Raw genomic sequence first — 60,948 nt, forward strand, 5'->3', positions numbered from 1 at the left:
CTTGCCCCCTGGTTCTGGGGTGCTGTGTTATCCCTGGAGTTTTGTTATGTGATCTTTGGTCTATTTTGAACAAAATGGCTATATAACAAATTTGAGTGTACTCATTTGGGGAAAGGGTTTGAGAGGGGGACTAGTTGCCATTGGATCACTTTTGACTCTTAAAAAGAGAATTAAAAATGTCAATTTTTGATCGTTTGAGTCCCTTTTGACCTCCAATGTTTATCCATAAAAACCTTATATGTCCCAATGGGATAAGATACAACCCTTCCGCGGGCTCTGGAGTGGATGTTAGACCCCAAAGTTTTTTTATCTGTTTGTTGGACTATTTCAAACAAACTGACCATCTGAGTAGTTTCATCGGATGCATTTTGGAAAAAGAGGGTGTGTCTTGGATGGTAGATGCCCTTCGATCACTTTTGACTCGTAAAAAGGCAATTACAACTTTGATTTCCAATCAAATGAGTCACCTATGAAGTTTGTATTACCTCTACCTAATAACTTTATATATCCCTAGTGAGTAGCTAAAAACACTTGCCCCCGGGTTTTGAAAGATTGTGTCAACAAAGGAGTTTTTTGTGTGATATCTGAACTATTTCTAACAAAATGGCTATCTCAATTTTGTTTTGACTGGTTTGAGGAACAAAGAGCGTAGTTGCCCCAAGATCTCTTATGACTTAAAAAGTGAACTAGAACTTTAAATTTCCAATCAAATGAGCCCCCTCTGAAGTTTATACGAGTAGCCCTTCCATAAGAAGCATATACGCCCCCACGAAATAACTTACTACGCCTGGCACTGGACTTTTTCCACCCCAAAGTTTTTATTATCGGATCTTTGAGCTATTTCTAATATAATGATTGTTTCAACATTTTTATTGGATGCATTTGGGGGAAAATGGTATGGGGAGGGGGTTAGCTTTCCTCTGACCACTTTTGACTTAAAGAGGGCACTAGAACTTCCAATTTCCAATCGAATATGCCCCCTATGAAATTTATACGACCCACCCTTCCATTTGAAGTGTCTCAGGGAAAAATAATAAAAATAGATCAAACAGTTCGTAGAAACGAACTGTAGTAAGGAGCGACCTGGCTCAATAGTAATCAAAATTTTAAAAACGGAATTTTGATACCGATATATACATCAAAAGAATTAAATTTGTATGCAGATTTCAAATATATACGTTTCATCAAGTTTAGTTTTGCAAGTCAAAAGTTACGAGCCTGAAAAATTTACCTTATTTTCGAGAAAAGGAGGAAACACTTTTAAAAGTCATAGAAACGTAATGAAAGTCAAACTATCAGATTCAGCGTATTAGAGAACCCTTCTGTAGAGGGTTCAAGCTCATATCTGCGAAAATGTGGAATTTTGTATTTTTTGCCATAAAATATCACAGATGTTTGTATTTTCTTATCTTTTTTTCAAGGGGTGATTGTATCGAGCCAGTTGTCCTAGAATGTCACACGAGGATTATTCTAACTGAAATTATAAGTTCTAGTGCCCTATTCAAGTGACCTAAAAATTGGAGGGCAACTAGGCCCCATCCCACCCTCAATTTTTCCCAATGTCGCCGGATCAAAATTTTGAGATAGCATTTTTGTTCAGCATAGTCCAAAAATCTACTAGATATGTCTTTAAGGATGACTTAATTCCCCAAGGTCCCCGGGGGAAGGGCTGCAAGTTATGAACTACGCCCATTGTTTACATATTGTATTGGTAATTGAAAAGTATATTGAAATTTTCAGAGAGGATTTTTCCTGGTGACAGGGGGTCGGCGGAAGGGGCTACGTGATAGCATCTTTCTATGGAGAAATTTAACATGGGGGGAGAGAATTTTCATGAAGGGGGTGCCGGATTTTCAAGGGTTAGTTAAAAAAAACAATGAAAAATTAAATTAAAAAACAAGTTTTTTCAACTGAAAGTAAGGAGCAACATTAAAACTCAAAACGAACAGGAATTATTAAGCATAGGATGGGGCTCATCCCCTCCTTAATACCTCACTCTTTATGCTAAAGAATTTCCAGTAATCTTAAAAGAGCTATTTATTCTAATTAAACGACCTTTGTGATTCAGGAGTCATTCTTAAAGAATTGGAACAAAATTTGAACTTTAGTATACAAAGCGAGGTACTATGCGATGAGGTGAACCCCCCTCATATACGTAAAAAGAATATACAAAAATAAAAGTTCATTACGTAAGTTAATTTGTAAGTTATGTATATTGGTTACTTATAAGAAAGTTCCTCTATAAAATTAAGGGTTTAAGTGGCCTTTTTAAGTAACCAAAAAAATTTGAGGGCAACTAAGCTCCCTCCCCCATCCTTTTTCTCAAAATTGTCCTATCAAAACCTTTAGAAAACCATTTAGCCAAAAAAAGTGAAATTAATATACAATTTTTGTTTTAATTATTCGTGTACAGTGAGCCGAAATCAAAACCTGCATTAATACAAAAACGTTCAGAGATTAAATAAAAAAACGAGTTTTTCCAACTGAAAGTAACGACTAACATTAAAAATTAAACCGAACTGAAATTATTACGTATTAGAGGGTTTCGATCCCACCTCAATGCCTCGCTCCTCACGCTAAAGTATGTTTAGTAATTTCAAAAGAGCTATTTATTCTAATTAAACGGCCTTTGTGATTCAGGGGTCATTCTTAGAGAATTGGAACAAAATTCAAACTTTAGTGTAAAGAGTGAAGTAATGACGAGTGGGCAAATACCTCTAAACGTAAGAAAAAGATACGAATGTAAAAGTTGGTACGTAACTCAATTTGTAAGTCATATATCATTACTAATAAAAACGTTCGTAAATAAAACTAAAGCTTATAGTGGCCTTTTTAAGTAAAATTAAATAAAAAAACAAGTTTTTTGAAAAGAAAGTAAGGAGCGACATTAAAACTTAAAACGAACAGAAATTACTCCGTATATGAAATGGGCTTTTCCTCCTCGACACCCTGCTCTTTACGCTAAAGTTTCTTATTGTTTTAAAAAGTAGAGTTGCGAGAAAGAATCAAACTTTAGCGCAAGGAGCGGGGTGTCGAGGAGGAAAAGCCCCTTTCATATACGGAGTAATTTCTGTTCGTTTTAAGTTTTAATGTCGCTCCTTACTTTCATTTCAAAAAACTTGTTTTTTTTATTTAATTTCTGAAAGTTTTTGAATTAATGCATGTCTGATTTTGGCTCTCCGTACATAAATTATTAAAATGAAATTTGCATATTAATTCTTTTTTTGGCTAAATGGCTTTCTGTTAGTTTTGATCAGACTATTTTGAGAAATAAGGGGTGGGGAAGGAGGCCTAGTTGCCCTCCAATTTTTCGGCTACTTAAAAAGGCAACTAGATCTTTTAATTTTTAACGGACGTTTTTATTAGTAAAAAATATACGTAACTTAAGAATTAACTTACGTAACTAACTTTTATATTCTTATATTTTTGATTATATATATGAGGGGGTTGGTCCCCTCGTTAATACCTCGCTCTTCACACTAAATCTTGTTTTGTCCCAATTCTTTAAGAATGACCCCTGAATCAGAAAGGCCGTAGAATAAATAGTTGAAATTACTTAAAAATTGTTTAGCATAAAGGGCAAAGTATTTATCTCCTCCTAAATATCTCGCTCTTTATGCTAAAGTATTTTTAGAACACCTCATATGCGTAATAATCTCTGTTCGTTTTAAGTTTTAATGCTTCTCCTTACTTTCAATTGAAAAAAAACTTTTTCATGTTTATATTTTTATTGTTTTTTTGTTTTTTTTTAAGTAATGCTAGAAAATCCTGTGCCGTTTTCATCGAATTTCTCTTCCCCCATGAAATATTCCTCCAATGAAAGATCCTCCCATATAGCCCCCTCCCCTGAACCCCACACCCAAACCAAAACAATCCCCCTGATAACGTTGGTACACTTCCCAGTAACCATTACTGTATGTAAACATTGGTCAAAGTTTGTAACTTGCAGCCCCTTCCCCAGGGACTGTGGGGTGTAAGTCATCCCCAAAGACATAGTTATAATGGTTTTTGACTATACGGAACAAAATGGCTATCTCAAAATTTTGATTCGTTGACTTTGGGAAAAAATGAGCGTGGGAGGGGGCCTAGGTGCCCTCCAATTTTTTTGGTCACTTAAAAAGGGCACTAGAACTTTTCATTTCCGTTAGAATGAGCCCTCTTGCAACACTCTAGGACCACTTGGTCGATACGATGACCCCTGGGAAAAAAAACAAAACAAACAAACAAACAAATGAACACGCACCCGTGATTTGTCTTCTGGCAAAAAATGCGAAATTCCACATTTTTGTAGATTGGACCTTGAAATTTTTTCTATAGGGTTCTCTGATACGCTGAATGCAATGGTGTGATTTTTGTTAAGATCCTATGACTTTTAGGGGGTGTTACCCCCTATTTTCCTCGTAACTTTTGATGACAAAGACTAAATTTGATTTGTCTTATATATTTAAAATCAGCATAGAAATCCGATTCTTTTGATATATCTTTTAGCATCGAAATTCCGTTTTTTAGAGTTTCGTTTACTATTGAGCCGGGTCGCTCCTTACTACAGTTCGTTAACATGAACTGTGTGACATAAGAATTGGAGGCCCCCTCCCCCGGCCATTTTTTCTCAAAATCGTCCGATCAATACTTTGAGAAAGCGATTTAGAAGAAAAAGGGAAAATTAATGTGCAAATTTTGTTTAAATTTTTCATGCACTGTGAACCAAAATCAAAATTCAAAAACGTTCAGAAATTAAATGAAAAACAAGTTTTTTAACTGAAGTAAGAAGCTACATTAAAACTTAAGACGAACAGAAATTATTCTGTATGTGAAAGGGGTTATCCCCTCCTCAACACCCTCCTCTTTACACTAAGGCTTGACTCTTTCTCACAATTCTTCTTTGTAAAACAATAAAAAACTGTAGCATAAAGAGCGGGGCGTTGAGAAGGGGACATCCCCTTTCATGTATGGAAAAATTTCTTTTCGCTTCAAGTTTTCATGTTGCTCCTTACTTTCAGTTACAATTTTTTTTTTATTTGATAAACAATAAAACATCGAAACCATATGGACCCAATGTTTTATTAATTTTTTTACCAGAGGCACTTCATATGGAAGGGGTGGTCAAATAAACTTCGGACCAGAGCCATTCAATTAGAGATCAGAAGTTCTAGTGTCCTTTTTAAGAGTCAAAAGTGATTGGAGGGCAACTAGCCCCCTATGTCCTTTTTTCCATATGTATCCGATAAAAAGTTTGGGATAGTCATTAAAAAAAAAGTTTAAAGTTCAGATAAAAACACTCCGGGGCTGAGACAACACCCCAAGGTCCGGTGCCAGGCATTTTAAGTTATGTACTGGGGGCACATATGGTTTTGATGAGAGGGGTGCTCGTCTAAACTTTAGAAGGGGCTCATTTAGAAATTGAAAGTTCTATTTCCATTTTAAAGAGTCAAAATATATTGGAGGGAAACTACCCCCCCCCTACCTGATAGAAATTTTGAGATAGTCGTTATGTTAAAAATAGTTCAAACATCAGATAATAAAAACTCTGGAGTCAATGAAACTCCCCAGAGCCCGAGGGCGCGTGTTTCAAGTTATTCTCTGGGAGCATATAACGACTTTATGTAAGGGGTGTTTTGCAATACCCCTTACATAAGGGCCTTACGTAAGGGGTATTTATGTAAGGGCTCGTTTTATTTGAAATTGAAAGGTATCGTTACCTTTTTATGAGTCCAATGTGATCGGAGGGTATCTACCACCCTCACGCCCCACACACCTTCTTTTCCTCAAATGTATCTGATCAGAACTTTGAAATAGCCAAATTCTTTGAAATAGTCGAACCATTCGATAATAAAAACTTTGGGGTCAGCATATCCACCCTTAGAGCCCAGAGATGGGTTGTAACTTATACTCCGGGTACATATAAGGTTTTTAATAAAAGAGGTGGTCGTATAGTCTTTGAAGGCGACTCAAATAATTAAAAAATGAAAGTTATAATTTCATTTCTAAGTGTCAGAAGTGATCTGATGGCAAATAGCCCCCCACCCTCTTTTCTTACATGTGGCCATGTTTTCTTACATGTGGGCTGCTTCCTCATCAACGTCCCGCTCTTTACGCTAAAGTTTGGCTCTTTCTCTCAACTCTACTTTTTAAAACAGTAAAAAACTTTAGCGTAAAGAGCGGGACGTTGATTAGGAAGCAGCCCCTTTCATATACGAAGCAATTTCTGTTCGTTTTAAGTTTTAATGTCGCTCCTTACTTTCAGTTAAAAAAAACTAGTTGTTTTTTTTATTTCTGCATGTTTTGATTTTGGCTCTCCGCAGAGGAATAATTATAACCAAATTTGCATTTTTATTTTTTTGGCTTAATGGCTTTTTCATAGTTTTGATCGAACGATTTTGAGAAAAAGAGGAGTGGGGGTGGAAGCCTAGTTGCCTTCCGATTATTTGACTTTAAAAGGAAACTAGAACTTTTAATTTTTTTCGAATGTTTTTATTAGTAAAAGATATAAGCAACTTATAAATTAGCTTACGTAACGAACTTTTGTATTCTCATGTTCTTATTACATATATGAGGGGCTTCACCCCCTCGTCAGTACTTCGCTCTTTACACTAAAGCTTAAATTTTGTCCCAATTCGTTAAGAATGACCCCTGAATCAAAAAAGCCATAGAATAAATAGTTAAAATTACAAAAAATACTTTAGCGTAAAGAGCGAAGTATTAGGAGAAGGTGAGCCCCTCATATGCGTAATAATTTCTGTTCGTTTTAAGTTTTAATGCTGCTCCTTACTTCCAGTTGAAAAAACTTTTTCATATTTATTTTTTCATTGTTTTTTTGTTAAATAATGCTAAAAAATCCTGCGCTCCCTTCATGGAAATTTTCTTCCCAGTGACAAATTCCTCGATGGAAAGTTCCCCAAATATATCCCCCAACATACCTCTCACTTGTCAACCCCTCCCCCCAACCAAAATTCCCCCTGAAAACGTCTGTACACTTCCCAATAACCATTACTATATGTAAGCACTGGTCAAAGTTTGTAACTTGTAGCCCCTCCCACGAAGACTGTGGGGGAGTAAGTGGGCCCCAAAGACATAGTTATAAGATTTTTTGACTACGCTGAGTAGAATGGCTATCTCAGAATTTTGATCCCTTGACTTTGGAAAAATAATTAGCGTGGGAGGGGTCTTGGTGCCCTCCAATTTTTTTGGTCACTTAAAAAGGGCACTAGAACTTTTCATTTCCATTAGAATGAGCCCTCTCGCAACATTCTAGGACAACTGGATCGATACGATCACCCCTGGAAAAAAAAAACAAAAAAAAAACAAAAACAAATAAACACGCATCCGTGATCTGCTTTCTGGCAAAAAATACAAAATTCCACATTTTTGTAGATAGGAGCTTGAAACTTCTACAATAGGGTTCTCTGATACGCTGAATCTGATGATGTGATTTTCGTTAAGATTCTATGACTTTTAGAGGGTGTTTCCCCCTATTTTCTAAAATAAGGCAAATTTTTTCAGGCTCGTAACTTTTGATGGGTAAGACTAAACTTGATGAAACTTATATATTTAAAATCAGCATTGAAATTCGATTCTTTTGATGTAGCTATTGGTATCAAGGATCCATTCTTTAGAGTTGTGGTTACTATTAAGCCGGGTCGCTCCTTACTACAGTTCGTTACCACGAACTGTTTGAAAAGCATAAGGCCCATTGTGTCTTTGGTGCTTTACTAAAACGAATGATAAAAACGAATGATATTATAAATAATTCCGTTTGTTCTTGTTACAAAATTTTAAATAAAATTAGAATTGCAGTGAAACCAGGCCAGGATTCACCAATCGGCCCACTAGGCCCTGCGGCTTTCACTATCCCTGAAGTTTCGGAGATTTCCTGGGAATTTCATTAGGCCATGCGGCTTTCACTATCCCTGAAGTTCTTGGGATTTCCCTGAAAATCTCGCAAAAACGGAGCGGCAAAAACGCTCGGAGCAAGAAGCGTCTAAGCCTTAAAGTTGGCCCGGAGTGAAACAAAAGCTTGAGTTGGCGAGCTTCCAGTAATTAGTATCGTTATATATCAAACATTCAGTTTAGTTTTATTAGTTCTTTCAAAGACTGTTAATTCATTTTAGTTTTTTTTTTTTTGTTTTTTTTTTTTAATTGGGAATTTTTGAAAACTTGAAACCTTGACAATCTAAAAGGACCAGAAACTAATTAAAAAAAACTTTCCGAAAAAGAAGTTTTTAAAGAAAAGTTAAGGCCATATTAAACTTAAGATCAGAAGAAATAGAAAACTACAATAACTCAAACTCAAAACGCCCAGAGATTACTATTAAAGAATAGATTTCAACAATTAATGTCACTATATCAAATATTCAGTTTGATTTTATTTGTACTTTCCAACACTCTTCAAGACACATATAGTTTTCAGTAAAGCGAAAACGACAGGTCTTAGACTTTTTTTAGTGAGAGAAGGAGGCAAAACTCAAACTCTTGTATGTAGTGATTTTTGTTTGTTTCAAGCTTAATTTACATATTTAATTTAAGTTGCATATTTACTTATTAATTTAATTAATTAACCTATTGTATCTTTGTTTACCATGATTGTTTATTTAATTTCTGTTCTTGTTGGGTTTCATTTATGCTTCAATAGCAAATTATTTTTTATTTGTTTGAAGCTTGTTCTGTATATTCAATTTAAGCTTACTTGTTTTAAGATTTATTTATTCATTTATATTAGTACATGTTGTATGCTTTTGCTATTATTATTTATCTGATTTTTGTTCGTTTTTGGTTGCATTTACTCTTTAATGTATTCTGTATTATTTAATTCTTTTAATTAATTCTTTAACTTCAGGTCGTTTTGAGTTTGATTTATTTTATGTTTCTATTTCTTCTGATCTTAATTATAATATTTCATTTCTAAAAACTTCTTTTTGGATATTTTTGTATTTAATACCTTAAAATTATTGTACCTTCACTGAAGCTCTACTATCGGCTGAACCAAATGTCTGCTCATATTCTGTAAACTACTTACTGAAGTGATCTGATGATCCACCCTCTTCTCAGTTATCAATCTAACAGGGAAATGTGGCTTATGTTTCATCTTATGACAACACTTTTCTTTTCTGAAAAGTTTATCTTAGGCATCTCTTAGCCTAATGAGCATGACCATACTAAGTAATCCCCCTCCTTAGAAACCAAGCTAATGCCTTGGTTTTACAGCACTCTCTCTTATTACTTTTTATCATAAAAGGGGTTTCAATAAACATTTTCAAAAATAAATAGCGACTTCCCCTTTTTGATTCCACGATCAAAATACAGTAAGTTTGAGCTGTATAAGTGACTCCATAAATGGTGTTCAATATTAACTAAAACTGGTATTTATATGTGTTGAAGGCAATAATTGCAGGCAAAAGGCTAAAGCTGCAGCATGAGTGCTCCAAAAATAAAACAAATTATACTGCAAATTATACTATATTTTTCACAATGGTTTAAATTTCAACCACAATTTATGGTTAAAATTTGTGACCTTTTTCTTTAAATTATCCAAGATTTTCAATTTTGGAATGACTTCCAACCAGGCTTTCGAAAATTCACAAAATTACAGGCTATTGAAACTTCAGAAATACTTCTTACTGAACAATGCAAATGTGAAGCAAATGAAAACGTTCAATGGAAAGTTTGACAGTCGCAAAATACTTGAAAGAACAATGTGGAATTATCTGTTAAACTTGGACACTCAGTCAGGCTAATCAAACATAAAAATGATGCAAATATTTGGAATCGAACCTTTGAGCAATCCTGTGTAGTAGGCTCGCAGTTAGAAAAAAAAAGAAAAACAGAAAAGAATAACTGACGAAACATTGAAAAACTCCCAAATATAGCCAATTAAACTTAGTAAGAATGGTGCTGATTGAATTAAACCCGCATGACAACACGATTGAAATGATTCGAGTCTTTAAGGAATAAGATAAGAATGGTATTAACATCTTGCGTTTGTCATTGTAGAACCTGTCTCAGATCCCCTATGTTCATGGCGAAGTGCCATAATTATACCACTGCATAAGAGAGGGGATAAAAGTGTGTATGGTAATTATCGAGGCATTGGCTCTGGTCTCTTTAGATAGCAAATTGCTTGTTAATATAATAATTTCTAGACTAAGAAATATTGTAGACAAAGTTTTAAGAGAAGAAGATTACATTCTAGAGAATATAGAGGATGTGGTAACCAGATTTTCGCTCTTAGATTAATTAAATTAAAAAAACTAGTTTTTTTAACTGAAAGTAAGGAGCGACATTAAAACTTAAAACGAACAGAAATTACTCCGTATATGAAATGGGTTGTCCCTCCGCAATCCCTCGCTCTTTACGCTAAAGTTTTTAATTGTTTTAAAAAGTAGAACTGTGGCAACGAGTCAAACTTTAGCGTAAAGAGCGAGGGATTGCGGAAGTTTTTGCGAACGGTTTTGAATTAATGCATGTTTTATTTTGGCTCTCCGCACATAAATTATTAAAACGAAATTTGCATATTAATTCTTTTTTTGGGTAAATGGTTTTCTCTTAGTTTTGACCAGACGATTATGAGAAATCAGGGGTGGGGAAGGAGCCCTGTTGCCCTCCAATTTTTCGGTTACTTAAAAAGGCAACTAGAACTTTTAATTTTTAACGAATGTTTTTATTAGTAAAAAATATACGTAACTTAAGAATTAACTGACGTAACAAACTTTTATATTCTTATATTTTTATTATGTATATGAGGGGGTTTGTCCCTCGTTAATACCTCGCTCTTGAAACTAAATCTTAAGTTTTGTCCCAATTCTTTAAGAGTAACCCCTGAATCAGAAAGGCCGTAGAATAAATAGTTGAAATTACTAAAAATACCTTAACATAAAGAGCGAGGTATTTATCTTCTCCTAAATACCTTGCTCTTTATGCTAAAATATTTTTAGAACCCCTCATTTACGTATTAATCTCTGTTCGTTTTAAGTTTTAATGGTAGGCCTACTCCTTACATTCAATTGAAAAAACTTTTTCATGTTTATTTTTTCATTGTTTTTTTATAGTAATGCTTGAAAATCCCGCGCCCTTTCCATTGAATTTCTCTTCCCCCATGACATATTCCTCCAAGGAAAGATCCTCCAACATAGCCCCCTCCCCTCAACCCCACCCCCAAACCCAAAAATTCCAACTGAAAACGTCTGTACGCTTCCCAATAAGTTTGTAACTTGCAGCCCCTCCCCCAGGCACTGTGGGGGAGTAAGTCATCCGCAAATACATAGTTATTATGGTTTTCGACTATGCGGAAAAAATAGCTATCTCAAAATTTTGATCCGTTGACTTTGGGGGAAAATGAGCATTGGAGGGGGCCTAGGTGCCCTCCAATTTTTTTGGTCACTTAAAAAGGGCACTAGAACTTTTAATTTCTGTTACAATGAGCCGTCTTGCGACATTCTAGGACCACTTGGTCGATACGACGACCCCTGGGGAAAAAAAGAAAACAAATAAACACGCACGTGAGATCTGTCTTCTGGCAAAAAATACGAAATTCCACATTTTTGTAGATAGGACTGTGGGGGGCTGACTTGCTCCCCCACAATCCCCAGGGGAGGGGCTGCAAGATACAAACTTTGACCACCGTTTACATAGAGTAATGATTATTTGGAAGTGTGCAGATCTTTTCAGGATGACTTTTGGTTGGGGAGGGGGGTTGAGGGGAGGGGTCTATGTGGGAGGATCTTCCCTTGGAGGAATTTGTCATGGGAGAAGAGAAATTCCATGAAGGGGGCGTAGGATTTTCTAGCATTATTTAAAAAAAAAACAATGAAAAAATAAATATGAAAAAGTTTTTTCAACTGAAATTAAGGACCAGCATTAAAACTTAAAACAAACAAAGATCATTACGCATATGGGGGGTCCATCTCTTTTTAAAACCTCGCTCTTTAGGCTCAAGTATTTTTAGTAATTTCAACTATTTATTTCACAGCCTTTGTGATTAAGGGGTCAATCTTAAAGAATTGGGACAAAATTAAAGCTTTAGTGTAAAAAGTAAGGTATTTATGAGGGGGCAAACCCCCTCATATACATAATAAAAAATATACGAATATAGAAGTTCGTTACGTAAGTTAATTTGTAAGTTATGTATATTTTTTACTAATAAAAACGTTCGTTAAAAATTAAAAATTCTTGTTGCCTTTCAAGTAACCGAAAAATTGGAGGGCAACTAGGCCACCTCACCCACCCTTTTTCTCAAAATTGTCTGATCAATTTTATCTTGCTGAAAAACCATCCCCTAGCATTTCTACCCCATAGCCTTTACATTACCAAAGATAAACATTTCTAATTTCAACGGCAAGCCTTCCCGTCCTTAATCTCCACCCTACTCGTGACAAAGTCTTGAATTAAGAAGTTATTTGGACTAAGACTAAAGAGGTTAGGCCGTAGATAGAGGAAGAAACTAGGACACTTTTGCATGAGCCTGAAACATATAAGCTAAATACAAAATATAAAAACTAAAAATATGAAATAAAAAAAAACAGAGAAAACGAAACAAATTGCACTACTGACAGCATCATTTCGTCCTATATTGGAATAATTTCCTATAATATTTAATATTTTATAATGATACTGATTTAAACAATTCGTCTGTAAATGAAGTCCGAATAATAAATATTATTATTTCAAATTAAGACTTCATGACTCCTATTTTTTATTTTCTAGGGATATACTGGTCGAAGTTTCAACAACTCCTTTGATAGGAAGTGCCCTGGTCTAAGACAAACCAAAAATAACAATAATAATAATAATAAGTAAATAATACATTGTGTCCATATCAGTCTTTACTTAGCCAGCGCTATTGCGCTGCCTATTAAAACTTTTTTCTTCTCATCATGACTGACGTAGTCAAAATTTCACTAATTTAACTACTCTGTGCCGTGTCATGTCCGTTTAGTTAAGTTGCTGACCAAAAAAAAAAATCAAGCAGGTTTTCTATAAGCTTATCGTGTTGCGTACATTGGAATCGCGCTAGCGCGAAGGCGGGGTATGAATTTTGTGTGGTTTTACATATTTTTAATGGAGAGTATAGCCTTTGTCGCTACTGTATATTTGGTCTTCTGTGCTAATTACTAATTTGGACAGATAGATAGAAAATATAAAAATATTTATTTAAATATAAGCAGGGCTTCAAAAAATATACAGGGCAATCCTCATAATTTCGCTTTTTTTTGTTTTTAACCCTTAACTGGTCGGGTGCGGTAAAAAAAACTACCCTGTGTACTTTTGTTTTGAGATTTCTTAATAACCCCTGGGGCTACGCCATCTTGGTTCCATGTAATCTTCAAACACCCCACGGAGAATATTTTGTGAGTCAGTCAACCTACTGCACCCATCCAAAATGGAGTTTAGCGGGCCTGGGGTAGTTTTTCACCCCACCCGACCACTTACGTAACAAAAAAAACTGAAAAACTGTCAGGGTTCAATATTTTGAAAAACGGTTTTTAGAGAGTCTGAATGGTTAGCATTCGATAGGAAGTATATAGTTGCACTTCTTCCATCATATATTTATACCAATACTGAAGGTCTTGCAGCGTTTTTAGTAGTAAATTTAGTGTTTCTGCTGTTCCAAAATTATTTCTTACAATTGAAGTCTCTTTGAAACTGACAGGACCGCCCAAGGTATATTTAGAGCAACCATGAGAGTCAAACGACTTCTGTTCATCGAGGGTTGCTTGGGCTTTGATGATTTTCAGAATAGACAACGTCAAGATCGTTTAGCTCCCATCAGAGATCTGTTTGTTGCTTTGATTACAGAATGCAGCCAGAACTCCACCCTGTCTGAGTATTTGACAATCGACGAAATACTCGTTCCTTCAGGGTTCAATATGTTTTCAGAATGTATATCCCTTCAAAGCCAGCCAAGTACAGACTTAAAATGCATTGTCTGACTGATCCCTGCACCTACTACTCATCCAATGCCTTTATATATTGTGGCAAAACCACCAAGATGGTGGGCACACAGTCGATGTGCATTCTTAACCGTGCCGCTTTGACTCTGGCTGTGCCGGTCTTGAACACAACCAGAAACATAACTGCAGAACACTAGTATTCATATATTGAGTTGGTTGACAAACTGAACAGAAAAATTACTACCTAAGTTGGAACTCTCAGGAAGAAGCAGCGCAATTCCAAAGATCGTACAGGATTTCTTCTGCACTGGGATCACTACCCTGGTTTCTGAATCTTCTGCTTTGCTCAGAAGAAGACTATTATGTCGTATGTGCTTAAGAGGAGCAAACCAGTAGTTTTTATCCAGGTACGCACGCAGGAATTTTTTTTTGGGGTGGGCCAAAACCTTCGAAACAGCAGATATAAAGTAGCACTTTATTTTATTTATTAGTAACTAAATAAATGCAAAAAGCACGTATATCCGAAAATACAGATTAACTTTAATCTATAGTATCGTAGCGGATGTGGGGAAGAAGACTGAAGCCTCAAAAGTACGTTTTAGGCTCATGTTATGTTCATAGCGATTTAGAACCAGTGATTAATCTATTATATCCCACTGAAACTGAAATTTTAGGGTTAACAGTGCAATATGGGTGCTGTGGGGGGGGGGGTAGTTTTTCTATTTCAAAAACGTTAATTTAATGAAAAATGATAGTTTCCAAAACTGGTCCATTAAAAGCTGTACTTTATACTGAAAAGGGGGGGGGGATAAACACCCTAATATCAAAGATAATTCTATTTTGTTGTGGAAAGCAAACTCTCTTTACAAAAAAAAAAACAGTACAATCGCTAATTACTTCAAAGAGGGTAAAAAGTTAGACAGAAAATGGGTTAATAATTGGGCAGTGACTTGACCGGATAATTGCATGCTGTAAAATCCCAAAAAAAAGGCTTCACACATGTATCTAGATTCTTAATAAATGTCCTACTTTTGCCAGGAATCCTAAGAAACCATGGAGAAATTAAACATTTCACAAAATTTGGGGGGCCTGAAGCCCCCCCCCCCTGCGTACGTGCCAGTTTTTATCTCTCCAATGCAAAACAAAAGCATGACAGATGCAAACTCAGACAAGCCGAAGATAGTTTAGTTTTACAACGTAAATAAATCTGGCGTCAACAGTTTAGATAAAAAAATGTGCCAACTACACTACCAGCCGTAGCTGTCAGCGCTTCTTTACAATCTTCTTTGCAATGCTCAATATTGCAGGCGTAAACACAGGAGTACTTGTCAAGACAGCGAAAGGTGATCTGGCACCAACAAATCATCACACAGTTGGGACTATCCCTTATGGAACCTCGTTTGATGGTTAAAGCATCCTGGAACTCCCTTTCTTGAGAACTTCGACAGTTAGCATCCAATATTGTTGGTATGGAGTCTAAAGGTAGCTCAGACGCTAAAAGTCACATTCTGACTGCAAAAATCAGTGCTACAGTCTCTGTCCTGGTTCAGATGATCAGAACTAGGGTCTGCAGCATCTGCAAAAGGGGTGTTGCAAGGACCACCTTAAACGAAGTTGGCCCAGAATGTATCTAGATGATACATTTTTATGTTAAACATATTGTATTTGATTGTTTTTTTTTAGCTAAATTACAAGATCATATCTAAAATAGTTTTTATTTACAAGCGTTTTCAGTTATGTGGTAAATATTTACCCCACCCGACCAGTTACTTAACAAAAAAAAAACCAGCCAACCGTTTAAGGATTAAAAGAAATGGTTTTATTTTGTTGTACTGTGTTGTTTTCAGTGTTTCCACTATGGGGATTTCCCCACTAAAAAGGGGATTTTTTAAGTCTTATAGGGGCGAGATTTTTTTAGGGGGGATTTTTCCTCTCCCATGGACTTTTAGGGAATTCTTAGGGGTTTTCCTTTAATTTATTCATCATCATCGACTTCTTGATCAGAGAAGCAGGATAATTCGAATCAAGATATGTTGCCTTACCAATTGAACTTGGAATTACAGAGAAGTACTATTTACTTAAACATTCTTAACAGCACCAAGGTTTTGAGATGTACAGGAGTCCTAAGCCACAAACTGGCAACAAAGAACTGTTTGAAACAGTTCCTTGCTGATGTGGGCTTCAAACCATAATTTCAGCTTGGAATGTTCTCGATTAATGAATTCATTTGGTTTGTTTTTTCATGAGATTATTTGGTAGATAGCAGGTCAATTTTTTTTACAGGTCAGATAAATAAGGTTATAACATATTTTTATAGTCTTATAAGGCACGTAGTTGTTCTTAAAATAGCAAATTTTTTTTGACAAGCATTGCATGTACGATTTTTTTTTCTTTACAGTGCGTGCATAATGTTTAGGATTTCTATGTAAAAAAAAAAAAAAACAAAAAAAAACTTGAACTCGAACTTGTTGCCAGCTTTATAAGTACTCACCTGAACAATAGAGGTAGGCTCTACCTATTCGAACACCTCTTTAACCATTTCATTACTCTAGTTTTTAACAGACAAACAAACTGACAGCCATGTTTTTAAAAACAATGGCACATGTAGGAATAAATGGATTGTGTGTTTTTGACAACCCTACATGCCCAGGGGAAAGTCATGCAGCTCTATACTATAATTGATAAATTTTTTGTTGTTCATATTTATGACTTACAAATAAAGTGAACATATCACTCGATGCCTTTTTATGCTCTTTACGAATATAATAGTCACTTCTGTCGCAAATTCAAATTTAAGCACAATTTGAGCTCTTGAAAATGACCAAAATATTTTTAGTTTTTGGGTATAAAAAAGCTTAAAATATTAGTCTCTATCTTTAAAACATTGGTCTCAAACTTATTGTATCATTATAAATCTATTTTTTCAAATTGATTATGTAACAAATAAAGTATTTTGTAGCAGAATTTGACTTTTTGAATTTGTATAGATTCTAGTAATTTCTTTGACTACCATTCAATGTTAGGTGACATTAGCATAAGCAATGTACCTCTAATCGCCTGACACCATCAGCTGCACTAGTCATGTAACAATTGACGCTCAGGCATGCTCTGGCTAGTCTGATGCTTTTGCCCTCCTCTATTATACTAGAATACTTTTGTTTCAAGAGTGGTTAAATGACGGTAAACATGCTAAACTTTTTTAAAATTAAATTGCAACAGTAATATTTGCACAGCGATTTAAGACTGCTTCATCTTCATCTTGATGAAAAGTTCTTGAGAATTATTTGTATGAAGTTTTGAGTTTTAGGAGTGTAGCCTAGTGTAGTGATTGTTGCTACTGCAACCTACTCGATGCTGCTGGATACTTTAGGTTAAAATAAGCCAACTCTGAGGCATGTTAAGTGAACGTAATTGGCAATATTACATGCATGCAACTTTCTCTTACAACCACCATACAACTACACAGATTAAAATTTGTTCGGCAAGAGCGGAAAGCTATTCACCCACATTCACAGAATGTTTTCTGAAGTATACCACACTATACTAGTGCCGACTTGTTTGCATTTTTTTATTTTTTTAATGATAAAATGGTAAAATGATAAAAATGTTGATTGTCTGGAGGTATAAGATATTATTTATCATGAACATGGAAAACAGTGCTAATGATGAATCTACTGTTTGTTCATTACCAACTCGATTTATAAAACTCCACCTAAAGAGAAACAGAAAAAGGGTGAAAGTGTACATGATGCTAATACACAGCACTGTCAAAATTTGTTGATTCTTAGCTGAATGACCCACAACTGAAGGCGTGGTTGAAAAAAAGAGCTCATACCTTGGATACTGTGCAATTTTTAATACTGACCTTAAGTTGGGAAACAGTAGCAAGTCAGAGCTAATGAAACATGTAAAGACAAAGAAGCACCTATCAAAGTTTGATGCTGATGCATCAGCATCAAAAAATACTCTTAATCAGTTTTTTCAATGTGAATTCACTGATCAAACAAAGCTTCTAGAGACCCAGATCTGCAGTTTTTTGGTGGAACATGACCTCGCTATGTCGAAGGTTAAACCTCTGTTAAATCTTTTGAAACCATTAACTTCAAAGCAGGTACTTTACAATGTCCACCTCAAGAAACAAAAAGCTACCAATGTTATACGAACAGGACTAAGTGGCTTCTATGAAGAACGTTTGACTGAAACCCTGCAGAATCGCTGATTTTCTGTCATTATTTGTGAATCAACTGATGTATCAACCAAAAAACTTCATGCAGTAGGAGTTATATTTTGCAATGATGCTTTCAGTAGAAATCGACATACTTGATTTAATTGAGTGTTCCGACTCTTCAGCCAAGTCTATATTTGAGGAGCTAAAGAAGTGCATTGTTGAAACACACAAACTTCCTCTTGATAATTTCATAGGGTTCTGTTCTGATACCACTAACTCCATGATGGGAGCTCATGAAACTGTTTCATCCATTATCAGACAAGAATTCCCATGGGTTGTGATTATGAAGTACTCTTGCCATATAGTTCATCTAAATGCTTCTTACGGAAGTAAGAAATTGCCAAAATCCATGGAAGACATCTGTCATGCTTTCATTGGGTTTCCAAAATTCTATCAAGTGGACATGCACAGGATTCTCCAGGCTGGACTGACCAAATGGCTTTCAGTCAAAGCTGCTGTTGACAGAATACTGGAGCAGTGGGATGCTATAAGTGCCTGCTATAGAGTTCTACTAGTTGAGTATCCAACAGAGCTAAACGAGCTCGTCTACACAAATCTGAACCAGGTCAAGAAATGTCTTTTCGACTTATTGCCTTTGCATTGTTGTTGACGGGCTTCAATGTAGCTTTTCAGGCTGACGAGCCATTGTTTTATCGCCTTAAACAAGAGACTGAGTCTCTGATCAAAGAGTTGCCTTTGAACTTTCTGCAGAAGGACTATGTAGAATCAACTAGTGCTTTTGAAATTGATTTGAACGATCTGAAGTTTTAAATTCCTCTCAAAAGCGTTTACTTGGGTCCAAATGGACACGACTCTCTTTTGACGTTAAGGTCAGATACCGCCTTCCTTCCTAATTTAATCAGAAAAGTTCTCGAAGCTCCACAAGCATTCTATATCGAAGCAATAGAGCAGATACAGAAAAGGTTCCTTTTCGAAGACAACATTTACAAATATGCTAAAATGGTTGACCCAGTCTCAGCCAAATAACTTCAGCCTGCCTCTCTGCTACCTTTTGTCAGGAAGTATGCACAAGTCCCATGGGATGGAACCAAAATAGAGCAGGAATGGAAAAGGCAGAGCCTCATCGGTATCGAAAACGTCAAAACAATGGATACCATGACCTACTGGCGTTTGGTATTGGCGGAAAAAATGCTGCCAGAACAGAATTTGTATCCTTACCTGAAACCAATAGTATTACTTATTTTCACCCTTCCATTTTCAAATGTCATTGTCGAGTGGTTTTTCAGCGCTGTAGAAGTAATAAAAACTGACTGTCGGAATAAACTGAAAACAAAAGCTTTGCGGAGGATTTTGAAAACAAAATATGAAATAAAAAGGGCTCGAGAAAATGTGAAATTTGGAGATAATCAGTTACTTCACCATATGAGAAAGGTGAAAGCTTCAACCACCATACAAAAAAATGGTGAAGACAAATCATAAGAAGATGAGGTCTGATTACGTTTTACAAGTTAAGATTGAACAGTATTAACTATTTTGTAGTGTAATCTACATTGCAGTATTACATTTTTTTCTATTTGCTTGATACTATTTGAAGTATATTTGAAGCTATTTAGTTGATGATTAAAAAGCATTTTAAATGACATGACAAGACATTCTACCATGGTACTGATAGCCAAAGAAGCCAATCCAAGAAAGCCAAAATATGCTACCTTTCACTGGTAGCAATGAGATAGGGAGAAGTGGTTTTGGGAGTAATTGGAAAAGGGGAGATTTCTAGGGATTTTGGAACTGAACATAGGGATTCAAGGGGATTTTTCAGCTCTTTATTAGGGATTTAAGAATAAAGTGCAACAGTGGTTGTTTTATAATAATATTGTAAGAAGAAGTGGAATAAGTTTTCTGGAGTGTTGTTCTGAAATATAAACCAAAATTCGACTATCTTGAGAAGTATAATCACAGTTTAGTGTAACAAACTAGGGATTTCGGTTCTAAAAATTTAAAGAACTAGTTTTAGGCAAGCCATCTTTCATAAATAGGCTAGGCCTAATATTATTTCTCAGGTGCTGAGCCATATTAGACCTAGCCTACCCAATGTTGGGTGCATTCCAGGCTGCAAGCATTTTAACTGCACAACTTACTTGAAATGGAATTCCACTGGGGAAGATTGTGGGTATATATTGAGCAGTTCACATAAATGACCTATAAATTAAGTGAATATACCACTCAGTGCCTTTGGTAAAATTCTAGTTGATTGATTTTTGGCTATCTTGGAAAGGGGTTAGGTTAGGAAAATGAAACTTTTGGTAAAATTCTAGTTAATTGACTTCTTGCTATCTCAGAAAGGGTTTAGGTTAGGAAAATGAAACTTTCAGGGATGAACCTACAGACTAAAAATATGTCCTGGGAAGGTATTTTGAAGCAACTATCTCCACTCCTTCTCCCTCCTCCCTCTAGAGGGCCCTGACCTTCGATGACCTTTAAAAATACATGTGTTATAAAAGTGAAACCTTGCAAAATGATCTTCTGCTTAATTGAAGTACAACAAAATTGTTTTCAGCTTCATAACTTTGCTCAATTCCATTTTATAAGGTTTTAAAGATATGCAAATACATTTCTTAAATTTAAAAAAATAAAACATTGATATGGCTCAAAATTCTACTCAAGTAACAGGAATTGCATTTTCAGAACTAAAGGCAAAGAAAAAGCAACTAGTAACTGAAAATTAAGGTAAAATGTTGTTTTGCCAAAATTTCAATAGGTATAGATCTGTCATGTAGGCAAATGTCAGGGCTCTCTTGAGGGAGAAGGAGTGGGGGTGGGTACTTTAAAATACCTTCCCAGGACATATTTTAGCCTGTAGACCCATCCCTGAAAGTTTCATTTTCCTAACCTAAACCCTTTCTGAGATAGCAATAAGTAAATTAACTAGAATTTCACCAAACTTTTTACTGTCATGCATGGAATCTTCTAAGGTTTAGAAAAGGCTTAGAAATGAAAATGTGGGGAAAGTACCTTGATAATGGCATTCTAAGGAATATTTTAGGCCCTACATTTATTCCTAAAATTTTTATTCACCTAAATATACTACTTTCCAAGATAGTAAAAAGCTTCTTAATTAGAATTCTTCCTCCTGAAAAGGAACAATATATGTTGTTTGAGTCTAATACCTTTGCTCAGTCCTGACATAGACTATAAGGTTTTGAATTTCTATTTCTATTTCTTAAGTATGGGGAAAAAGCCTTCATATGACTTAAATTGTGCTGAAGTAACACAAATTGGGTTTTCTAAAACAAGATCCAGTGAGAAAGGGAATGAAAACCCAATAAACATAAAACATTTTTGTCAAGATTTATTGATGTTACTGTTAGCTTTTCTACTGTTGGATATCTTACCCCAAACCTTATATTTATTAGATCCTTAGCTTAATCAAAATTAATTTAGTCTTTATCCCTTAACTATTGTAGATGATGGAAAGACTTTGCAGGTAGACTGATGCAGAAGATCATCCTCTATTTGCTAGCTCTATATGAACAACTAGTTGCAGTGAGCTGTGCCCCCTTCTCATGTGTTCAATATTCTCTGTGTGTGTGTGCCCCATATGGCACAAGTGCAATATTGTTGTCTGTAAGGTTTTTTTTTTTTTAATATTTATTTTTATTGATTTGGAAGTAGTTTTATGGGAAGTAAGAAATGATTTTTTTTTATAGATGGTAATCTATTTGTAGACTATAGTTTTTAATAATAAATTACCTTAAATTGCAGCTTGGAGCAATCTAAGGATTTTCCCTTGTAGAAACTCCAGAGTTGATAATACATGAAATATAGTTGAATAGGTACACTTGACTAGTGGTTTGATGTTGCTGATTCCAGTGCTTCCCAGTTATACTTCCATTCTTTTGTTGACCATTTGTTGTCAAGATGGTTTTTAAAGCTCTCTGTGGTTTGGGCAGCAATGGTATCTGGCAGTAATTTGTTCCAGAGGTTGGCAACACAGTTGGTAAGAAAATGGGTGCATTGCTGCTTTGAGGAGAAATGCCTGGATAACTGTAAGTTATTCCCCCTTGTACAAGAGTCCTGAGACAACAGAGGAAGAAGATCAAGAAGTGCCTTTGAAATAAGTTTATGAACCAGAATGACATCACCCCATCTTCTTCTATAAACCAGAGTTGGGAGTTTCAGCTTGCATAGCCTTGTAGGGTAAGGGAGTTCATGCAGTCCACTCACCATCTTAGTGGCTTTTTTCTGGACACCTTCAAGAATTTAAAAAAAAAAATTCGAAAAAGGGGGATGCAAGGACCATGCCTATCTCAATCCTTGGCCAAACAAGTCCTTTATACAAAAGGCTCAGAATTTTAGGAGAACAGGAGGAAATTGTTCTTTTTATGGGTCCTAGTGATGAGCTAGCTGATGCTGCTGCCTTCTTTGCATGAGGGCTAAATTTAAGATGATCATCAACAATTACTCCTAGGTCACATTCTTCCAACACTGGAGAAAGGGACTGACCATATAGAGAGTATAAAACAGTGTAAAACATGGCATTTTGACACATTGAAAGTGAGTAGCCAAGATTTTGCCCACATCCTAAGGAGATCAAGGTCTTTCTGAAGTTGGGAAGTATCCTCAAGAGTGCTTGCTGGACCAAGTACCTTGGAATCATCAGCATATAGTGTCATCCTGCTTTTAAGCACTAGAGGAGCATTGTTTATGAAAATATTGAACATGGTGGGGCCAAGAACATTACCCTGTGGAACCCTACAGATAACATTCTGAGAAGAGGAGAGAATAGGATTGCCATCTGCATCCAATAGTCTTACATGCTGAACACAATTCCTCAAGAAATCCAGAATCCATTTAAGAATTTTTTTCCTCCAAACCAATATATTGTAGCTTTAGCTCAAGTCTCTTATGACAGACTTTGTTGAATGCTTTTGAAAAATCAAGAAGGTTCATGTCAACAGGGATTCCAAACTCCATTAGTTTTGTCATATGACTCAAGCAAATTGGTGTCAACTGATCTATTGCTTTGGAAACCATGTTGAGAGCTGTTGAGAAGATGATTCTGATCAAGATGCTCAATAACTGCTTTGTTGACAATATGTTCAAGAAGCTTAACAACAACAGAGGTAATACCAATAGGCTGGTAGTTTTCTGCAGAATATTTCCTTCCCTTTTTGTGAATGGGGGTAATATGTGCCACTTTCCACTCTGCAGGAAGCTTTGAGCTATCAAGATATAGTCTGATGAGCTTTAAGAGTGGGTATGCTATTTCTGTTCTGCCCTCATGCAAAAGATGGGGATGGAGGCCATCTTGCCCTGCAGATTGATTTACATCCAACAAAGCAAGCTGTTTGAAAACAGACTCCTCAGTCAGCTCAAGAGGTGGCATTGGTTGAGTAACAGTATATGAAGGAGGAGCTGGGAGCTAACTAGCAGTTTCTGGTGTGAAAGCAGATTTAAACTGGTTATTTAGGATCTCAGCTTTAATAGCCAGGTCTGAAACTGTCTGAGCATGATGGGTCAAATCAGGGACAGAGTGCCTATTTTAACATTTAACAGAAGCATACCACCAAAACACCTTGGGGTAATTCTTTATATTTTCAGCTAACCTATCTTCATGACTCTTCTGCAGTTGTTAGATGGAAATGGTGGCGTCATTCTGTGCCTTTTGATACTTCTGATAGTTTGCAGCTGTTTTCTTTTTTTTTAAAGCGTTTTCAGGTTTGATTCTTCCTGTTCAGCAGTTTGCTAGTTAGACAAGCCATGAAGGGTAGTGTATCATAATAATGATAATATTTGCTTTGTATATAATATTCTTTAAAGAAAAACTAATTAGTATAAAAAAGTGCATAAAGAAATGCAGAGTATAATATTTATTATAAATAGCTTGCTTTGATAGATTCTAAGACAGTACTGACAAGTATCCTTTAATGTTTTGTTTAGAACTTGTTCTAACCTCAGGTCCTGTCATACACATTGACATACAAGAATCAGAAAATATTTATTTTTCCAATTGCATCTGTTATTTTCACTTTGTCTGAAAAAACTCTTCTTCTTCTAGGTTTCCTTGGCTCATTCAGGTTTGGTCACACAGGTGTGAATAATGGAAAGTATCCTTTTTGTGCCAAAGATGCTGATGAGAACAGCTGATGCTGATGATGAGATGCTGATGCCAAAGATGTAGTAGAACATTATATTGTACTGAGTAGTAGAACTGAGAACTGAGTAGTAGAATATATATAATACTACTTGAGATCTTTAAAAACTCTTTAAAGGTTTATCTTGGGACAAAATTGTTTGGTGTCTCAAACTCTTTTACTCTCTAACATTATAAATATATTATTTTTTGCCCACTTTCTTGCACATGCAAGTTGTAAATCACAAATCATAAGAGTCAATATTTCAAACAGGTTAAAGAACTTTTGGGAATTAAATGCTATATTTTTAGATTTTAGAATAATGCTGTGTTTTTGGGAAGGAACCTTAATAATAGCAGTCGTCAGAGCTGTTATTAATATAAATTAGTATTAAGGAAGATAGTGTAATGATTTAAATGACTATAATTGGGAAATTGTTGAATTTGTTTCACTAAGTTTTGTTTCATTTTCTCTTACTAAAAAGAACAGTGATAAAGGGAATTTGAATTGAAAAGCTTGGCATTGTTTCTATTAATGGTTGCTAAATAAGAGCCAAAACTGGGGTCCTTTTCCTGCTGATTTAGAAATTTCCAGGTCCTTGACTTGAAGTAAAGGACATCATTTAAGTTATCCATTGAGATCCTAAAAAAGAGAGATATTTGCAATTCTTGCTGCAAGTTTTGCAAAGTTGCTGCCAATTCCTTTACTGAATTGGTCATAATTATATCCCAGTTTTGTAGCCAGTTTAATGGAGAGGTGAAAGAATCTGCTTTTTGTGTTCATAAACCTTTATGAAGAAGAAGATGAGGTAAAAGTTTTATATCAAGCCAACAGATTTTATATCGAGTTTTATAACGCATATGACCTATTGGTCGAACACGTCAAACCCCAAACAACAGCCAACAGATTTATTTAGCAGTACAGGATAAAAATATTTATTCTAGAAAACAGCATAATTTATTTAAAAGACTCTGATTGGGCTTATAAAGCTTGGGGCTTCTTGGCTACATTGTGCCATAACATACCCGATTCATTTATTTATTTCTATTACTTAAAATAAAGAAGTATCAGATACAATTAAAAAATAACAAAAATACTTCAACTAATCAATCAAAACAATGATTTATATATATAAAAAAATGAGGAGCATATAAAATACATAAATGATATTGCAAAAATACTTGAACAAATAGAACAGAGAAACCATTTACAATAGGCTTCAAAATAATTGAATAAATGTCAAGGAAAAAACTTAATAGCTCAAGTATTTTTTAAGTTCTGGGAAAACAGGAAAAAGGTTGTGGGCAGAGAGAATATTCTCAGAAATACAATAAAATTGGTTTATTTTAATCTTAGCCAATTCCAACTCTTTAATTGTAAATCTCAAATCTATTTCATTTTTAATTTAAAAAATAAAAATGTTGAACTTTTAAAATTACTTTTAAAAGTACCTTTAAAAACTTTTATAAGCAAAAACTATTTTGGTGCATTTACAATGAGAACAGTGCTAGGTAAAGCTCTCTAAGTGGGCCCATAGAAAGACAATATCCTTATTGACTAAGTGTATAAAAAACTGTAATTTGCATAATATTCTATAATTTTTGTGACCTCATTGTATTTACATATGATTTATTTTATTTGTTTATTTTATTTATTTTTTAAGCTGTATTTTCAAATTTGATTTATTTCTAGACAATTTATATGACTATAGCAGGATGTTATATGTGTAATTATGTCAGTGATTTAAGCTTATATCAAAGCTTATATTATTTAAGCTTATTATCTTATCATTTCACATGAGATTCTAGGGTTCCTTGAAATAGCTTTCTATGCCTAAACAATATATAGCTTCTTGGAAGACTGAACATGTCAGTTCACAAAAGGCAACGCTACTCTTATTGGGATTAAGACAAGTGCTTACAAAGGGCACAAGTTGGGGGCCAAACTCCTCCAGGATCTATTGATTTCACAAGAGATTCTAGGATTCCTTGAAATAGTTTTCTATGCGTATATATATATATATATGCGTATATATATATATATATATATATATATATATATTTAATGTATATATATATATATATATATATATATATATATATATATATATATATATATATATATATATATATATATATATACATTAAATACATTATGTATATATATATATATATATATATATATATATATATATATATATATATATATATATATATATATATATATATATATATATATATATATGTATATATATATATATATATATATATATATATATATATATATATATATATATATATATATATATATATATATATATATATATATATATATATATATATATATATATATATATAGTGATTCAGCTTGGTCGTTAACATGATCAGCAAGGCATCATAGCCAAGGGGTTGGTACACTGAACTTGCAAACCTGTATCTGTTGGTGTAGGTGGTCAAGTTCTGTAGTTGCCGATTATTTGGTTTGGGATGGGGTTAACAGTGTGAATATTTATATATGATTTCCCTCCAATCATACAAAACACTCTGGATCTATAGCAGAGAACAAGGGGATCAGTACTTGCCCTACATGCAAGTGTTCCAAAATTTGTTTTCATTAACATTGACAGGAAATTGTTGATGATTTTTTAAACTAATAGAAAAGCCTATTTCCTTAGGCCTACTAGAAAGGAATTAAAATACTTACTTAGACTTGTAGAATGACTCAGTAAAATAATATCATTAGGATATACAACATTATACAACAGTATAAGAAACTGGAAATGAAATGAATTAATTCATTTCAATTTCAATAATTCATTTCAATTCATTTCCTCTATCTTGAATTAATTCAGCTTTGCTATTAATAGGCTATTGATGGGAAAACATTGATATTTTTGTAACACCAATTAAAAGGCTTTTATCTTTATGCATACTTGAAAGGGAGTCAAAATTCTTAATTAGACTTGGTTAGAAATAATCAATAAAGAAATATCATCAGCATATCCAATAGTAATCAACAGCCTCAGAAACTGCCAGTAAAATCTGTATCACAAATTAAATCACCTTGGTTATTAATATTGATGGGGAAATATCGCTTTTTTTCAACTTGTAGAAAGGTTCTTTAAGCACACTAAAAAGGGAAAAAATTACTTAATAACTGTACTAGCTTTAGGACGACTCATTGGCAATGCAGCTTTGACAAGGAGCTATTTTTGTGCTACTAAACATTGTCATTTATTTACACTTTTCACAGATCTAAACTCACTTTGCGAATTATAAGGGTTTCACTAAAAATAAAAGTGAGAATGGGTCCAACGAAAATACTGGATGCAACAAAAACGAATATTTCGAGAAGGCCACTGCTTGTCTTTTTTTTAGCAATGTTTAAAAAAGTCCCAATAAATCAATTTCACATTCTCTGAGCAAAAAAGGGAATAATTTTGACCAGAAAAAAGAGAATGAATAAAAAAAAGACGAAAACAAACAGCATGGAGAGCAAAATGAATTAAAACCCAAATTGGAAGAATTAAAAAGCTATCAATGCAGAACAAAAGAATGGAAAAAAATAATAATTGAAACTAATAAGTACAAATCAAAAATAGTAATAAAAATTAAATAACGATTTTGTACTTGGGTCATTTTATGATGATAGACTAGTAAGAAAAATTCCTTAACTACATTCTTTAGACCTATTGTTTAATCTGAAGTTCGCTGTCAAGGACCTTGAAAGGAGTTCAAAGAAATGTGAAAAAGAAGAAAAGGCAGAGAAGGCCAAATGCAAAAAGGCCATTCAAAAAGGGAATATGGATGGGGCGAAAATCCATGCAGAAAATGCCATAAGACAGAAGAATCAGGCCCTGAATTTTTTGAGAATGGCTGCAAGAGTTGATGCTGTGACGAGTCGAGTTCAAACTGCGGTGGCTACTCGGAAGGTAATTATGCACCATTTTAAGTCTATCACTCTGCTACTATGTTACGATTTTAAGTCTATGGTACTTCATGGCTGAAGGGCCTTGAGACGGAGATCACCACTGCCGGTTTGGACTTTAAAAAGTCTATTGCCATATCCTTTATCTTTTTTTTTACTCTGAACAGCTTTTGACTGTTTTCAAAGTCTAAAATAACTCAGTAGTTTATGATAAGCTCATTTACACTTGCAGAAAGATCTTGTAGCCTATAAAAGTGGTCATGAAAAAAAGGGTTAAGTGTTCCAATCAGGCTGTGAAAATTTTCAATCTTCAAAATAGATCTTGTAGATTAAGAATGAAATTGCAATTTGAGACAATTAATTCATGTCTAATATTATGAAATAGTCAGTGTGTGTAGGATGTAAGTATACCTCTTTGGCCAGTGATAAAAATCGTTACAATATCTTTTATTTGACTTAAAGTAAAATACCAGCCAATAAAGACAAGGTTATGTCTTTAAATAAAGACAGTTTGAATTTTTGATTACTGAAATTAAAGAAATGTTTTCCATTGCAAAGTGCAAGCACTGAAACTATTGGAATTCTCCCCTCTGAATAAAATATGTTGCCATGTAATTTCTAATTGCGACAAAACAAAGGTCATAACTTTGCCAAGCAGCTGCTGAACAAATAGGTGCCACAAAGAACAAGTTACCCAAAAAAGGCCATCCTTTTTTTCTGAGTAGAAATCGGTTAAATTTTGAAGCTAAATTAAAACTTCTGAAGTAGATTCCAAAAATTGTCTAAAAAAAGTGCCTCCCAGTGTAAGGTACAACTCTGATTTTTCTTTTAATACTACTATTAACAACTCGTTTTGGCATCAAACAGCCTCAGGTCACAGCTTTAATTGCCCCTTTTCTCCCTTATCTGGTTATCATATCTTTTTTAGATGTAATTTCATGTTTATTTTTTTGTATGTTTAGCTATTTTATCTTTTTTTTTAAATCTAATTTTATGTTTTCACTTCCTTCGATAATGTCTTAAACAACTCCTTGGTTCCCTCTAGTTTCTCCCAAGATTTTGACTTCCCCCTAGACTCTGAAAGTATTTTTGTTTTTTTTTGGCATTTATATTGAAAATTGGAGATACTACAAAATTGGCCCTCTTCTACATTTTGAATAGTACATGCCCCCCCCTCGTCACAATAAATTGACAAAATCACTTAAAATAGGCAAATCACATGGAAGTTACCGAGAAAATGAGAACGTGCCACTTAAACGTTAAAACCAAAAACAAGTAATAGTTCCATTACCTTAATTTTTAAAAGAAAATTTCAAGTTCCTAGAAATTAAAAGTGAATTTAATTTTTATCCATTTTTACGTATCTTGTGTAAATTTGATATATGTTTAAATTTGATATAACACTACTTAAAGCAAGGCGAAATTTGGCTAGGTTACTCTGGAGTAGAATATTGTAAGCTTGGGCCAGTAGCCATCGTTTTGATACCAAAATATTTGGATTTTCCTGGGGGGGGAGAATAAAGAAGAGGGGGTTTATCTCCCATGGACTTCTTCTAACTGTCTCAAATAAGGTTTCTTTTTTTTTACCTGTATTTTCAAGACCAATTACAGGTCAGAAAAAAACATTTATTCACTGTGCCAATAACATATTCTGAAATTTTCTGGCACTGGTACTGTCAAAACCACCCTAATGACAATGGCTCTTATGCACCTTATTATGATGGAATAATATAGAATCAGTTTAACGCTGTCGTAGATACAATTATTTTGGTATTAATAGTTAAAAGAATTGCCTTGTTATGCTGATTCCAATGTTATAAGATTCATTAAGTTTAGTATTACCCATCAAAAGTTACGAGCCTTAGAAAATTTGCCTGATTCTTGAAAAGGGGGAGGGGGAATAATTTTTTAGCATAGTTAAAAGCCCCAATAACTATGCCTTTGGAGATAAAATGGCCCCCCAGCCCCCGGGGAAAGGTCTGTAATTATATAAAATTTGCCCATTATTTACGTATACTTTTGTTATTGGGAAGTATCCATCATAGATGTTTCGAGTGGAAGGGGTGAATTCTCTGCTGAGTGGATTTTCCACGGGGAGTATTTTCCATGGGAAGGGAAGTTTCCGTAGGTTGAACTTTTCATTGGAAATTTTACACTGGAGGAATTTCTATGCGAATTTCTTTTTACTAGTCTTACTTTCTCTTTGGCGACTCAATTTTACATGTGAAGGTGTTAAGGTGAATTGTCCAAGGGAAATTTTTACCGGGTTGGAATTGTCCAGAGTATCTTTCCGTAGGAGGAGGGATTTTTCACGGGAGAAATTTGCCATGGAGTTGTTTACCACGGGATAAATTCCCAAGGGAGAACTGTCTGTGGGAGCAACTTTCTACTAGGGATGGGGTATTTCCGGGAAAATTTTTCCACGGAGTAGGGGATTTCCGGCACGACTTTAAAATCAATCTTTTCTAATGACAGTGCGCTAAGAATAATTTTTCACCTGGAGCCATCTGCAAGAATTTTTCAGGAGGAATTTCCTGGGGGGGGGGTACTTTACGTGGGAATAGCTTTCCATGGAGGGATTGTCCGTGAAGAGAATGAGTTTTCCATGGAGGAGCTGGATTCCCCCCTTGGAGCTCGGTTTCCTTCCACGGAGCTGGATTTCCCCTATTATTTTGAAACGATCAGAAATTAAATACAAAAAAAGCAACATCAAAACTTAAAATGAACAGAAATTACGTAACTAAGGGGGGCTGCCCCCTCCTCAATACCTTCTTTACGCTAAAGTTAGACTTTCTGTCCTAATTCCTTAAAAACTACTCCTGAAACACACGGGTTGTTTAATTAAAAAAATAAACTGTTATAAATGTTTTTTAAAAAAAGTTTAATTTAAAGAGCGAGGTATTGAGAAGAGGACAGGCTCCCTTATATAAGTAATGATTTCTCCTCTTTTTAAGTTTTATGATGTTGCTCCTTACTTTCAGTGGTGAAAAAACTTTTTTCTTATTTAATTGATATTAAAAACGGGAAATAAGTAACAGATGAGAACCCTGTAAAAACCACATTCATGAACGAATCGTAGAATGTAATTGTAAAATCGTAATTGTAATCATAACATCGTAAAAAAATTCGTTTTCTTTGTAGTGACTGCTTTCCTCCTCTAAAGTAGCTGCATTAAAATCCCATTTTTTGTCTCATTTTTACCAGTATAACTTCATTGAATGTTCTATTAAAGTTTGCTTTCATATAATCCAAGTGTCATTGGTATTTGGCAAAATTATTCGGAATTTTCATATTCTTTCATGTTTTTCCTCATTAAGTTTGGTTTCTTCTTTCTTTTTTCGTTTTGTTTGCAACGACGGTAGTAATCTTTTTAAAATTAAACATGCTAAAAGTGATGGAAAAAAAAAATTAGCATTGGAACCAAGTTTAACTAACTAAACGGAGCTGTATTTCAAAGTGCTTTCATAGCAATACCTCCACTATATCTGTTTTTTTTTTTTCAAGAATTCCCTGGGTTTCGCCAAAAAATAGTGTTCTCCGAAAACTTCCCGAAAATTAACATTAACGGAAATGAAATGTGTTCTCCAAAAAATTAACCTTAACGAAAAAATAGTGTTCTCCGAAAACTTCCCAGAAATTGAAATTAACGGAAATGAAGCGTGTTCTCCAAAAATTAACCTTAACGAAAAAATAGTGTTCTCCAAAAATTAACCTTAACGAAAAAATAGTGTTCTCCGAAATATCCTCGAAAATTAATCTCAATTAAGATTAATGATTTATATGTGGTGTTGATGTTTGTGTATTTACGGTCATTAGTTTTTGGCGATATTTTAGAAAAACAAATTTTCTTTTGGGAAAGCTTGGGGAAACCCGAACGTTTGGTGGAAGTGGAGTACTTTTCTGCTGCAACATTAAATGTAAATAGGCTAATTGTTTGTGTTGCGAATTTTCTTGTTGCTGTTGGTAGTTTAAAACGAGAAAATGCCTATAAAATTACATCAGAAATGCAAACTATTTTATAAAATGCAGAATTTTCCTTTGAAGTTTCCTTTGATGCTGGATCACATGGAGATAATTGACAGCATTAAAAAAGAAAGAAAAAAGCTTTATTTTCAGAAAAGCTAAGGTTAAGGCTATATTAAGTATTTTCATGTTACTGTTGTTAGTTTAGAACAAGAAAATGTCTGTCAAATTACAACAGAAATGCAAACAATTTGATAAAATGCAGAATTATTCAATAAACTTTCCTTTGCTGCAGGATCAAATGGAAATGTTTAGTCAAACAGTTCGTGGTAACGAACTGTAGTAAGGAACGACCCGGCTCAATAGTAACCAAAACTAAAAAAAATGGAATTTTGATACCAATAGCTACATGAAAATAATTGCATATTAATGCTGATTTTAAATATATAAGTTTCATCAAGTTTAGTCTTACCCATCAAAAGTTACGAGCCCTGAGAAAATATGCCTTATTTTAGAAAATAGGGGAAAACAACCCCTTAAAGTAATAGAATCTTCACGAAAATCACACCATCAGATTCAGCGTATCAGAGAACCCTATTGTAGAAGTTTCAAGCTCCTATCTACAAAAATGTGGAATTTTGTATTTTTTGCCAGAAGGCAGATCACGGATGCGTGTTTATTTGTTTTTTGTTTTTTTTTCCAGGGGTGATCGTATCAACCCAATGGTCCTAGAATGTTGCGAGAGGGCTCATTCTAACGAAAAAGAAAAGTTCTAGTACCCTTTTTAAGTGACCAAAAAAATTGGAGGGCATCTAGGCCCCCTCCCACGCTAATTATTTTCCCAAAGTCACCGGATCAAAATTCTGAGATAGCCATTTTTTCAGCGTAGTCGAAAAACCTTATAACTATGTCTTTGGGGATGACTTACTCCCCCACAGTCCCCATGGGAGGGGCTACAAGTTACAAACTTTGACCAGTGTATACACATAGTAATGGGTATTGGGAAGTGTACAGACGTTTTCAAGGGGATGTTTTTGGGTGGGGGAGTGGTTGAGAAGAGGGGGATTTGTTGGGGGAACCCTCCATCGAGGAATTTGTCCTGGGGGAAGAAAATTTCCATGAAGGGAGCGCAGGATTTTCTAGCATTATTAAAAAAAAAAAAGTGAAAAAATTTTCAACTGGAAGTAAGTAGCTGCATTAAAACTTAAAACGAACAGAAATTATTATGCTTATGAGGGGCTCACCTCCTCCTAATACCTCGCTTTTACGATAAAGTATTTTTAGTAATTTCAACTATTTATTCTACGGCTTTTTTGATTCAGGGGTCATTCTTAATGAATTGGGACAAAATTTAAGCTTTAGTGTAAAGAGCGAGGTACTGACGAGGGGTTGAACACCCTCATGTATGTAATAACAACATTAGAATACAAAAGTTCGTTACGTAAGCTAATTTATAAGTTACGTATACCTTTTACTAATTAAAACATTCGTAAAAAATTAAAAGTTCTAGTTGCCTTTTTAAGTGACCAAAAAATCAGAGGACAACTAGGCTTCCCCCCTCCCGCTCCTTTTTTTCTCTAAATCATTCGATCAAAACTATGAGAAAGCCATTTAGCCAAAAAAATAAATATGCAAATTTCGTTTTAGTTATTCCTCTGCGGTGAGCCAAAATCAAAACATGCATTGATTCAAAAACGTTCAGAAATTAAATAAAAAAACAAGTTTTTTTTTAACTGAAAATAAGGAGCGACATTAAAACTTAAAACGAATAGAAATTACTTCGTATATGAAAGGGGCTACTTCCTCATCAACGCCCCGCTCTTTACGCTAAAGTTTTTTACTGTTTTAAAAAGTAGAGTTAAGAGAAAGAGTCAAACTTTAGTGTAAAGAGCGGGGCGTTGATGAGGAAGCAGCCCCTTTCATATACGAAGGAGTAAGAACTAACATGATCACCGTAGTCTTTGAAAGTCGGATTGAAGAGTTTGTTCTAAACTTTGTTGGGGCAGGAGTTGGATCCTTACTTCCTTTTATCAGATCATCGAACAAAAGAGGACATTGAGTCACAACCAAGCGTGGTTGAAAGGAAAATTTGGTACCCGACTTGTGATATTTAGCGTCAAGTAATAGCTGAAGCCCCGGAGAAAGTATCCCTACTCTTTTGATTAGAATATTCACAACAAAAGGTTGACATTACTCATCAAAACATGGCGGAATTAGTAGTTGATGAAGTGTCCTGATAATGTCCTTATGGGGTCTGTAACTATTCTCACCTTTCGTATCATAGTGCTGGACAAAAAATTGTAAATTTTAATATTATCAGAAATTTTGATTTGAATCAATATACAAGTGTTGGTTTTCTTTCAGAATAAATATAAATATTCTCTTTCTTCCGAAAAAGGGTGATGTTTCAGAAAAAATATTCTCTTGGTGTATATAGCTGAAAAGACTGTCCCAATTAATTTACTAATTAAAATACTAATTACTAATTTAAAAAATTACTAATTTACTAAAATTACTAATTTACTAATTAAATTAATTATTAATTAAATTACTATACTCAAGGTCTGAGGAAAATTGCCATAAAATAACCGTAAAAATGTCAAAACTGTATTTTGTTTCTTATAAACTGTTCATTTAAATAAACCGAATCTGGAATCTTTTGTTCTTAATCTCGTTTAGCTAGCTAGTTCGAGTCAATTTTCTGGTAATTTCTTAGAAGCCGAGGTCGACAATGCAACCACTTGAAATCTTCAATATTTGTATTAAATTTCAATATTTGTATGGTGCCTCAAAGCACCATTTACTGCATTACAGTTTTACCCGCCGTATTCTTATTGTGGTACACAATGAGCACTAAAAAGGGCACTTTAAGCCATTAAATAGCCTAGTTTTATCTATATTCTATAGTTTCGCTCAGCTAGATTTAGTTAAAGCTTATTTTTCCTGCAAAAATTATCAATAATATGAAGAATTAAAAGTGCAAGACATAATATTTATTTAAGCCCAATCAAAAACATCAATAAGGCAGTAAGAATTGGTTATATTAATAATAAAATTGCCTATCCTTCTATGGGATGAAGAACAATTTCAAATTCTCCGGATCCGTAACCAAAATCGTTTTTGTAATGTATAAATACTTCATTTCCATGAAAAAGGTGATTGAAGTACTCAACATTACACTGCCTAATCTCTTGTCCAGATGCAATTTTTATGTAAAGAAATGCATTGCGACAAAGTTTCCCAGAGGAATTTACATTAAATTTCCGAGTGGCAATACGCACTTGCTCAGCTCCTGGAAATCTGATCTGATATTTACACTCTTTTGAAGCCATCGATAACGGGGAACGAAGAATTACTGAGCCATCTTCATTCTTAATATATGGGCATGTTATACTCGAGCGATACTTCGGTTCACAAACCGGGTATTTTTTAAATACAACGCTGAATGTTATATGACCTTGACGGACTTTGGACTTCAATTTCGACTGATAATCAAGAACTAAGTCAGGCTTACCAATGAAAGAAGCTCCTGGTCTTATTTCAGTCCCACATTTAATTCCATCATCTGGTTCATACAAACTGGCGGTCCTTACACTAAAGTTCTCATTAAAACAAGGATGGTCTAAACTATTATTTTTACTGACTTTAAACTCTGTTATAGTAACCACTGCAAAGTGGCAGTTAGGTGGCCGGACCCACCAGACGCAGATAAGGTTTTTGTTGCTCTTTACAGAGCTGTAAATTCCTGTTTCTGTAATATGACCTCCGCAAGGTGATGGTGGATAAGCTGGGAGAGGGTGGAAAAGTAATTTCTCACATGATGCACCATGAGCTCCTGGAGGACAAATGCATGTACAATTTGGCCCTATATATCCATAATTTTGGCAATAGTTCCTAGTAGTGCACTTCTTTCTCCAGGTTTCAAGGCACCCATAGCCATAATTAAGGACAAGTTTATCATAATGACTAACACCATGTTTTTCCATCAACAGATATTGTAACGTAGGATCTCGGGGAAGCATAGTAGGCATGTTTGTCTCCTTACTCTTTGAAAATGAATTATATGGGTAATGCATGACTGACAAATAATTGTAAGGAACCCCAAACACTCTATCGTTTCCCCTTTTAAAGTCTTCGTCGTGGTTGCCTTTGATGTTCATTTTGAAAACCATCAAATATTCATCTCTATCTATCCTCTGGTGCTCATGGTCCAGGCCAAGAGCATGTCCAAATTCATGGGAAGCGATTGAATCTTTCCAACAGCCTTCACCTAGGGTGATCGCCTGCCTCTTCAAGTATCTAGCCCGTCCGAGATAAGAATTACAAGTAAACGGCTTATTAATGACAAAAAGTCTTGTATTGCCTACAGGAAATAGGTTTGTCACTGATTCCCAGGGCACAACCTTGATGCATGTTCCATCTTCCCAAGCTTTGAAGCCATTCACAATAAAGGATGTATCAATTCCTTCAAAGCCCTTTGTATCTATCTCGTATGGCACTAAGACATCACCGTTTTCCTGCTTAGGCCAAAGATAATTGTCTTTTATTAACGAGGCTCTTCCTTGAGTTGAAGCATTTTTTTTACTTTCCCAGGTCTCTTTTGTATATAAGATATCTCCTATTATTCTATACGGAGGATTTGCTTTCCTGTTGGCCTTATTAATTTTTTTCCCATCTGTATATCCATTATGTAGTCTGATAGATGACTGTGTCTCATCTCTGTGTTCACCTGCAGCCCCAGAATACGAGTTCGATTCTTTTGGGTTGCCGTTAGAGCTCAGGAAATATGCCTCTGTCCCATTGGTGTTCTCAGTGGGCTGTGTAATGTATGATTTAGACTTATTTGTGCTGAAAATCTGCAAAAGAAGAGTCAATATATTAGAAAATTTGACTTTTTCAGATTTTAAGGCTAATTTTACAGAAACAACCGCAAGTCTTAGGGCCCATGCCCTATCGATATCCTAAATTTTCTTGAAATTCTGAGCGTTTCTTATTTAAATTAAATAAAAAAAAACTAATTTTTTAGCTGAAAGTAAGGAGCGACATTAAAACTTAAAACGAACAGAAATTACTCCGTATATGAAATGGGTTGTCCCCTCCGCAATCCCCCGCTCTTTACGTTAAAGTTTTTAATTGTTTTAAAAAGTAGAATTGTGGCAAAGAGTCAAACTTTAGCGTAAGGAGCGAGAGATTGCGGAGGGGACAACCCATTTCATATACGGAGCAATTTCTGTTCGTTTTAAGTTTTAATGTCGCTCCTTACTTTCAGCTAAAAAAATTAGTTTTTTTTTTATTTAATTTCTGAACGTTTTTTAATTAATGCATGTTTGGTTTTGGCTCTCCGCACATAAATTATTAAAATGAAACTTGTATATTAATTCTTTTTTTGGCTAAAGGGCTTTCTCTTAGTTTGGATCAGACGATTTTGAGAAATAAGGGGTGGAGAAGGAGGCCTAGTTGCCCTCCAATTTTTCAGTTACTTAAAAAGGCAATTAGAATTTTTAATTTTTAACCAACGTTTTTATTAGTAAAAAATATACGTAACTTAAGAGCTAACTTACGTAACAAACTTTCATAATCTTATATTTTTATTATGTATACGAGGGGGTTTGTACCCTCGTTAATACCTCGCTCTTTACACTAAATCGTAAGTTTTGTCCCAATTCTTTAAGAATGACCCCTGAATCATAAAGGCCGTAGAATAAATAGTTGAAATTACTAAAAATACTTTAGCATAAAGAGCGAGGTATATATCTCCTCCTAAATACCTCGCTCTTTATGCTAAAGTATTTTTAGAACCCCTCATATGCGTAATAATCTCTGTTCGTTTTAAGTTTAAATGCTACTCCTTCCTTTCATTTGAAAAACGTGTGTATGTTTATTTTTCATTGTTTTCTTATAGTAATGCTAGAAAATCCTGCGCCCTTTTCATTGAATTTTTCTTCCCCCATGACAGATTCCTCCAAGGAAAGATCCTCCAACATAGCCCCCTCCCCTCAGCCCCACCCCCAAACAAAATAAAATCCCCCTGAAAACGTCTGTACACTTCCCAATAACCATTACTATATGTAAACACTGGTCAAAGTTTGTAACTTGCAGCCCCTCTCCCAGGGATTGCGGGGGAGTAAATCATCCCCAAAGACATAGTTATTATGGTTTTCGACTATGTTGAACAGAATGGCTATCTCAAAATTTTGACCCGTTGACTTTGGGAAAAAAATGAGCATGAGAGGGGGCCTAGATGCCCTCCAATTTTTTGGTCACTTAAAAAGGGCACTAGAACTTTTCATTTCCGTTAGAATGAGCCCTCTTGCGACATTCTAGGACCGATACGATGACCCCTGGGAAAAAGAAGAAAAAAAACAAACAAATAAACACGCACCTGTGATTTGTCTTCTGGCAAAAAATACAAAATTCCACATTTTTGTAGATAGGAGCTTGAAACTTCTACAGTAGGGTTCTCTGATACGCTGAATCTGATGATGTGATTTTAGTTAAGATTCTACGACTTTTAGGGGGTGTTTCCCCCTATTTTCTTAAATAAGGCAAATTTTCTCAGGCTCGTAACTTTTGATGGGTAAGACTAAACCTGATGAAACTTATATATTTAAAATCAGTATTAAAATGCGATTCTTTTGATGTAGCTATTGATATCAACATTTAATTTTTTAGAGCTTTGGTTACTATTGAGCCGGGTCGCTCCTTACTACAGTTCGTTACCACGAAATGTTTGATTATCAGACAAAGTTTGTTTATTTAATATTGGCCCTCCTTTCTGAACTGGTTTTTTTATTATTGGGCCATCTTAAAGAGAAAAAACAAGTTCCTGGATATCTGCCGGCTCATTCACAATAAGATTTAACTTAAAGCAAGATTTAAACATTACCAAGGTTTCAGCTGATACATTAGCCATTTTAGTAGGAATTTAGAAAAAATGAGGTATTTTTAACTTACGAAGGAGTGATAGGATCTTTATGAAACTTCATATCTAGAAGGACCTCGTAACTCAGATTTCTTATTTGAAATCCCGACCGGATCCAGCGTCATTGCGGGGGGGGGGGCAGCTGGGGGGACCGGATATCTTGGAAAATACTTAAAGCGGAGAGATCAGGATGAAACTGGTTGGGAAGAATAAAAACAAGTCCAAGATACGTGACTGACATAATCGGACCGGATTCGCAATAGTTTAGCGTTGCCTAAGATATTTTTTTTGAAAAATCGATCAAAAATAGCACAATATTAAAATAAAACAACACTAATCGAAGACAAATCGCAAAATTAACATCTCAAGAAGACGGGAAGGACTAAAAATATTCAGGAGGGTACTGTATTATTGAGAGAAACCAAATTATTTTGATAATAAACAACACGAGGCCGTATTTTTGATTCAAGTGTCTTTGTTTTTTTTTTAAAGAAAATGTAAGATTTACAATGGCATAGAATAATATCGAACTGAAGCAATATCTCAAATAAATAATTTGAGATGATCGTTAGTATCAAAAACCCGAAATGACATATTTCTATCGCAAGTTAATTGAACTTCGTCATTAACATTAAGGGGAAAATACAGGCACTTTTTAATACTAATAGAAATACCTTTGTCTATCACTAATGGAAAGGCAGACTAGAAAGGGGCATTTTGCATAAGAACATGTCGATAGCTTAGTTTCACCACTGCAAAACTATGGTCGGTTCTTCAGTACGAGGATCAGGCATCTTTTTATCCAAAATCAGGTCAGCAGCAAGTAGCGTCAATTCTCAAAAATTGAGGGGGCATAATTATTTTCAAAATCTGAGAGGGCAAATTTGTCAGTTTTTTACGGAAATACAAAAATATGCATTTTTAGGAAAATACCCAAAAGTAGTATTTTTCTAAATTTAGGAGGGCACACACCCCTTTTTCCCTCCCCCTCACTTGAAGCCACTGGCAGAATCTAGCTGATTCCGGTACCCAAAAATTAGAAGCATCTTAAACAGGGATAGTATCTTTGGTTGAGGTTGTTGTTACACGTCCCTATTCTTTGTTGTCACCAAAATAGATATGATATATTATGATATTTATCTTATACCAAAATAGATATAGTGTAAATTATGTTCTGATCTTAAGAAGGCATGGGGGTCAGTCCTACTTATCTTAGTTTCTACTCGTTTTGAGTTTCACTCGGTTATTTATTATGATTTCTGTTCGTTTTGGATCTTTGAAAACTTTTTTTATGGAAAAAGTTTTCAAATGAATTTCTGTTTGTTTTTTATTTAAGTTGTCTATTTTATTGGAAATAAAAAGAATATTTTCTATCTTTTCGGTTTTTTTTCGTTCTTAAACAGGCAATAATTTTGATGTTTATGAAAGCAATAAAGAAATGTAGATACCACGTCAGTACCTCCACACATATAGGGTAACAGTGAGATAATTACTTTCTAAAACTGTTACGCGAGGAAAACAGAAGTCAATAGTGTAGATGAAAGGAGACAGGGAGCAAATTTTCACCAGTAAATCGGCTGAATTCTCCCCCAACAAGGAGCAGATGCCAGCAGGTGCTCTGTGTTATACACAAGGAAGGACGGCTGCTATTCAGCCTTGAATAGCAGCCGGCAGCCTTGTAAAAGGCTGCTATTCCAATTTCGTATATCTTTAGGTCCTAAAATTAGCAGGCTGCTACCCTTTGTTTAGACACGGAGAAGCACCCAAGACCGAATTTATTAAAAATTGATTTACTAAAAGTTGTACCCAAGAAGTTTTTGCGTAACACTGCTAAACATATTATAACCACAAAACTAATTTCTAAATTTAATGATTTATATAGACAACAAAATTTTTGTTGTTCTTTTAATTACTACGTGATCAAAAAAAAAAAAAGAAAATTGTAAATATATAGTCTGTTTACAAACAAATTTTTGTCTACGTACCCGCCACTTTATTTTCGACGAAGACGAATAGGATAACCCTTGGGGAGCATATACTAGAGCCTGGGGAGCGTATAAATAAAAAAAAGAATCTGAGACATAGAAACGAGATATTTAACGCTTACAGGTTTTTATGACAAGTTGTGACATGTTTGAGCTTTCTAACGAAACTAAATTACTTTTAAAATATTTCCAATATTTTTCTAAGTTTTCTAAAATATTTCTAAAATATTTAATTAAGTACCGAAATTATTATAGAAAGAACCTAAAAATTAGTTTCAGCTCTCTAACGCAAAGAGACCGTGTCCAATCAAATTGGGAATTCTAAGAATACCAACTGAGAAATTAGTTCCCAGGAGGTAAAGTTCAATGTTTCTCTTGATACCTTCATTTTGAGGATGAAGTCACGATAATCCTGAAATATTAAATACAATTTTGAAAATTTTTAAAGTCACTGTTTGCTTACTTTCGCCAACTCCCACTCTTAAGAGTGCGAAGTTACATTCACAAATCGGACTCCAAAGCCCTAATCTTTAAAGACTTTGACTCCACCTATTTTTATGGTTGAGGTCCGGGTCACACATACAAATTTAAAAACTTATAATTACTAGAAACTTGTTAGCATACCTATCCCGATTATGAGTCCAAGTTTTTGGTACCAAAAATAACGGCTTGACACGCTACTAGGATTAGGGCTGTAGGTTAAGCTTGGACTGATTTATATCTTCAGTATGACAAAGGTTCTAGGTTGATAGGTTGGACTAACACAGAGAAGAAAGTCATTTAAAGGAGGCCAAAAGTGGCTGTATTTCTAAAATACTTACCAGGAAGGAAATATTTAATAAAGTTAAAGGGGAAAAATTTACTTTTTTCGGGGCATTATCTATTTAGTGGAAGCTGTTCAAAAAAAGATTAAAAGGATGGTTACTAAAACTTACTAAAAGTTACTAAAACTTTTAGTAACTTTAAGCTTTAGCTTAAACCTATGCCACTAGCTTGAGCTATAAGATAATACTATTAATCCGCAGAGAACCAAAATGTTCCTTCAGTAGGTAAGGAGTGTGCCTAATCGATGAGATGTCCTCAGAAAAATAAATTGTTCCCAATAACCTCCAAACAGTCTAAAACTGCACCAACCTCACTCAACGTCCGCATGCAGCATCACCACCCCACGTGAAGCTGAAGACAGCCTTAAGATCTTTGTATAATCACTAACAAAACACATTAATATAATCAAGGGCCTAAAATTTCTAAAAAATCCAAAAATACCAGGAAATACAGGAGTGGAGTTAATACTATCATAATGACTACTGTTGCAAAAAAATAATAATTGCAATGAGGTTTCAAACGCTACTTTGCGTGTCGATATTAAAGATAAAAACTTCAATAGATAAAATACAAACAATAGCAAAAAAAAATATGGTACTGTTTTAGGAAACAAAGACGAACGACAAAAGTACAATAAAACAACAGCTGTGAGTATTTAAAGCCGCAATTGCCTAACCCAATTTCTTTTTCTGTAAAAAATAGAAAATGGTCTAAAATACCAACTTAATGAAATTATTAGTAATTTCTTACCGGTACATCAATAAAGACAACAACTACTTTTGATTTATTGAGCACCCTCGTGGAAACCGTGAATGACCGATGTTGGAAAATGTCGACATTCACCGATGAATTACCGAAATTCCTTTTTCTGCTTGGATTTAGTCAGCTTCGCCAGTCAGCATTGTGAATTTTATGCCAGATTAGAAGGTGACATGCTAGGCTAGGTTTCTAACCCGTTTCTGATATTTATAACCTAATTAAACCCAACCTAACCTCAAGTTTTACAATTAAACTTTGCATAAGATATTCAAACCTGATTGGCAAAGCTGAATGAATCCAAACAGATAAGAAATAATTTCTGACATACACCACTGAAGGTCGAAATATACGAAATTCTCGTCTTTCACCGTAACATATGCAGAGACTAATTTATAACGGACGGAGAAATGGCACTTTTTCTTTTGTGTATTTTAAATCTGATTTTATTGCTATTATTTTATCTGTTTCTCATTTAAAATGTATTAGCACAAAAATATTTAAAAATTTATAAGGAAAAAGCTACAAAAAAAACTAATTCGTTAATTTCACTATGTCTTATAATTCTGAAACATAAACCCGAGCACTAATGTCATTTGCAGTTCATCTGTGTTATTATCAGTATTTTCTCCCTCAAACTAATGAAAGAATATTACATCCAAAAAAGTGATATTTTTACTTTTGGTCATTTAAGAAATGAATTAGTACAATTGAGAAAACCAGTGACACTGTTTTTAGTTACAACTGTTATTTTCTTTACTTCATTTACGCCATGCACCACCGTAAGGGGAAGCACCATTTAAAACTGAAAGTCTTTCAAATAAACTTCCACAAAGTCACAAAATTCTGAGTCTTTTTGCTCTCTGAGAGCTATCACACTATTTGGCCTAAAACTGTTGCTTCATGCCCTAAAGTTGCATATTTTTATTTTGTTTTTAACTAAGATTTATTTTGTTCTTTTGCCACTGTGCTACTTCATCATGAATAGGTTGTCTAGAATTCTTAACAATTTATATAATTTTTAGTGGTTCAAGCTCGTCTTTTTAATTACATTTCGTAGAATATTATGAGAAATCCGCTTAAACTAACAACAATAATATTTGATTATCATGTTTTTCGAACATTTCTTTCACCTGTAATAACTTACCATCTAGTTATTTATCAATTTAGAAAAAAAAGATACCGCATAATACTCCATATGGAATTGATCTTATAATTTCTTAATTTCATTTCTTACCTTTTTTATTTAATTCCTGAATTTCCTTTAATTTAATTTCATACCTTAAAATCTATGAACTTCCATGTTAACACGTCATTTTGATAAAGTGCTACGACTAAGGTGGCCTAACTATTTTCTCTTTTTTCTTAATATTTAATCAAATTTACCTTCATTATTCGAAAAAGTTTTTCTGAATTTACTATTTTTTAGTTTATTTCTATAGCTTTTATTTCAAGCCAAAAATGATTAAGCAGAAATATGTAAACTCCTTCACATTTTTATCCTTATTACCTGCATTGACCAGATGATCCCCTATTTAAGCATAGCTTTTATCAAATGGTATTAGCGAATTATCTCTGAGGAATGAAAATGCCAGAAAAAATCTTAGAAATCATGGTGCCATACAATACAAGTTAAGGGGACTTATGCAGGAGTTGCTAAAGTGCTAGCTGGTGCTAGGTGCAAAAATATTGCGGGCTGGCCCCACAATTTTGCGGGTCAGCAGCTATCGACTTGCTGTTTCTCTGCCTTCGGCCGGGAGCGCAATGTGTGGTTGGGGGTAAATCATTCAACGCTTCTCGTGTTTTCCCCCAGATTTCTCCAGGTACCCATTTAGAGCTGGGTCAAATCTTCCTGAGCCTACAGAGTCATATAACTCGGACTTATATATATATATATATATATATATATATATATATATATATATATATATATATATATATATATATATATATATATATATATATATATATATATATATATATATATATATATATATATATATATATATATATATATATATATATATATATATATATATATATATATAACTTCTAAGAAGCCAAAGAAAAAAATAAAAAATTGCAACAAACCAAATGAGCAGAGCCTTCAAGCTGATTCGGGCAACTTATTCCACACAATTTGACTCGTACAAGGAGTAAAAGGAACTTGAATATGATTTTGGGATTGCAATAATTATAATTTTTCTGATCAAAGGTAAAAGATGGCGAAACACTTAGGGGAAGAGGGGTGTCACCATGAAGCTTAGAAAAAGTAAAACATGCACATGAAAGAATATATAGTGACTCGAGATCAAGTAATGAGATAACTCCTGAATGATTAGTTCCCTTAATAAGGTTTCTAATTTTATTGTAAACCTTAGCAAGTGGCTTTAACTGTGAAGGAAAGCTGACATTCATACTATCGGACAGTAGGAAACGTAAGATCGGATTCAGCAGTGAAAAATTATTCTCAAAATTGATCCAGCCTTAAAATACAGACTCCTGCATATCTTAATTTTAATCAAATATATTTGACGTTTGAAAGACAAGGTTCTATCAACAAGAATGCCGAAAAAAACAACATATTGATCCTTAGATCTATAAATTATCCCATTTGGCTGGTGAATTTTTTGATAACTGGGGATAAATCTAAGACACACGCGAAAATATAAAAAAAAAACTGGACTTAGGAAAATTTAGAGTAAGGTAATTAGCATAAAACCATAAAATTACTTCCTCAAACAAATTATCCAAATTTAATCGAAGCTCTGATTCGCAATTTCCCGAAAGTGCAAAGTATGCTGCCATCAGCCAAAGGACATCAGATGAAAGCAAACTATAGTTGGCACTATGTAGATACAATAGAAAGTCTCTTGCTAAATTATACTCGGTTTTTACAGATCATTCGGTTTTGTTTCTTTCTGGTATTTACCCTATTTCTCATAAAAAAGATATCAGTTCAATTCGTTCTTATTATTTCTGGTTTTCCCGTTTTCTATTGTATCTGCCTCCATGGTATAGGAATAGAAGCCTCATATATGTTTATAGTTTCCCGGATATTGGGTCGAGGCTCACGGAGCTTGCCGGCAAAATACCCAGTCTACTTATAAGTATCTGCCCGCCCACAGAGGCCTTACTCGTTTGGTTTAGTTTCTTGTTCTTTCTGTTTTGTGTAGTGTTTGTTTTGTTTCTTTTATTGATACTCCGCTTTGATTTTTTGTAGCGGGTCAAAAATAAATTATTATTATTATTATGTGCAAGGGAAGGCTTAGGATGACAAAGTCTACAACAAGTAATAAGTTTCTGCTTTTTTACATAGATATATTATTTTTGGTCAGAAATGATTAATTCTCTTTGTTTAGGGTGAGAAACTGCACCACAAGCTGCGTCACTTAAAAAAAAATCGATGGAGCACTTACTGTCCACAGTAAGACTAAAATTGGTTCTTCAGTACTTGGTTTGATTCTCTTTTAGTATCGGGGATACGGATTGCTGATTGCGGTGCTTAAAATAACCAATCATTCATTGTAGATAGCAGGGTTTTACCCGATGAAGAATAGGTCTGCAAGAACTTGCGGGATTGTCACTTGGTAATTTCATCACCCAGGCAAAATTAACAAAGTAATATAGATAGCCCAATAGCTTTTCCCTGTGCAAACAAAGTAAAATTGGTGTTTTACCAATTTTAGCTGGTAAACACCTTACCTAGTGTTTCAAATCTTAGCTGGTATACTACCTCTCACACCAAACACTTAGAAATTTATACCTATAGTGAAAAAATTAAAAAAGATTTTGTTCTTGGGGGATTGAAACCTTATATTAAAATGTAATATTGTATGTGTATTTCATAGTGAATAAATCTTGTCTTACTTTGATACTTTTTTACTTTTATACCTTGTTAACTTTGATCTTTTTTTTTACTTCGGACCTTTGGTACTTCGATACTAGTTTTGATACTCTGATGAAAGTTTGATGTTGAAAAAAAAAAAATCTTATTTGAAATAAGGAGTGTTTTAAAAACTTGAGATTTTTTGCAATTAAAAAACGAGCAAAAATTAATGAAAAAAAAACTTTCCGAACTTTCCGAAAGTTCTTTTCCCTTGTTCTTTCCGAAAAAATGGAGTTGTACTTCTGATGAATGGTGTCTTCACTAGAAACAAGAGTGTGGCTACTGCCCAAGTGGTAAACTCATCATTCTCTTACTTAAATTAAATAAAAAAACTAGTTTTTTTCAACTGAAAGTAAGGAGCGATGTCAAACAGTTCGTGGTAACGAACTGTAATAAGGAGCGACCCGGCTCGATAGTAAACGAAAATCTAAAAAACGGAATTTTGATGCTAAAAGATACATCTAAAGAATCATATTTTCATGCTGATTTTAAATATATAAGTTTCATCAAATTTATTCTTTGACATCAAAAGTTACGAGCCTGGGAAAATTTGCCTTATTTTGGAAAATAGGGAGAAACACCCCCTAAAAGTCATAGAATCTTAACGAAAATCACACCATCTTATTCAGCGTATCAGAGAACCCTATAGCAAAAATTTCAAGCTCCTATCTACAAAAACGTGGAATTTCGTATTTTTTGCCAGAAGACAAATCACAAATCAATAATTTTTTTTTTTTTTTTTTTCAAGGGTCATCGTATCGACCAAGTGGTCCTAGAATGTTGCAAGAGGGCTCATTCTAACGGAAATGAAAAGTTCTAGTGCCCTTTTTAGGTGACCAAAAAATTGGAGGGTACCTAGGCCCCCTCCCACGCTCATTTTTCCCAAAGTCAACGGATCAAAATTTTGAGATTGGCATTTTGTTCCGCATAGTCGAAAACCATAATAACTATGTCTTTGGGGATGACTTACTCTCCCACAGTTCCTGGGGGAGGAGCTGCAAGTTACAAACTTTGACCAGTGTTTACATACAGTAATGGTTATTGGGAAGTGTACAGACGTTTTTTTTGGGATGCAAGGTACAAGGGATTTGTTTGGTTTGGGGGTGGGTTTGAGGGGAGAGGGCTATGTGGGAGGATCTTTCCTTGGAGGAATATGTCATAGGGGAAGATAAATTCAATGAAAAGGGCGCGTGATTTTCTAGCATTACTATAAAAAAACAATGAAAAAATAAACATGAAAAAGTCTTTTCAATTGAAAGTAAGGAGCAGCATTAAAACTTAAAACGAACAGAGATTATTACGCATATGAGGGGTTTTAAAAATACTTTAGCATAAAGAGCGATGTATTTGGGAGGAGATAAATACCTCGCTCTTTATGCTAAAGTATTTTTAGTAATTTCAACTGTTTATTCTACGGCCTTTCTGATTCAGGGGTCATTCTTAAAGAATTGGTACAAAACTTAAGATTTAGCGTAAAGAGCGAGGTATTAACGAGGGGACAAACCCCCTCATACATAATACAAACATAAGAATATAAAAGTTTGTTAAGTAAGTTAATTCTTAAGTTACCTATATGTTTTACTAATAAAAAGTTCGTTAAAAATTAAAAGTTCTAGTTGCCTTTTTAAGTAACCGAAAAATTGGAGGGCAACTAGGCCTCTTTCCCCATCCCTTATTTCTCAAAATCGTCTGATCAAAATTAAGAGAAAGCCATTTAGCCAAAAAAGAATTAATATGCAAATTTCATTTTAATAATTTATGTGCTGAGAGCCAAAATCAAACATGCATTAATTCAAAAACGTTCAGAAATTAAATAAAAAAAACTTTTTTTTACTGAAAGTACGGAGTGACATTAAAACTTAAAACGAACAGAAATTGAAATGGATTGTCCCCTCCGCAATTTCTCGTTCTTTACGCTAAAGTTTGACTCTTTGCCACAGTTCTACTTTTTAAAACAATTAAAAACTTTAGTGTAAAGAGCGAGGCGTTGAGGAGGGGACAACCCATTTCATATACGGAGTAATTTAAGTTTTAATGTCGCTCCGTACTTTCAGTTAAAAAAAAACAATTTTTTTTATTTAATAGCATTAAGATACAACAATGTAGTCATTTTTGAGAGAACCAACCTGCAGTAAAAAACAAGGTTTGTTCTTCTGGAATAATCCCCCAGAAAAGGTCATCCCCAAAAAATCTTCTTAGTTGTTTTTTGAGGAGATATAATAAATATTGGAAAATATGAATAAAATACTCATGTTATATTTCTTATCTGGCCAATTCAAGTTTCTATTTCAAAAGATATTGAACTGGGTTCTGCTATCTTTTTTAGTGTAAAGCATGGGGTATAGGGAACTTGTCTGGAAGATTAAATTTTCTATTTCAAAAGATATTGAACTGGGTTCTTAAATTAAACTACCTTAAATTGCCGCTTGGAGCAATCTAAGGATTTTTCCTTGTAGAAACTCCAGAGTTGATAATACATGACACATAGTTGAATACGTACACTTGACTAGTGGTTTGATGTTGCTGATTCGAGTGCTTCGCAGTTATATTTCCATTCTTTTGTTGACCATACGTTATCAAGATGGTTCTTAAAGCTGTCTGTGGTTTGGGCAGCAATGGTAGGCAGTAATTTGTTCCAGAGGTGGGCAACACAGTTGGTAAGAAAATGGGTGAATTGCTGCTTTGAGGAGAAATGCCTGGATAACTGTAAGTTATGCCCGCTTGTACAAGAGTCCCGAGACAACAGAGGAAGAAGATCAGGAAGTGCCTTTGAATTTTGAAATAAGTTTATGAACCAGAATGGCATCACCCCATCTTCTTCTATAAACCAGAGTTGGGAGTTTCAGCTTGCATAGCCTTGTAGGGTAAGGGAGTTCATGCAGTCCACTCACCATCTTAGTGGCTCTTCTCTGGACATCTTTGAGAATTTTAGCATCTTTTTTTTGAAAAAGGGGGATCCCAGGACCATGTCTGTCTCAAGCCTTGGCCGAACAAGTCCTTTATACAAAAGGCTTAGAATTTTAGGAGAGCGGGAGGAAATTGTTCTTTTTACGAGCCCTAATGATGAGCTAGCTGATGCTGCTGCCTTCTTTGCATGAATGCTAAATTTAAGATGATTGTCGACAATTACTCCTAGGTCACGTTCTTCCAACACTGGAGAAAGGGTTTGACCGTAAAGAGAATAAGTTGTATTGATGTTCTTGTGCCCAAACTGTAAAACATGACACTTTGACACATTGAAAGTGAGTAGCCAAGATTTCGTCCACACGCTAAGGAGATCAAGGTCTTTCTGAAGTAGGGAAGTATCCTCAAGAGTGCTAGCTCGACCAATTACCTTGGAATCATCAGCATATAGAGTAATCCTGCTTTAAGTGCTAGAGGAGCATCTTTTATGATAATATTAAACATGGTGAGGCCAAGAACACTACCCTGTGGAACCCCACCGATAACATTCTGAGAGGAGGAGAGAATAGGATTGCCATCTGCATTAATCTGCTGTCTTTTTTATTGTAAAGTATGGGGTATAAGGAACTTATCTGGCCGATTCAATTTTCTATTTCAAAAGATATTGAACTGGGCTCTGCTGTCTTTTTTATTGTAAAGCATAGGGTATAGGGAACGGACAAGGGAAGAAGTGCAAATCCAAAAAACAATCAGCGACACCAAGTATTATTATCCAGTGAAATGATAGTTATTTATTAAAATCTCAGTAGAAACATGATATATGCTAATTTTTAGATCTTTGTGTATCGTTTTCCAGCACATTGATACTGAGATAATAGAACTGCTTTTGTCAAAAAAAAGAACTTTTTCGAAATTGACCTTTGTTTTTCATAAAAAACCAGTCCTAACTGTTATAGACAGGGCTAAGAGTTCATTCCTTGCCGCAAGGATGGGCTACAGCCTTGCTGTCTGGCTTTGTAAAAAAGACCTAGTAACTGAAGCGTCGGTTTGACGCCTTGTGCTCCATCATTGAATCTGAAGGATCTTTATCCTTTTAGCTTTTATTTAATTGAAAAGAAATAGAGCCTGAGGCCTATAAAAACAGAGCCGGTAAAATAATAAGAATGCCCTGGGCAGCAAAAGGCTAAAAAAAAGTTATTTTTTCAGAAAAATTTCGTGTGTTTGTTTCCAAATGCTGCAAAATTATATCCAGTATTCGAGCGCTAAAGCACGGTATCATGTACGTTCTATCATGTGAATCATGTAGCCTACACAAGGATGTATCGAGGTTTTTTGTTCCGGGGGGGGGGGGTACAATTACAAAAAGTATATTCACTGAAGGCAACCTGACTCTTATACTAAGTAATGGTAGGTGGTAATAAGCTTACCTAAGCTATGGATTTCAGGTGATTGATTTTCTTCAAACGATAATTTTGACAGAACCTGTGCCTGCCATCATCAGGTTCAAATTCCTATCTGATGGTGACAGGCACAGGTCCTGTCGAAATTATAGTTTTAAGAAAGTCAATCACCAGACATCCATAGCCTAAGTAAGCTTATTACCATCTACCATTACCATGTTTAAAAAAAGATTTAAAAACTCATCAACGATCTTTTTATATGCATTCCAATTACATTTTTGCCATAAGAATATTTTGGGGGAGGGGGTATACCTATTAACCTCACCCTCGCCCTCCCTGTATATGGCCTCGCACGTGCATCTGTATTATGTACATCCAATCTGTACGTAACGCTATTCATGGGCCATGTTGTCAAACTAACTGTTTTTGGCAGAAGAAAATAATTTGAAATAGAAACTAGAATATTTACCCTCGCACAGGTATTTTTTCAATGGGTCATGAGTGAAATCCAGTTACCAGGGTGAAATTCCTGTCCCAGTCTCGCTCAAGAAATATAACATATTATCTTTATGACTGAAACTTGTGTTGCGTTTTCGCATGTGTATATTCTTTTTCCAGATACCGTAGTCTGGTCATTGTTATTTAATCAATGGACTCGGCTATTGAGTTGATGATTTCATTTTTTCAACATCCAATTATTAACATTCAAATTTTGAATAACGAAATATTCAATTTTCAGATAACGCAATCTATGGCCGGTGTTGTGAAATCAATGGACTCAGCCATGAAATCAATGAATTTGGAGAAAATCTCCGGTCTGATGGACAAATTTGAAAGCCAGTTTGAAGATTTGGATGTGCAGAGCAGTTATATGGAAGGAACGATGTCACAGACGACAACGGTGTCTGTTCCACAGAGTGATGTCGATAGTTTGATGATGCAAGTCGCCGACGAAGCAGGGTTTGTAAACTTCATATCTTTCTTGTTTGACTGGAAAATCTAGTACCCCTACACGCCACCAGTGCCAAGAGTGGATTATTTGGGAGATTAATCTGATCATTTCGTCATTCTTCATCCCTTATAATCTATTTAATCATTCTTAACCCACCATTTCAATTCTTTTTTAATAGACAATGGCGAGAAGAGACATTGTTTTTCTTTAAGCGTAAATTTTTTTCATTTGAATTCAGAAACTATCTGCAGCACTTTTTAAAAAGACTACTAGAAAGTGAGAGGATAGATGGCACTTGGATCGTAATTCTGTTCTTTTTAATGAGTTTTAACCAGCCAGTGTTACACGAGGAATAGTTGCTGCTCCAACAAGTGAAATAAACTCGTCCTCAATGGTTCAGCTGCAATAATGACATATTATAAGGGCTACTACTCTATAATTCTGTACAAATGCTAATGCAGAAAGTAGGACGAGTGACGCTTTAGCTGCAATAATGATATATTATAAGGGCTACTACTCCAAAATCCTGTACAAATGCTAATGGAAAAGTAGGACGAGTGACGCTTCAGCTGCAATAATGACGTATTATAAGGGCTACTACTCTAAAACCCTGTTCAAATGCCAATGCAAAAAGTAGGACGAGTGAGGATACGAGTAGGACGAGTGACGCTTCAGCTGCAATAATGACGTATTATAAGGGCTACAACTCTAAAATCCTGTACAAATGCTAATGCAAAAAGTAGGACGAGTGAGGATACGAGTAGGACGAGTGACGCTTCAGCTGCAATAATGACTTATTATAAGGGCTACTACTCTAAAAATCCTGTACAAATGCTAATGCAAAAACTAAGACGAGTGAGGATACGAGTAGGGCGAGTGACGCTTCAACTGCAATAATGAGTTATTATAAGGGCTACTACTGTAAAATCCTGTACAAATGCTAATGCAAAAAGTAGGACGAGTGAAGATACGAGTAGGACGAGTGACGCTTCAGCTGCAATAATGACATATTATAAGGGCTACTACTCTAAAATTCTGTACAAATGCCAATGTAAAAAGTAGGACGAGTGAGGATACGAGTAGGACGAGTGACGCTTCAGCTGCAATAATGACGTATTATAAGGGCTACAACTCTAAAATCCTGTACAAATGCTAATGCAAAAAGTAGGACGAGTGAGGATACGAGTAGGATGAGTGACGCTTCAGCTGAAATAATGACGTATTATAAGGGCTACTACTCTAAAATCCTGTACAAATGCTAATGCAAAAAGTAGGAGGAGTGAGGATACGGGTAGGACGAGTGACGCTTCAGCTGCAATAATGACGAAATATAAGGGCTACTACTCGAAAACCCTGTACAAATGCTAATGCAAAAAGTAGGAGGAGTGAGGATACGGGTAGGACGAGTGACGCTTCAGCTGCAATAATGACGTATTATAAGGGCTACTACTCTAAAATCCTGTACAAATGCTAATGCAAAAGGTAGGACGAGTGAGGATACAAGTAGGAAGAGTGACGCTTCAGCTGCAATAATGACGTATCACAAGGGTTACTACTCTAAAACCCTGTACAAATGCTAATGCAAAAAGTAGGAGGGGTTAGGATAACTGATGTCTGGTCATTTTAGATTGAATACTTTTCTAATCAACTGTTAACAATAGGGTGATCGTGGCGAATGTTTCTATTCTTAGTTATTGTTATTGTTCCAGTTAACAATTAGATGGGCAAGTAAGACAAATAATCACATGTTGGACAATATTTTCAGTAATATCTTATTAAAAACATCAAGAACGTAAACAATGGGATAGGAAAAAGTTTATATACCCCTCAGCAGGGTCGTCAAGGGGAGGGGGTTGATTCTAGGGCTTGGTTCCCATAGAAACCTGGGCAAGAACAGGTCATAACTCTTTATAGCTTGACTTTATTTTATTGTACTCTGAACTATGCTTTTAAAAAGTACAATAATATTAGAAAACGTTTGAATAGTTGAGACGCCAAAGAACCGGGCTTAATAAATGAGCAATGTGAGGTGATTCTAATTATTTGTGGAAAAGTTTGGGATAGTTGGGAAATTTAAAAATGAAATCTTGAAATGTCAAGATACATCCACAATCTCATTGCACACTTTGAAGCAATTATGGAAGCTCTAAATAAAATTTAAAACAACTTAAAGGCTATTAATAATCAGTTTTGGAATAACGAAATCTTCAGAATTCTATTTCATTCTTGATTTATTTTTCATAATTTCACAGTAAGAATTGGTTAAAAAGTAGCCTCAGCAACATTTGAGTCCAATCACCCGTTCGTAAGTTAAAAATACCTCATTTTTTCTAATTTTTCAGAATTAACCCCCCCTCCCAGCTACCCCAAAGAGAGCGGATCTGTTCTGGTTATGTCAATCATGTATCTGGGACTCGTGTTTTTTCCCCACCAAGTTTCATCCCGATCCCTCCACTCTGTGTTTTCCAAGTTTTAGGTTTCCCCCTCCCAACTCCCCCCCAATGTCATCAGATCCGGTTAAATAAGAGCTCTGAACTACGATATCCTTCTAAATATCAAATTTCATTGAGATCCGATCACCCGTTCGTAAGTTAAAAATATCTATTTTTTTAATTTTTCAGAAATACCCCCCCCCCCCCCAATTATCCCAAAGAGAGCGGATCCGTTCCGTTTATGTCAATTATCTATCTAGGACTTGTGTTTATTTTTCCCACCATGTTTCATCCCGATCCCTCCACTCTAAGTGTTTTCCAAGTTTTAGGTTTCCCCCTCCCAACTCCCCGCCCCCGCCACCAGATCCGGTCGGGATTTAAAATAAGAGCTCTAAGACACGATATCCTTCTAAACATGTTTTGTAAACATTTGCAAAAATGTTTTGTTACCTTGTGGAAGTGAAATTATTTTTGAAATCACCTCTAAACAGTTTATTTAGGACGATGGAAACCTGTATTTAGCGAAATTAACTCAATTAAAGTACCTACCAGCTATCTTGATAAAAAAGTTTCCGGAGCTGGCTACCAAGAGATCGTGTTTAGTCTAAAAGTTCTAACCTTTGATTAATGTAAAGGTTTTAAATTTATTATTTTAAACCGGTTTGGCAATCCATAGGATCATAAACTGACAAAGTCGAACCATATTAAATGACAACTGTTCATTTAATTTAATGTGATTATAATTGTTGCTCCAAATTTTAACTAATTAATTTACTTATTTTTAAGCAACGAATTAAGAATTTTAACGAATTTTAAGCAACGATGATTAAGCAAACTTATTTGTTTAAATATCGAAGTATTACGTTCAACTTTTTTGCATACAAAAACTTTGGTTCAAAGATGAATTTCTCGCACCGTTTCAAACCAGAGAATTGGCCATTATGTATAGTATTTGAAAATGCCAATTAATTTCAAGCAAATGAAACAAGTTAAATCCTATAAAATGTTCAAAAGGTAATTAGAAACATAAAAAAGTGGTAAACAATAAACTTATTAAAAAAGCAAAAAGTAAATTAGTTGGGTATTTCCACAATATGTATACATGCATACATACACTGTATGTTGTTTAGTTACATTTTATCAATGTAAACGTAAAACGTAAAAAATGTATTAAACGTAAAAAATGTATTTTACGTATGAAACCTAAAAAAATGGAGCGTTTTCCTTGAAAGTCTTTAGAACACTAATCTCAATTTTTTAAGTGATTTTACATGGGAGGGGCATACATTTGCTACGTCATTTGATACTTGCTCTACTTCTCCGGCGACTTTCAATTTTCTAGAAGAGCCATCTAAGGCTTCCTTAAGCCATTTCTTGTCTTAATTATGTTTACCTAATCAACAACGTAATTAAACCTGAGAAAAGGAAAGAGAAATTAAAATGTGCTTAGGATGTTAGTGAAAATGTCATTGAAGGTTGCAAAGATGTAGCTGTTTTCTCTTTCATTTTATTTAGTATTAATTTAGTCTTAATTTAAGGTTGGATCTTAAAGCCTCACTTCCTGTTGGTGAAACTTCTTCTATAGCAGAGACTGCCTCAATCCCTGATCAAGATGAGCTGACGGAAAGACTGGCAAGATTAAGACAGTAGATATGTTAATGGTACACATATTTATATAATCTTTTTGTTTTTCAATGTGGTTGAATATCATTTATTTTGCGGTTCCCTATTGACTGAACTTAAGAAAAACTCAAGCCACAAATCTCAGACTACGAGGTTCAACCCGGAAAAACTCAGCCCTTACAAATTTCAACCCACGTAAAAATTATGTTGCAAAAATCAGATCAAAAGAAATTTAGACAATATAACACTTAACCAGATTTAACTTAACCCATACAAAATAAACCGAATTCGGTTTCTGGACGGTTCGCCATAGGAAGCAGGGTAAAGGGAAAATATACCATTAGACACCTCCTTACGGAGAGTAATCGACCTAATAGATGGATAAAAAAAAAAGTGCAGCAAGGGATATAGATTAGTTACACTTTAAAGAGACATTTTTGAACTTGTGATGATAATCATTACGACAACGTCGCTGTCATTATGACCATCATTTTACCACCATCATTTTCGACAACGACAAATAATGGCAACGACAACGTCAGATTTTTTAAAACGATAATAACTCAGAAAGCTACAATGAGAAAAATTATGGTGATAACGTTGCCAATAAAAAAAAAAGGTCTCTCGGTATCAACATTGTCAATATCATTGACGTTAATGTCACCATTGATTTTGCGGTGGCTAATAAGATTCTTGTCAACGACACTATTATTTTATGTCATCTTATTATCATTATCATCGTTGGTAGATTGTTATTTTTTAGGCAGCTCTAAATGTCTACAAATCTGAGTCCGCCATGCCTTCAATGCAGCTCACCTGCATTTTTGTCACAAAGAGTGTTTTTGTCACAAAGAACTCTTTTTGTCACAAAGAGTGTTCACCGTGACATGATCGTTTCCACTGTTAACTCGACTGGGGCGATTGTCTTCTGGGTTAAATTTTATTTGGATTAAGTTCCGATGTGCTGAAACATGGTTCAGTTTTAATGGTTAAGTTTGGATAGGTTGAGTTTTGCTGGGTTATAGTTTGCTGATTTGTTTTGCATATTTTTCGCGGGTTGAATTTGCGTCCATCAGATATAATTTCAGCTTACTAATTAAGCCCTCTGTTAAGGATATGGAATCGTTAGTTAAATCTGTATAGAAAAATATGTATATGGGTTTAACAGATTTCCTTCGGCAAAAAGTATACACCCTAATTTTCCTTATTTTCCTTATTTTCCTTTACCTAATTTTCCTTCGGCAAAAAGTATACACCCTGCTTGAGTCAGCAGGGTCACCCTCTGGGTGGCACAGGTGTGTCACCCTCTGAGTCTGTAAACGAATCAATTCGGTAAAAATTCTAGTTAATTGACTTCTTGCTATCTCAGAAAGGGTTTTGGTCAGGGAAATGAAACTTTCAGGGATGGGTCTACAGGCTAAAGTATGTCCCGGGAAGGTATTTCAAAGTACCCACCTCCACTCCTTCTCCCTCTAGAGGGCCCTGAAGTTTGCCTGAACCTATTGAAATTTTGACAAAACAACATTTTATCTTAATTTTCAGTTACTAGTTGCTTTTTATCTGCCTTTAGTTCTGAAAATGCAATTCCTGTTATTTGAGTAGAATCTTGAGCCATATCAATGTTTTTTTCGAAATTTAGGAAATGTATTTGCATATCTTTAAAACCTTATAAAATAGAATTGAGCAAAGTTATGAGGCTGAAAACAATTTTGTTGTACTTCAATTAAGCAGAAGATCTATTTTGCAAGGTTTCACTTTTATAGCACACATATTTTTAAAGGTCATCAAAGGTCAGGGCCCTCTAGAGGGAGAAGGAGTGGAGGTAGTTGCTTCAAAATGCCTTCCCGGGACATACTTTAGTCTTTAAATTCATCTCTGAAAGTTTCATTTTCCTATCCAAAACTCTTTCTGAGATAACAAGAAGTCAATTAACTAGAATTTTACCAATCTTTCTTATTTTATGACAAAACTTGTATTTGATGACATAAGCGTAAAAGGACAGGGAAATGAAAGGTTCAGTATTCTGATTGTGACAAAACGTGTATTTGATGTGCATCAAGTATTGTCGAGTAATTTCGAGTAATTCATTATTCGAGTAATAATTCTAAGAGTATTTGATGACATAAGCGTAAAAGGGCCAGAAAATGATAGATTCATTATTCTGATTTTGACAAAACGTGTATCAAGCTTTGCCGAGTAAACATTGTCGACAATGCATCAGGCATTGTCGAGTAATTGTATTGGTCAAGTAATTTATGTTTTTTTTTTGTTTCTCGAAACGTATGAGTAAATGAATAAAATTGATTAAAAATCCCGAGTTAAATAGTAAGGGGGATGCGGTTCTATATTTGACTGTCCCAACCCGTGGTACCGATCACGACATCATAACCCTTCAGACAGGACGTGCAACGTGGGGTCGGGGTGCTTAAATAGTGTTAAAAATTATCATCAAAAAATGTAACAAATATAGACATCCTATTTCCCTTAAATCTTTCTTTATGAGATCCTACCGCCCCAACTGTGGTCGACCTGCGATCTGTTTAGCCCTTGACGGTTGGCCAAAAAAGACAATCTTTGGCAATATATCATCATTCATTCTCAGAACGTGCCCAAGCCATCAAATAAAGGATAGCTCAACACAATAATGAAATATGATGCAGCAATAAATACGATACACTATACGAATAGGTCCCTTAAAGAAGGCTATTTTATGAATCTAACTTCTTCACACGAGCTACAAAAAAAAGATTGACCTGAAAGGATGTTTTGTAAATATTTTGAGGCATTTTTTGAGTTGTTTGTAAGGACGTCAGCCTCCTTTGGTTCTCCTCCGTTATGTTCACTTGGAACAGTATCTTTGCAAGAGCCAATATTGTGAATGTTGCTAATGAATATTTCTAATTCACATTATGTTCACATAGGGTTGTGTTTCCATGGCTGTTGCTGCTGTTTTGAAAAAAAGCTTCACAATAATTTAGTCAGCTTAGGCTCCTGTGTTGTAAATATTACTTTAAAGTTTGATCAGAGTGAGTTTTTCTCATAATCCGTCGTTCTTTTTTTTTTTAGTACTCAGATAATTTGCGTTGCCCTGTCTTTTTATGGCACTTGGTATCTACCAAGTGGCATATAGCGATCGCAAATTCTGTCGGTCGGTCTATCGGTCTGTCTGTCTGTCCCGGTTTTGCTAGTTTAGGCACTTCCAGGTAAGCTAGGACGATGAAATTCGGCAAGCGTATCAGGAACTAGACCAGATTAAATTATAAATGATCGTTTCTCCGATTCGACCATCTGGGAGGGGGGGGGGACGGTTACATCGGAAAAATTAGAAAAACTAGGTATTTTAACTTACGAACGGGTGATTGGATCTTAATGAAATTTGATATTTAGAATTATATCGTGTCTCAGAGCTCTTATTTTAAATCCCGACCGGATCCGGTGACGTTGGGGGGGGATCTAAAATCTTGGAAAACGCTTAGAGTGGAGGGATCGGGATGAAACTTGGCTGGAAAAATAAGCAGGAGTTCTAGATACGTGATTGACGAAACTGGAACGGATCCGCTCTATTTGGGGGAGTTAGGGGGGGGGGGGGTGTTAATCCCGAAATGTAGAAAAAATTAGGTATTTTTAACTTACGAATGCGTGATCGGATGTTAATGAAATTGCATATTTAGAAGGACCTCGTAACTCAGATCTCTTATTTTAAATCCCGACCGGTATCCAGCGTCATGGGGGGGGGGGCGGAAATCTTGGAAAACACTTAAAGCGGAGAGATCAGGATGGCTATTTTTGACTACTGACCAAATTCCAGTTAACAATTTTCTATAATTTTTGACCATTTGACTAATTTACCATTTTTGTTTCTTTTCCTCGTTTGACAAATTTAATACAATTATAACCGAAGACTCGTTTAATTTTAGGCACTTTTAACTTTTGTACCAGAAGAGCGGCATGGGACAATATAGCTTACATTGAAAATGCCTCCCACTTTTATTCAATTGGCTGTATTAATTCCTGCTGATATGCTAGTCTATATATTATTTGACAAAAAAGGGCTACTAGCGTTGCCCTCCTCCCCCAATCTAGCACACGCCCGTATTTACTCTTCTTTGCAGATATATTAGCCTAAATTTCTTATGGCCTATTCAAGGAAAATTATTTCCCTATTACAGCTCCACCCTAGTAAAGGCCCTTATCCTGCTGTCTCCTCATGGTATTTTGTTAGTTCTTCTTTATTATTAGCCCAGATTGTTTTTTGGATATTAGCCTAAATCTTGTATTGGCCTATTTGAGTAAAATCATCTTTAAGAATATATGCAAATGAGCGTAAAAGCCCGTAGTTGCTTGGCTAATTCACTTTAAAACTGTTTTGTGTTTTCAGGTTGCCTGATTTCGTTCCTTTTATGTTTCTTGATGTAGCCAATGCGAAATTTTTATCCACTCCTGTTGCGCTTTAGTCTTAGAAACGAGCATTTCTGCAGCCGTTCGGAAGAAGTCGTAATTTTGATTTTTTGTTTTATAATTCAGGAAAATTTACCACCCTTGATAGATAGTAAATCTTTTCTCCATTATATGGTTTTGTTTTGTCTTGTCTATATTAGAATTAAATGCGATATGTTTTTGGAATATGCTCTTATTTATTTTTAAGAAATCATGATTATATATTCAGTGGCCGTGATTCACGAGAATGCAGGGACGATTTTTATCTTTCAGTATCCAGGGGGATGGCTTAGTTGCCGTTTTCAATAGAAATACCTCAACGGACATTTTTCATTGAAAATACCCCCCCCCCCTAAAAAAAATGTCAAAATCTAGAGCGGAAAAGAGAATATATATATATATATATATATATATATATATATATATATATATATATATATATATATATATATTGCGCGTATGTTACTCTTACTGAGGTAGCGCTAATACGCTGCCTGTGATTGATTAAAAAAAAATTCACAAAACAAGTTTTTCAAAGAATTGAAAAGAGCTACATTAAACCATACATTAAAGACAGTTAGATAATTTTTTAAACATTAAGCTACCATGAACCACCAATAAATAAATGAAACCCGACACGAACATGTTAAAATAAATAGTCAATTCAAGCTCAAAAAGAGTAGATAGAAACAGAGGAGCAGGGCTGAAACATATATTGCATATAATT

General features: G+C 34.8%; 2 protein-coding genes across 4 annotated transcripts; one reads left to right on the top strand and one right to left on the bottom strand.

Moving 5' to 3' along the window:
• Positions 1 to 19,916: 19,916 nt before the first annotated feature.
• On the top strand, positions 19,917 to 60,407 carry LOC136025138 (charged multivesicular body protein 1B1-like). Of its 3 annotated transcripts, none has more exons than XM_065700890.1 (6): positions 19,917 to 20,019; positions 24,131 to 24,179; positions 27,893 to 28,137; positions 51,517 to 51,737; positions 55,700 to 55,822; positions 60,163 to 60,407. In XM_065700890.1, the coding sequence occupies exons 2-5, from the start codon at positions 24,173 to 24,175 to the stop codon at positions 55,809 to 55,811; spliced, it is 585 nt and encodes a 194-aa protein (XP_065556962.1). In that variant the 5' UTR covers positions 19,917 to 20,019; positions 24,131 to 24,172; the 3' UTR covers positions 55,812 to 55,822; positions 60,163 to 60,407. The 3 variants fall into 3 exon arrangements, with proteins under 3 accessions (XP_065556962.1, XP_065556970.1, XP_065556978.1); XM_065700898.1 differs by having other exon boundaries at positions 19,956 to 20,086; XM_065700906.1 differs by having other exon boundaries at positions 19,957 to 20,030.
• LOC136025129 (blastula protease 10-like) lies at positions 35,075 to 42,366 on the bottom strand. Its single transcript, XM_065700880.1, has 2 exons — positions 42,270 to 42,366; positions 35,075 to 36,952 (listed from the first exon to the last, which is right to left on the bottom strand). Exons 1-2 carry the CDS (start codon positions 42,300 to 42,302, stop codon positions 35,156 to 35,158), a joined length of 1,830 nt encoding a protein of 609 aa, XP_065556952.1. The 5' UTR covers positions 42,303 to 42,366; the 3' UTR covers positions 35,075 to 35,155.
• Positions 60,408 to 60,948: the final 541 nt, after the last annotated feature.

This window comes from Artemia franciscana, chromosome 1 (genome assembly GCF_032884065.1).
Source record: "Artemia franciscana chromosome 1, ASM3288406v1, whole genome shotgun sequence".
Lineage (NCBI taxonomy): Eukaryota > Metazoa > Arthropoda > Branchiopoda > Anostraca > Artemiidae > Artemia > Artemia franciscana.

Bases quoted from the DNA above. Each gene is read 5' to 3' on its own strand.
- LOC136025129 (XM_065700880.1), bottom strand. From the start codon at position 42,302: ATGATAGTATTAACTCCACTCCTGTATTTCCTG. The intron at 36,953-42,269 runs GTATTTTTGGAT...CTTCTTTTGCAG, and splicing joins CTCCACTCCTGTATTTCCTG to ATTTTCAGCACAAATAAGTC.
- LOC136025138 (XM_065700890.1), top strand. The intron at 28,138-51,516 runs GTAATTATGCAC...TTCAATTTTCAG, and splicing joins CTGCGGTGGCTACTCGGAAG to ATAACGCAATCTATGGCCGG. The intron at 51,738-55,699 runs GTTTGTAAACTT...TCTTAATTTAAG, and splicing joins CAAGTCGCCGACGAAGCAGG to GTTGGATCTTAAAGCCTCAC.